Here is a 65,859-nt window from a genome sequence, read left to right on the forward strand (position 1 = left end):
AGCCTGTTCATTCGCACAATGTGAAGTCTCCCATTTAAAAAAAAAAAAAAAGTGGGGTGCCTGGGTGGCTCAGTCGGTTAGGCATCTGACTTCAGCTCAGGTCATGATCTCACGGTTTGTGGGTTCGAGCCCCGCGTCAAGTTGCATGCTCTAGGAGCCCGGAGCCTGCTTCAGATCCCTCTGTCTCCCTCTCTCTCTCTGCCCCTCCCCTGCTTGCTCACCTGCACGTGCTCTTTCTTGCAAAACTATTATATTATAAACATTAAAAAAAATTTTTTTAAGTCCAACTGTTTTCATAATAATTCTAAGTCTTATCTGCCCTTTTAATTTTCATTCTATCTTGAAAACGAGTTTTCCAGAGGCTGATGTGTGAGAAAGAGACTGACTGAGTGCAGAAGCAAGTGTGAGATACATCTGTCTTGTCCATGAAGCCAGACATTAGCAAAATTGGGACAAAGTGTGACACGGTCCCACTCTCCTTGTGATGTTTGTTCTGGGAATATAGTGCTTTTATTTTTTTTGGTTTTATAACGCATATGTGTCAGCGCAATGGGCTGATTGATCATTATTATCTTTTAATGAATTCATTTAAAAATTTTATCAGTTTTACTGCTTTAATATACTAAATATTGAAAGACGTAGTCCATATAAACAAAAACTCTTTCAGACCCTCAATTTCTTTGAGTATGAAGGGATCCCAAGACCAAAAGGTTTGTGAGCCATGGCCCTATATCAAAACTCCCAAGGGACACTTGGGTGGCTCAGTTGGTTAAGCGTCTGACTTCAACTCAGGTCATGGTCTTATGGTTCATGGGTTCGAGCCTGGCATCTGGGCTCTGCACTGATGGTGCAGAGCCTGCTTGGGATCCTCTCTTGCCCTGCCCCTCCCCTGCTCGCTTGCTATCTCTTTCTCCAAAATCAATACTAAAAAAGGAAAAAAAAAAAACCCAAGAATGATCTGTATCCCTCTCTGCACGTGTCTGGCTGCCCCTCAGTCGGCACCCTTTGCATTCAGTTCCGTCCCTCATCCCCACACAAAACCATTCTCGGCAAGTGCTCTGATGACCTAAATGCCGAGTGAGTCCCCGGCCCTCTTCTGGGTCTCCAGGGCCCTGCGTCCTCCCCACTCTCCTCCTGCACATTGGGTCCCTCCCTCGCCACTTTCTCCCTGCTCCCCAGCTCTTTCAGTGCTGGACTGCTGCAGGGCTCGGTCCTCAAACCTCTTCTCTTTCTTTCTACGCTCGGTCCGCTGGTAATCTTCTGGCTTTCTAGCCCATCTGTACGCTCTTGAAAAAGGCCCACACTTAGACCTCCAGTCCCACTCTTTTCCCCTTAGCTTTAGACTGGTACCACCAACTCTCAAATTCAACATCTCTGCTTAGATGCCTGAGGGTCGTCTGGCCAAAGCCCTTGATTTCTGTCCTCAAAACCTGCTCTTCTTGCAGTCTTTCCATCCCTGCTCAGGACAGCACCTATTTATTCGCTCAGGCCAAGAGCCTTGGAGTCATCGCTGGCATCCTGCCTCCAGCCTGTCAACAAATTCTGAATGATCGACCTTCAGAGCGTCTCCCCAACAGGATCCCTTGTCACTGACCGCCCTGGGGCCAGCCTTCACCAAGCCACTCCCACCTGCCCCCTGAACTTCCGCAGTAGCTTCTTCCCGGCCTCCCTGCTTCCTCGGACTTTACAAGGCTGATCTTTCCAAAATGTGAATCACGGCATGGCTCTCCTCCAATCCCAGCCCGACACTAACTCCACGAACTACGGAGTTTTTCCTTTGTCATCTGGCCCCTAGCCACCCCTCTGATCTCAGCTTCAGACATTCAGCCAGTCAAGCCTCTTCCTCATCTCTTGAAAAGGGGGAGCACATTCCCACCTCCGAGGCTCTGCACCTGATGCACCCTCGCCCCGGAAGTCCTTTTCCCTATGTAATTTACATGACTGACGCCCTCACATTATTTTTGCTCAAATGTCTCAGAGAGTCTTTTCCAGACTAACTTCCCTAAAACGGCTCTTGCCCCCATCCTCTATCCCTTTACATGACTTCATTTCTCCTTACTGCGCACCCCACATTGTATGTATTCGTTTATTTATTTACTTATTTAGTTGCCACACGCCCCACTAAAATGTAGGCTCCGCGAGGGACTTTCTCTGTTTGACTATTCCAGGCACACGTGAAGCACTTAGAATTATTTGCCGAGTGAATGTTTTGACCTTGTATTAGTGAAGTTGTATAATCCATGCTTTGGTTTCTTCACAGCTCAAATTGGTCCTCCAAACGTACATTTAGAAGCCGAAGATAAGGCAATAAAAATAAACATCTCCCCACCTGGAGCCAAAGATGGTGTCATGTGGGCTCTGGATAGTTCAAGTTTTACATACAGCTTAGATATCTGGAAAAACTCTTCAGGTGCAGAAGTGAGCATTATTTTTACCTTTGTTTACCAGAAAGGCAAAGGGACCTGAATCTGTTCTAAATTTTGACCGTATGCTTTTTTAACAGCAGAATTCTATTTGTTTTATTATAGGTAAGGACTAAAACTGTTTACCCCAGAGATAAAATTTATCAGCTCTCACCAGAGACTACCTATTGCGTAAAAGTTAGAGCAAGACTTTTGCCGAGAAAAATTGGTGCCTATAGTCCAGTGTATTGTATAAAGACCACAGGTAAGTTGTATAACTTGAATTTATAACTTTAGATTATATTTAAATCTATATAATTAAATTATATCAATTTAATGTATAAATTGAATCTATAACTTTAGATTCAGTAACTATATGTTCAGACCGGCAGTCTATTAATTTTGGCATTTTCCCCCCTTGGGTTGCTGAACGTTACATGATGGTTTAATCGATATTAAAACAAAAACATTGTCACAGCAGTTCCATAAGGGGGGAAAATGTCACAGCGTTTGGGTTTTTTTTTTTAATCTCAAGTAAAGAGGAACGAAAATTCTGCCTATAAGTCTAAATACTGTCTAGTGACAAAAACTATTTTTTATTGGCTCAGAATCCACAAAAGGGCAAAGTAGCTGCTAGAAAAACAGTTAGTCTTGCAAAAAGTAGACCTTTATAAGTGCAGTGTTAAAATGTGAAGGCATCCTGACATATTTCGTCCGTGACATCTTGCCAGTAATTAAGGTCCAGGGTTAGGAGCTTAGATTTGTTTATTATTTTGATCATAAATAATATGCTTTGTTTTTAAAATCAAACAGCACAAAAGGGTTTAAAGTAAAGTTTTCCTCTGCTGCCCCCTTACCCTGAGTTCCATTTATTAGTGATAAGCATTGCTGGCATTTTCTACGTACTCTCTCCTCCCTTGGTCAGGGCTTGTATAAGCAGATGCACAGACCTTCAGTTTCTTGGTTTTGGTTTTCAAAATAAAAAAAATAGGATCCTGCTGGATCTATCTTTCCTCTTTCTTGTATAACCTGATACACTAGGATCTCTTTGTGTGTGAGCACATACAGCTCTATCACATTCTCTTAAGTGGCTGCGCGGTATTGCATTGTGTGATCTATACCAGAGCTCAAGTCATTACCTCGTGATAAAACATAAGCCTTTTGCTTTCTTGCCCATGCCGCTCAGAATTCTTACCATACGTTATCTCCCTAAAGTAAAAATGTATGCTTTTCTGTGTATTCTTTGTCTTCTAGTGGAAAATAAACTGCCTCCACCAGAAAACATTCGAATTGATGCTAAAAATGACATCTATGTTCTTAAGTGGGATTACGCGTATGAAAACATGACTTTTCAAGCTCAGTGGCTCCAGTAAGTCCTAGTCCTTTTTGCACAGCTTCTGTTGTACAGTTCGTTATGGTTCCTTTAGCTCCACCTCAGCCCCCGTTCCCCCCCCCCCCCGCCCCCCGTTCCGGGCATGCATGCTGACTGACGGAGATGCGAGACACTATATTGGAAACGGGGTGTTTAATTCTGGTTCCTGCTCCGCCGATAACTGACTGGATGGCACTGAGCTAATCCCTTGCCCTCTCTTGGCTTCACTTTCTTCACTTGCTATAAGATGGGCACACTCTCAGAGTATCTAGAGTGCCTGCTGGCTCCTTCTCTTTTTCCTAAGTGTGTGTCTGGCTGCATGTACATTTCCCCATTCTGCAGTACTTGACACATGACCCTGACCTTTTCTTCGGAACTCATTTTTCCATGAGTTCTCGAAATGATCTCAGTCCGGTCACTCTGTGTTGCTCAAGTCAGCCTTCCCATCTCCTTGGCGGCTTCATTGGTTTTGACAGATTTTTTAGTGATGACCTCAGTGGGAAACGAAGAGAGAACACAGTTCTCGCCAGCGATGGATGACGTGTAGGCCCGCAGAAGCGGTGGGGAGGGGAGTGCACACAGTTCGTGTTGACCCGAAGGTGGTAGGGAATAAAGAAGCAAATCAAGTGGAAGGAGAAGCGGGTTGTGGGGGAGGAAAGGGGTGGGAAGGAAAGCTCTATTTAGAGCAGAGGGATAGAGGCAAAGCTATGCCACAGCGGATGCTCAGGCTGCAAAGAGGTTTAAAATCAGGTCAGTGCACCTACATGGCTCAGTCAGTTAAGCGTCCGACTCTTGATTTTAGCTCAGGTCACAATCTCATGGTTTGTGAGTTCAAGCCCTGCATCGGGCTCTGTGCTGAGAGTGCACAGCCTGCTTGGGATTCTCTCTCCCTCTCTCTCTTTGCCCCTCCTTCCTCTCTAAATTAATAAACTTTAAAAATAGATGATAGAGGGGCGCCTGGGTGGCTTAGTCAGTTAAGCGTCCGACTTTCGCTTAGGTCATGATCTCGTGGTTCGTGGGTTCGAGCCCCGCATCGGGCTCTGTGCTGACTGCCAGCTCAGAGCCTGGAGCCTCTTTCGGTCTGTGACTCCCTCTCTCTCTGACCCTCCCCTGCTCATGCTGTCTCTCTCTCTCCTAGAAATAAATAAAACATAAAAAAATTAAAAAATAAATAAAAAATAAAAATAGATGATAGGTAGATAGATAAAATTAGTCAAGGTAAGGGGGAGGTATGGTTTTCTATTGCTCTGTAACAATATTGCCACAAATTTAGCAGCGTAAAGAGTGCTGTTACCTCTCACTGACTTCAGGGGACCAGGCCTGGCTTACACGGTCCCTCTGCTCAGAGGCTCCCAAGGCAGCAGTCAAGGTGTCAGCGGGGGCTGCGGTCTCATAGAGGACCTCGGGGTCCTCTCCTACGCTCATGTGGCTCTTGACAGAATTCACTTCTTGAAGCTGTAGGACTGTGGTGGCCTACTTCTTGGAGGCCACCAGGACAGAAAATCTCAGATCTCTAGACCTCTCTTTTCAGGGGCTTATTTGATTAGCGCAGGCCCATCAAGCTTAGTCCCATTTCGATTAACAAAGAGCCCACTGATTTGAGACCTTAATTTCACTCTCAAATCCCTGTACCTTTGCCATATAATGTAACCTACGATGTATGTGCTCCCCCTGTGGTCACATTTTTTTTTCTTTTCACTGTGTTCACTTTCAAGCTTCCAGCGTGATGTCACTGAACATGGCATTGGTAAGAAATGCACAGCAGGGCTCCATTACACAGCCTTCCCACGTACAGCTACAATAGACATGAGGAGCTTTGAGCACAGATATTAAAATATCATATAATAATTAGGACAAGAGGAATTTCGAGCCAGGTTGTCAGCTGTGCTTCTGACCCACCAGCTACAAACTAAAAAAGAAAAAAAAAGAAGAAGAGTTTTGAGTATTTTTATTTTTAATGCAATCTCTTTGTAAGCCTGTGCAATTTAATTTTTTTTTAATATTTTATTTACTTTTTAGGAGAGCGCAAATGAGGAAGGGGCAGAGAGGGGGGTTTAGAGGATCCGAAGCAGGCTCTGTGCTAACAGGCTGACAGCAATGAGCCCGATGTAGGGTTCGAGCTCACCAACTGGAAGATCATGACCTGAGATGAAATTAGAGGCTCAACCCACAGAGCCCCCTGGGCTCCGCGCAGTTTGATTTTTTTCATAATGGCTTTTAATTACTGGTTTGTGGCATTGCTGAGAATGCAGCAGTTGTTTCTGCAAACAATCGGCCAGGCCCAGCACACAGTGCTTTGTCACACTCTGGAGCAGGGTCTCTGGTTCTCTCTGTGTCGCATGCACGTCTCTTGCAGTGTATCATGAGTCTCCTCGGGGCGGGGACTGTTCACCTCTGTAACCTTAGCCCCTAACAGCGTCCAGCATATTCGAGGTGCATCATAAATACTTATTGAATTATTATGTTTGTAATAAAAAAATTTTTTTTTCTTAAAAGTGCCTATTTTAGGAAGATTCCTGGGAGCCATGAAGGTAAATGGAAACTACTATCAGACTGTGCAAATGTCAAAACTACCCATTGTGTCATTCCTCAAAGTACTTTCCAAAAGGGAATTTACCTTATCCGTGTTCAAGCATCTGATGGAAATACCACATCTGTTTGGTCTAAAGAAAAAAGATTTGATCCTCAGTTACAAAGTAAGCTGGTAGTTTTTCCTCCAGAATGTGTTTCTCTCATTTGATGCAAATTCTTAACATTGTTTTCCTAAGTCCCAAGCTTGTCTGTATGTTCGTTTCCTAGGTATCCTGGTTCCTCCAACCATTAACATGAAATCCACTAACGACGTTTCCCTGCGGGTCTATATCAGCACTCCAGAAGAGTCTGAAAACAAGTCTTTGAACCAGCTTTACTCAATAATTTATGAAATTGTATTTTGGGAAAACACTTCAAATGCTGAGGTAAAACAAACAGACAAACAAACCTTTGTGGTGTAAGTTTGTAACGTAGGGCCGTTACTGTGATTTGGCTAAACAAAGTTGGAAGTTAAAATTTTAGCAAAATTTAGACACTCTAATCATGTTAGCACCTTTCCAGGTTCTGCGTTCTAGCTATGGGTCTCCTGTGTCTGGGCCCATTTGTTTTTAACATTCAGATCCCTGAGCCTTTTACTACTCAAATCAGAATTTCCAGGGGTAGAACTCGGGAATTTGCATTTTTAACACAATTCCTGGGTATTTATCTAACCCAGGGTTGCTCAATGCTGTTGACCTTCAGATTGGATCGTTCTTTGTGGTCAGATCTGTCTTGCACATGATGGATGCGTCTCTCCCGGTCAGGACAACCGAGAAAACCTTTAGATGTTGCCAGATATCCCCTGGGGGCAGGGTACCTCCGAGGGGACAAAGAATACTTGGTACAATGGTTTGTGGCCCCCCCAAGGGGTAACCGAGCCTCCAGAGTTCAACTCCACCCAACAAAATCAATTTCGCGGCGAGGGAAGCTTTGGAAATCAGTCCTCTGAAAATGCTCCTTTTTTTAAAAAATATAATTAATTTATTTTTGAGACAGAGAGAGACCGAGCACGAGTAGGGGAGGCACAGAGAGAGGAGACACAGAATCTGAAACAGGCTCCAGGCTCTGAGCTGTCAGCCCAGAACCCGACGCTCCTTAACTGGGGACTCATGAAGAAAAGGTTAAGAAACAAGAGTTCAAACACTAAAATTCAGAAACCCTGGACAAAGACAATACACGATATCAGATAATCCACATTATTCCTTGATCTCTTTTCCCTGTGGAATTACAATCAAAGACTCCGCCTTTAAAAATCTTAGGCAGTTGAGTAGGTAAATCCTATAACTTGACTTCATGTTCAGTTGGAAACCTGAGAAAATTCCAGTGACATGGCTACTTACCTTTTAACTATCTGAACACACTGCGACCAAAGCATAATTTAGTCCACTGAGAATTACAGTCGGTTCTCAGTTGTCCCTACCGCAAAAAAACCTAAATATGTGTCTCAAGCCACCAAATTGTGTAACCTTACACAAGGTGCTTTACCTCTCTGAGATTTTGCTTCCTCTTCTGTAAAGCAGTGGTAGTCATAGTAACATTGTTTTGAAAGGATGTTTATGTTTATAAGATTTAAAATGAAGCACCATCTGAGGGGCACCTGGCCGGCTCAGTCGGTGGGACATGTGACTCTTGATCTCGGGGTTGTGGGCTTGAGCCCCATGTGGGGTGTAGAGATTACTTAAAAATTTAAAAAAAAAAAAAAAAAAACTTACAACGAGATAATGTATGAAAACACCTAACACATGGCTTGACAGATAGTAGAGATTAAATCGTTTCAGTTGCCATCTTGTCCCGTCTAGTCAATGCGGCAGTAATTACAGTCACAATAGCAGCTCATATGAATCGAAAGCTTACTTTGCAACATGTACTGTGGTAAGTAATTTACATGAATTGTCTCAGTCATTCTTCCACAGAACGATCGTGCCAGACAGTCTGACTGATGAAATCGTTCAGCAGACACTTAGGATGGAGCGTCCCTGATGCTGGGCTTTTTTAACCAGTGGGACGGGGCTGGGTATGATGTGAGCTCGGTTTGGCTTGGCTCTCAGATTTCTCTCGCTTGCCAAGAGGAAAGCAAAGCGCCACATAGTTTCTGGCCCAAGGAGGATGAGGGGCTTGTGGGGGAGACTTAAACCTGACCCACAGCCTCCAATGAAGGCTCCCCAGCTGGTCAGACTCTGTGGGAGGAAAATAAATGTTTGGCCCCAGCCCCAGGATGTTTTGTTTAATTTGGTAACACTGCACATTACTTTGTTGTCCTTGTTTGGTATATTGTTACACAATATTATTGTGGCAATGCCTGACTGCTACAGGGAGGCACAGCAATCGTCTTCATTTTACAGATGGGGGAAATAGGGCCGGGAGAAAAGAAATAACTTGCCTAAGGCCACAGAGCTGTAAGTGGTACCTTAATACAGGCAGTTTAAGGCCAGAACCCCGCTCCTGAGCAGAGGAAATACAATGAATGGCAATTGCACCAAATCACCAGGTACTTAGGCGTTAAAGTTGGCTTAGGAAAACATCATACTCTTTTTTGGAAGCAACATTTTTAACTTTGATTTGGTTTGGATGTGTTGTCTAAAACAAATTTATATTTCTTAAACATCCACCAACAAAGTGGTTGGGAGAGGCCAGTCTTAGGACCGAGTATTTAGGGAATTCCGGAAAGTGACATTCCCTATCTGACTTCATGAGGTGACTAAATTTTATCAATGATCTACTTCTATTTTTTTTTGTAGAAAAAAACTCTAGAGAAAAGAACAGACTTTACTTTTCCTAACTTGAAACCACTGACTGTATATTGTATCAAAGCCAGAGCACTTGCTGCAGACGAAAGGTGGAATAAAAGCAGCGTTTTTAGTGATCCTGTGTGTGAGAAAACAAAATCAGGTCAGAATCTTTCATTTTATCTTTAAAAAATAATTTTTTTTGACATTATTTATTTCTGAGGGGACGGGGGAGGGAGGCAGAGCATGAGTCAGGGAGGGACAGAGAGACACAGAATCCGAAGCAGACTCCAGGCTCCGAGCTGTCAGCACAGAGCCTGACACGGGGCTCAAACTCACAAACCGTGAGATCATGACCTGAGCCGAAGTCGGATGCTTAACCCACTGAGCCACCTGGCGCCCCCAGACCACTGTCTTTAAATGGAAATGCATTGCCATGTATCATTTCACATACATGTTATGTTTCCCTTCATGTGGCTACGTTCCATCCGCACAGACTGTCCGCGCTATTAACGTCTTCGTGCATCAAAACTTACATTGACGCTGTAGGGATGAGCACTGGGTGTTATATGGAAACCAACTTGACAATAAACTATTTGTAAAACAAAACAAAACAAAACAAAAACTTACATTGACGCTAAACATCACTTCCTTATATTTCAGGAAATACTTCCAAAACGTGGCTCATAGCTGGGATTTGTGTTGCATTATTGTCCATCCCGGTTGTCAGTTACGTTCTGAAGCTTCTCCTGCGATGTATCCGTTACGTGTTCTTTCCATCAAGTAAACCTCCTTCCACAATACACGAGGTATGTTACTCTTCTGTGTCGACAGGTAGATTTTTCTTGAAATGAACGGGAGATCTATTTGATTTCAACAGAATCCATACATTTTTCTTGATATGCGGAGAATAATACAGACTGGGATATTTCCTGCAGCTTTCGGTAGATTGGCTTTAGAAACAGCCATTCGATATCACATAACGTGGACTAGTAAAATATGCCCATCATCTCATATTTTTATTCTGACAGTTTGGCCACCGTGGCCTTTGTTTGAGCCTCGAAAGGCTTGGCGTTCACCAAAAGCCTAGCACAGCATCGCGAGTTGCAGAAGGTGTGGTCCGTGGGTGACCTCACAGAAAGGGAAATAAGGCAAATGAGCCTCCTGTCATGACACCTCACGGGTTCTTGTTTGGCACACCCGGGAGGGGAGGGAGCAGATTTAATGAAAGCACTAGATGATAAAGGTCTAAGCGCAGGGCCCGGCTCGGGGATGGTGGGCTCGCCTGAGTGGGTGTGCGGCTGCCTGCCTTCAGAGTCTCGTTTTTGAGCTCCGGCTTTGCAGCTCGAGGGACGTGAAGGCAAATTGTTGATCAGCCTCATTCTGTTTGCATATGGTAACTCTGAATGCAAGCGGGTCACCGAAGAGAACCTGAGTGAGCTCCGCACGCTGTAGAATTTCCAGACAGACTCCCCACGACCCCAGAGCACCCCCACCCTTTCCAGCCTCTCATGCGCTCGCCGGCCCCCTGCCCCTAACAGTGCTTAGGTGTACATGACCTCGCAAGTGGCGATCTTCTAAACCTGAAACTGCGGTCAGTAGGCTCTTAGCTGACTTTTTAATACGCGTGCACCAAAAGGTAGCTTTTCTCGGTGCTGGATATAAGAGACTGAAGCTGTGTTAGAAGTAGAAAACTGCTGCTCTTTTAAACAGCCTGTTTCTCCCCCCCCCCCCCCCCTTTTTTAAATCAGTACTTCTCTGAGCCACCACTCCGGAACCTCCTCCTCTTCACTTCCGAAGAACAAACTGAAAGGTGTTTTATAATCGAAAATACGAACATTCTCACTGCAGTAAAGGAACCCGACCAAGCTGGTGAAGATCACAAAAAATACAATTCCCAAACCAGTCAGGATTCGGGAAATTATTCGAACGAAGACGAAAGCAATGGCAGCAAATGCAGCGAAGACTTCCCGCACCAGGAAGCCGAGTGACCAGGAGGAAGCTCTGAAATGTCCAGGATTGCGTGGGGGCCTGAGCCGCTCCGCTCGGTCCGTCCGCTCAGGCTGCCTGGGGCAGGAAGACCTCTCCAGGTCTCGGGTCCTAGAACACTGGCAAGCCCTTGACCGAGTGGTATTTGCACATGGAAGAACACAGCCTGGGACGCAAGTTTTCCGAATTTTCTCCCACGCGCGCAGCAAAAGGCCTGTTGCTGGGCCTGTCTTTGGTGCAGTGGGTGAAATCAGAAGATTCTCCTCATCTTTCTAAGGACGCCTCCAGCACCACCGTGCAAACTGCTTCGTGGCAAAGGGTGGTTCGCTGTGTTCCCGACAGGTGACACTGTCACTGTGCTGCCTGTGGCTGCGCATGTCACCCATTTGTCCTCCATTCCCAGCATGATAGTTCGGGATTTTTCAGGACATATTTAGACACTTTTTTAGGTGCTTAGGAAATTTCTTTAGAAAAGCTGGGTTCTGTTCCCACTGGCTTTCCGGAAAACAGCATACTCTAGAAGATATCTATAGGTGCCAGGAACAGGATCCATAAGATTTTCAAGGGACCCTGTCCATGTATCCCCCAAACCCTGGCTCTGCATCACCATTACCTCTCCCTTCTGTGGTTGAGGCTTTAAAACACGTAACCGTTTAGTAGACATTAACACTTCCTGATTCAGAACTTAATTCGCAGCTTAGCAGAGCAGTCGCTTCTGAATTTGCAGTCCCTGAAGTTACAGAGAAAGGGCAGACTGTCTGATCAGAGACGTTATGATTTTTTGAACAGAAGGAAGTATGCAGAGCTTAGCCAGCGTCCTCAGGAAGCCTTGGGACCAGAAAATGCTACTAACAGAGTAAGAAGTAGAAAACAACTCAGTAAGAGGAAAGCAGGTGGCATTAGTGAAAAATAGGAGTAAAAGTGTCTAATCAACTTTTCATTATTAATGTGCCGTGTGGTTGCTTGCTAAGGCTTATTGTCTTTTTTTTCTTTCTTTCTTTCTCAGTTTTATTGAGATATAATTGACCTGTCCCTTATCTGTGTCGTGTTTCAAACTGGGCCAGCTTCTCTGGGCCGTGTAGCTGTATTCAGGCACCCCTTCCATTTCGCTCGCATGTGCTTAAGAACAGGAAAATGTATTATCAAGGGGAGGAAGAAAATGTAACTGGAAGGGAAACCCAATTTTAAGAATTCTTTATCTTTCAAAGGCCACGTAGAGTTTATATTTAAGGTGTTCACGGAGATCCTTAGTTAGGAAGGAAGTCTGGGAATTTTGGTGGCCCCTGAAGGGAGAAGAAAGGGAGCGACACGGTGCCCTGGGATGTCCGTAACCTAAGGCCAGTGTCATTTACGCAGAGGTCCCCACGGGGGTGACAGGTTCCTCTGTAGGGAAGGCCCTACAGCTGCACACCACGCGCTCACCAGGACCTGCTGTCCAGGCTGCCGGCAGAGCGCCGTGGGGATCGGGGATGCCCAGGAGCCCCTCCGAGACACAGGCCTGTGCTGTTCGGGTCCCTGAGGTGACCCGAACACATTCGCCTCTTGATCTTTCTGTCCAGATTCTGTCTTGATCTTTCTGTTTCCTTGCAGGCAGATCTTCTGGGTCGGGCCGCCCCCCGCCCCCTCCACCCCTCCCCATGGCTTTCATGTCGAGCTGACGCCACCAACACCCAGGCCCTAAATTGACCTCAGGAACAAAGCTGCTTTACACTGGATGTAACCTAAGAATTTATGCAAAAGATTTGTATCATCGCAGCCAGAAATCGTTATTGTAAGTTAATGTACCTTGTGAACAGTGACATGGGCCTGTAAACGCATACCTGCATGTTTATACCTACCCTTGGGCTCACATATGACGTGGGCCGTATGCCATTATTAGGGCAGCCATAAAGTACTTACTAGTCTAGATTCTAATTCAAAAGTTAGAAACGCTACTCAGAACTAGGAGTTTTAGAAACTGACCAGAAATGTAGAACCGGCGAAGTTATGTTTTAAATAGAATTTGCCGTCTGTGTGCATTTCCCCAGCCTGTGACCTTTAAAGCGGCCCCAGATTGCTCTGAAGAATTCTGAGTGTACAAAAACTTTCCTTCCTCCCCGCTCCTTCCTGTGACTCCCTGACGTGTTACATATTTGTTTTTCGTGTGGTATCTGTCTGCACCCACGAGACCGGAAGCTCTGTGAGACGGAGGACTTTCTCTTATTCATTGCTGTATCCCCAGCAGAAAGCAGTGATCCAGTGTGTGAAATCGACAGTGTGAACCTAGTGGGTGTCTCCGAAAATGTTTGTATGTTCGTTGAGCTGTGGAAGGTCATAGCCATGTTTTCAGTGTTTCTTTGAACCAAACTTGCATCTTTTATTTGTGTTTTTTTCTGAAACCCTATTACTGTGAATAATTTTATATAATAAACACCGGGGCCAGAAATCTTCAATTTTTTTGTTGTTGTGTTTAGACTTACTGAACGATCATGTACAAGGGCGCCTGGGTGGCTCAGTCATTTAGGCGTCCCACTGTGGCCCAGGTCATGATCTCACAGTTTGTGGGTTCAAGCCCCACATCGGGCTCTGTGCTGACAGCTCAGAGTCTGGAGCCCGCTTCGAGTTCTGTGTCTCCCTCTCTCTCTGCCCTGATCCTGCTCACACTCTGTCTCTCTCACTCTCAAAAATAAATAAAACATTTTAAAAATAAGAAATAAATGAACTTTCATGGACCAAAGATGCTACAACTGATGCCTTTACATGATGCTCACGGCAGAGGGGGCCGATGCCTGTGCCCCACGTTCTGATGTCCAGCATTGAGGGTCCTGAAGGAGCCGCTGTGGCCTTCCTGCCTCCCACGGCTCCTGGACAAGGAGCTCATCACTTGCTCTTTTCTTTTTCACAACCTCAACCTCAGACGAGGATGGAGCACAGCCTTGGATAAATGAGTTTGCAACGGTGATGCATACTCTGCGTTCCTGAACTGCCTTCCATTTTCTTCTCCGGGTAAAGTCAGAAATTTTTAACGGCACTCCCCAATCCCACACGTAAATTGATCTCTCCTGCCATCTGAACACATTTAATCTGAACTTGAACACAATGGATATTCAGACCGGGGACACTTCAATGATCTGTTTTTCATAAGCTCTCTCAAATTTATTTTCAAAAGGAACAGTACTTTCTCAAAATACTAATGAATTCATCTCATATGCCCAAAACTGCCCTGGTAACCTAACACAGACACTGCATTTTTTCTTGGGTTTAGAGAACCACAGAATTCTAAGTCTTGCCGGCCACATAAATATATGTGGAATATATGTCGTAGGCTATTTATATTGATGGAAGAAAAATAGCTTTTCCCTCACCTGAGAGGGGAAAAAAAGACCAGAAGAGAGAACTTGATGTTTTCTATGCAAAGGATATAGATACTAGTGTCCTATATTCATGAGACCTGTCTCAACTTGAGACTCACCTTCTAACAGAGGATGTTTTGTGGATGAAATAGTAATTGATGAGGAAGAAAGCAAAAACTGACAGGCTTAGAAAAAACAGGTTTGGGGAAGAGGGAGAAAATGGGAAGATCGCTCCTCTCAGTAGCTGGTTTAAAGTAAACTGTCCTCACAGTGAATCTCACTGCCCTGATACCCGGTCTGCAAAATTTCCTAGCTCCATCAGAGAGGAGGGAGCTGAGGGGAAAGCGAATGAATGAATATGAATGAATGAATGAATGCATGAGTGAATGAAAAAAAAATGTTTTCCCATCTCTCATGTAGAAAGATGGTCCATTTTTTCCCAAAGAATGGAGTTAGTCCTTAAATATACAACAAATAACATAGTTGCCTAGTCCCAAATATTGTAATGCTTTACAACTTTGGAATTTTAGTTATAAAAGGAGATGATAATGACTTTTATAGAATAAAAAGGTATATCATCCACTCTGAAATCTTCCTAAAAGACCTCTACTTCATCCACATGTAGAAGTCATCTTTGTGACCCTCACTACCTGCACATTTGCCTAGCATGCTACCTCGGAGAGATTTCATGGCAGTTTGCCTCTACATAGCCTTCTGCTAAATGGCACGCTTCGTGAGAACAAGGACTATCTTTTTTTTCTTTTTTAACTCTGTAGCTGACACTCGGTAAGTGTTTCATGAGTAATTAAGTGGGGCATTGAAGGTACATAAATTGACCAAATCCACCACTAGGGGAAGACAAGTCACCCTGTTCAGGTTCACGACCAGCTGGTATCTTAGAAATAGATTCTTAAAGGGCCCAATCATGAGGAAACACTAAGAGAGAAAATGTGTAGCTAAAAACGATATATGGTTTGAGTTGCTAGATTTAGCAAATAAAAAGACAGAACACCGAGTTAAATCTGAATTAAATTTGAATTTCAGGTAAACAGTGAATACTTTTTTTAGTAGAAGTATGTCCCAAACATTGTATGGGATATACTTATGCTTTAAAAAATTTTTTGGTTTTCTTGCATAATGTTTTGAATATTTTGGCATGTTACCGCTACAGAGATTATGATGAGTTTTTTTAGTATAAAAGTGTATCATTCCCTCTTTGAAATCTTCTAAATGACTCCTACCACGTAGCCATGCAGAGGTCGTCTTTGGATTCCATCTGTAATCTCAGCTAAACAACAAATACCTTTCTACTAAAGTTTATATCCCGTGCAATATTTGGGACATATTTATACTAAAACATCCATTTGTCTATTCGAAATTCACATGTAACTGGATTGCCTTGTATTTTTAATTCTGGCAAGTATTAATGTTAAGTTTCAAAAGTACTCTTGGGCCCTCTCAAACCCTTAAACCAATGTAAGTAATGCTTCTTGCAGAAATGTATACTCAGGACCTGTTTTATTTACAATTTAAAACAGTGGTTAAGAGAGAGTAAATACTGCAAACGTTATATAGCCAAAAACATCCATTCCAATCTAATTCTGTCCCTAGGAGAAGGTGTTGGGGGGCAGTCTGGATCCTGCAGAGGTCCAGGCCTTTCTGAGGGATTTGACCTGTGGGCCACTTTTCTGCCCGCATTTCCCACCCGGCCCTGACCACATGCTTCATATCACAGTTTTGTTTTCTGTAATGGACTGTGAGCAACTTGAGGTCAAGGGCCGTGTGGTGCCTGGCCTGTTGTGAGTAGTTGCTCCACAAAAGGGATGTTGATTTTAACCTCAACTGTTTTCTTTTTTTTTTTTTTTTTAATTTATTTCTAAGAGAGAGAGAGAGACAGCATGAGCAGGGGAGGGTCAGAGAGAGAGGGAGTCACAGACTGAAACAGGCTCCAGGCTCTGAGCTGGCAGTCAGCACAGAGCCCGACGCGGGGCTCGAACCCACGAACCGCGAGATCATGACCTAAGCGAAAGTCGGACGCTTAACCGACTAAGCCACCCAGGTGCCCCTCAACTATTTTCTTTAGAGTTATTTCTTCCCATCACCGTTCAGTAGCAGGAGAAGTTGGTCAAAACGCAAGAATATTCTGGACTGCATTGACTTGTGGACATTTCTCTTCTGTGCGCTTGTTCGGGGCAAAGACGGCCCTTTACTCAACCGTTTACGCTCCTTAGCACCTTAGTAAGAGATCCATAAATGTAGATGAATAAATGAAGTTTCACACCTCCCCCTACTCTGCTCTGGGCCATTCAGGGAAGGGGCCCATGGTGCATCCTTTGGCTCAGACCAGAACTCGACGAGGTGTCTCAGACCCTTCCTTCTTCCTCCTTACCTGACCTTTCACCAAGCCTTCTTCATTCTGAATAGTTCTCGAATCCTCCCATTTCTGTCCCTGCTGCCCCACGCTGGTCTACACCCTCATCTGGGCTCCTACACGCCAGCCCCCATCCAGTTTTGCACCTCCTTGTCCATCTCCAAGTGATTGTCCCTCAGTCCTTCAAAGAAAACTTTCAAGATGCATCAGATGCTTCTCCACTATCCTTAGGTTAAGCTCCACCCCCCCACCCCCCCCACCCCCACCCCCCGTTCCATACTTCACGGGCTTCCTTTCTCCAGCCCCAACTTCCGGCCTTACTTTTATTCCTTGAATTGACTATTCTCTGACTAGGCGAGAGCCTCCTGTGGTGGCTCCCGCAGCGCCCTGTGCCTCTACATCACCCTAGAATCTTCCCACTTTTTAAAAGTATTGATTTATTTTGAGAGAGAGAAAGAGAGAGAGAGAGAGAAGGAGGAAGTGAGCAGGGGAGGAGCAGAGATAGAGGGAGAGAAAGAATTTCCACACTGTGAGTGCAGAGCCCGGCATGAGGCTTGAACTCACAAAACAGGAAACCATGACCTGAGCCCAAGTCAGGAGCTGGACACTTAGCCGACTGAGCCACGCAGGCACCCTGAGAAATTATTCACTTAATACCTTCCTCTGACTCGATGGTCAGCTCTCAGAAGGTAGGGACACTCACCACCAGGCCTGGCACGAGAGGTACTCAATACATGTCTTTAAATGAGTAAATGAATCGCATGCCTTTACTTGCACACACGAATCCGTCCTGGCACATGGCTTAGGGCCCGGAATGGGAGACATAGGGAAATCAAGGACAAAGAGGTCTCTGCGAGAGGCAGGTCTTTGTGTGCTCTGCCAGTGCTCACTGGAAAGCGCCCACCATGGGGGAGGCACTGGACCAGCCTGTGGACAGTTTCATTCACTCTTCTGATGGAGGCCAACCAGCCTCGGCCTTCACTGCCTCCGATGTTTGCACCGGCGGCCCATGACCGGAGCAGCCGTGAAAGAACCTAGGCATGGGCCCAGCGGATGGGCTCCCTGTAGGCCAGGCTGACCATCCAGCCCCATAGCAGCCCGCAGTGCTGCTGAGCCCCCGACAGGACCCTCTTCACCGCACCCCACCGCCCATGCTCTCACCACCTGGCCACTCCCGCCTGGAGGGGCGGCAATTCATCTTTACTGGGATTCCTACCTGGCAGTGCCTCAGTCCCACGATTATCCAAGGGTCAAAAGAGTAGGTATGAAGGGTGCTTGGCCGGCTCAGTCGTCAGTGCATGCAACTCTTGATCTGAGGGTTGTGAGTTCGAGCCCCATGGTGAGTGTAGAGCTTACTTTAAAAACAAAATAGTCTCTTTAAGTATTTTTGTAAAAAAGAATGTGTAGCTGGGGCACCCGGGTGGCTCAGTCAGTTAAGCGTCTGACTCGATTTGGGCTCAGGTTATGATCACGGTTCATAGGATGAAGACCCATATTGGGCTCTGCACTGACACCCTCTCCCTGACTCTCTCTCTCTAAATAAACACATAAACATTGGGGCGTCTGGGTGGCTCAGTCGGTTGAGTGTCTCACTTCAGCTTAGGCCATGATCTCACAGTCCATGAGTTTGAGCCCCATGTAGGGCTCTGTGCTGACAGCTCGGAGCCTGGAGCCTGCTTCAGATCCTGTGTCTCCCTCTCTCTCTCCCCCTCCACTGCTCGTGCTCTGTCTCTCAAAAAAATAAAACATTAAAATAAATACACATTTAAAAAAGAGACTGTAATAACCTTTTATTGTGTCAATGTAGCTCTGCTGAAGTTACCTTTTCCTAATTTCCTTCCTTGCCTGGTTCCAAGTTAGCATTTGGCTCAAGAGAAATTTCTGGAAGTGTAGAAGACAGAGGCAAGCACCAGTGGCTGGCTTGCCTTGCTGGTCTGGTGTAAGACAGCAGCAGCTCTCCTCCTGTCCTGCTCTTTCTGACAGCCAGGGCTGCTCTCCCCCCAAAGCACAGGCTACACGTAGCCTTCCATAACATTCTTCACCAACTTCCACAACTGCGGAGGGCCTAATCCCTGTAATAAAGACCAATATTAGTTTTCAAGTTCCTTTCACATAGCACCACGGTGACTTCCTCTTCTTCCTGCCTCTTCCACATTAAAGGACCCTGTGACTACACTGGGCTCTACCCAGATAATCGAGAACAATCTCTCTGTTTCAAGGTCAGCTGATAAGTAACCTTAATTCCATTTGCTACCCTAATTCTCCCTTTGCCATCTAAACTAACATATTCACAGGCTCCAGGGACTGTGACGTGGACCTCATCTGCCTACGACAATGTCGCATCACTCAAAGTAGTTCTGCTTCTCTGACTGAATCCTGATTGCCTTAGACCAAGGGACCTGTTTTATGTCAGTAGAGATGCAACAATGGGCACAGGATAATGGGATTCACTGTCCTGCTGTAGGCCGCATCACCTAGAAGCTACCAGCCAAGCTACCTACCAGCTACCTTGGATCGGCCTGAAACACCCCAGCTAAGGCACCAGGTGAACCCCCAGGGGCTGAAGTGCTGGGTCTCTGATAGGCAGCACCAAGGCATGGGGGTCTAATGCCTACTCCCAGTTTTCCCCTGGGGAATCTGCACTTGAGGTTGGGCTGGACTAGAGGTCCTGGTTTCCTGGTGGGGGGAGGGGAGAGGGATAAGAAGGCCTTTTCCAAAATGACCGGGCTACACCGAATCTGCGTGTGCCAACAGGCCAGCAAGAGGTGATATACAGAGACGGGTAATTCACCTTAGTTCTTATGGGAAATTAAGTTACAATTACTTTATGGGGAGGAAGGGGTGGGTCTGGAACGCTGGGAACTCCCTGAAGCACATTTTGGTGCTTCTGTGCCAGGTGATGACTGGGAACGAGCAATTACTGGAACAGAGTAATGTGGGCACAAACTTCTCAGGGATAAAGGTCTGGGTTATCCGACCAGGCAACCCAGATCAGAAGTGCTGGCTGAGGGGTGCCTGAGTGGCTCAGTCGGTTAAGCACCTGACTCTAGATTTTGGCTCAGGTCATGATCTCACCGTCTTGAGCCCCACCTCAGATTCTCTCTCTTCCTCTCTTCTGCCCCTCTCCTGCTCAAAATAAATAAACATTTAAGAAGAAGGGGGAGGTGGAGGAGGAGAAGGAAAAGGAGAAGTAAAAGAAGGGGGAGGAGGAGGAGAAGTGTTAGTTGAGGGTGAGGAGAATCTCAAATGGGTGAGAGAGGAAGAAGAAAATGAGGGTTTATTATGGCCTGAGACCATCTTCAGAAAAGGGAACTGTAGCTGTCCCACTAACCTCCCTATTATAAGATTTTCTTTTTTAAAGTTCTTTTTAAATTGTGACCAGCCATCACCTGGAAGAATCCATGACAGCATGAAATTAATTAATGCAGGACACAAGTGGTTCTGAGTGGTAGGTACAGGGGTTCACTGTCAGATGCGGTTGGTGCCTCCCCATATAATCATGGCATTTCATGCCTTTGAGCATGAGGGGACTTCCAAATCTCTGTCTTCCAAGACCCATTTTACCCAAGGACTGATAAGAGTTGACATCGAGCAAGTAGAGGCTAGAGATGCTGCTAAATACCCTACAATGCACAGGGCAACAAAGAATAAATTTTAGAATCAGCTTTCCAGTTTCTGCAAGAAACAAACAAACAAACAACAAAAAACAACCCAGCTGGGATTTGATAGGAATTGCACTGAATCTCTACACCAATGTGGGAAAATAGTGCCATATTAACAATACTGGGTGTTCCAGTCCATGAATATGAGATATTTTTCCATTTATTTAGGTCTCTTTTAATTTGTTTCAATAATGGGTTTTTTTCCCCCATTTTTAATGTCTAATCCTTATACTTCTTTGGTTAAATATATTTCTAAGTATTTTATTCTACTTGATGATATTGCAAATGGAATTGTTTTCTTAATTTAGTCATCAAATTGTTCATTGTTAGTGTGCAGAAGCAAAAAAAATGCTTTGGGGTCAGGGGAACCAAACCATTTTATTGAGGGGTTTTGGGGAAACGTTGAAGAGCTAGGAGGACAGTAAGATCCGACTTCTTCAACCTGGCCAGGATGTCCCCAGCCCCACAGCTGCCAAAAGCTAGAAGCAAAATTGTTTATGTATTTATCTTGCAACCTTACTGCGTTTATTTATTAGTTCTTACATTAGTTTTGGTGGTTGCTTAAGATTTTCTATACACAAGATCATGTCATCTGTATATAGAGATGGCTTTACTTCTGCTCCAATATGGATATTGTTATTTGTTTTTCTTGTCTAATTGTCCCAAGTAGAACATCTAATACAATGTTGAATAAAAGTAAATAGTGTCCTTTTCCTGATCTTAGGGAAAAAGTGTATGATCTTTCACCATTAACTGTGATGTTAGATGTGGGGCTTTTTGTACATGCCCTTTATCATACTGAAGAAGTTCCCTTCTTTTCTTTAGTTTGTTTAGTGTTTTTAATCATGAAAGGGAGTCACATGTCATATTATGTTTGTCAAATGTTTATTCTGTGTCTACTGAGATGACCTTTTTTTTTTTTTTGGTCCTTTATTCATTTTGTATGTTAAATGAACTTGTATTACTGGAATAAATCTCACTTGATTGTGGTGTATAATCCTTTTTACACATTACTGGATTCAGTCTGCTAGTATTTTGTTGAGGATTTTTACAATTTGACTTTATAAAGGATACTGGTCTGTTGTTTTTGGGAACCATTGTTTGCTTTTGGCATCAGGGTAATTTTGGCCTCATAGGATGAGTTGGGAAAGGTTTTCTTCTCCTCTGTTTTTGGAAACGTTTGTGAAGAATTGGTGTTAATTTTTCTTTAAATGTTTGATAAAATTCACCATGATACCATGCTGATTTGAGCTTTTCTTTGTGGGAAGTTGGATTGTTATGGGATTGGATTAACCCAGTCTTTTTACTTGCTATAGGTCTATTCAGATTTTCTGTTTCTTCTTGAATTAATGTTTATAAGTTGTATCTTTGTAGGATGTATCCATTTCATCTAGGTTATCTGATTATTTGGCATATGATTGTTTATAATATTCTTTGATAGTCCTTTCATGTCTAAATTTTTTTTAAATAGTTTATTGTCAAGTTGGTTTCCATACAACACCCAGTGCTTATCCCCATATCATGTCTGTAAATTTGATAGTAATGTCTCCTCTTTCATTCCCGACTGATCTCAGTAATTTCAGTCTCTTGTATTTTTAAATTTTTTTAAAAATATTTATTTATATTTGAGAGAAAAAGAGATAGAGTGTGAGTGGGGAGGAGCAGAGAGAGAGTAAAACACAGAATCCGAAGCAGGCTCCAGGCTCTGAGCTGACAGCACAGAGCCCGATGAGGGGCTCAAACCCACAAACCGTGAGATCATAACCTGAGCTGAAGTCGGATGCTTAACCGATGGAGCCACCCAGGCACCCTAAATATGTGTAATTTAAAACTAACTATAACCTTCAGTTTGTAGCTCTCATACAATAAAAACAAATTTAATTTATAAATTAGTTATAACCAAAACTGCAAAACAATACAGTTAAAGCAAAAAACACTAATTCAACATTTGAGTTCAGCGTGGCTATCTACCATACACCTGGCAATGAACCAATTCAGCCATTACTTTTTCTTAAATCAAACTATGATGAATGTCTAATTGAACAATATATGTTTAATGTCATTTGGCCCTCATTTGGCAGAAGTAGTCATAGTAAGTTCATCTTTGTTTATGGCCATTACCTGAAAATGCCAAAATAGTACCATTGTTTCCTAAGAAGATCCTAAACACAAATATACAACAGGTTCATTCTGATGCTTCCAGAATATGCCCATATTAGACTTGTAAGCTTACTATCAAAGTGAAAGCAAAGTTTTTAATTTCTGAAGAAAAGCTAGAGGACCCCACAAACAAACCTGCAATCTGGAAAAAAACTGGCTTGGAACTTTGCTTTAATGGCATGCCTCAATCCTTTCCAAAGTTGCTCCATGTGAATCCTTAGCCATTATTACCTTCAAAGGATACTTATTCCAACTATGGTTACACAGGGAGTTTCTTAAAGTTCTATTTGTGAATATTTCCTCCTGAGCAATAAGGAAGAGAAAGCAAAGATGAGAATCTTGTGCTGGTCACCATGATCTGATTCAGAAATGGCTTGGCTGTTGGGTTTACTAAGCAAGAGAAACCAAGATAAAGCAGTTGAGCAAATACTTAGCCACCACCTTCCCTACTACAAGCATCTTTGCCTTGTAATGAGCAGAACTTTGTAGTAGATGAATCCTTGAGGAGGAAGCCTCACATCCATAATTACACCTTTAGAGAAGATGGGAAGAAATAAGCCCTGCTTTGGAGCTGAGTTGGACCAGGAAAGGGAAGAGCCCTAACCTGGGGTATGATCACCACAGTGCACATCTGCTAGTTGAGATGACTCAGTAAGTCTGACTCAACCCCTAACACTCACCTGTTAACAAGCAATTGAAGATGAGGGAGAGAGATGAGAACAATGAGAGTCATGACTCAGGGAAAGTGACTAGCAGGGAGAAGCCAGACCACACCAGGTCACACCTTGAAGTTATAGAAGGCAGTGTGGGGAGAGTGTTTGGTATCACTTCTTCCTTCTTTGTCCACTGAACCCAGTAAATGGCCCCAGAGAGATCACCTGAAAATTGCTCTGTCTTGTCTGAACACAGTTGAGAGTGCGGCAAAGCATTGGAGAGGACTCACTCATCTAGCCATCCACTTAGCTGCATATAGAAAGCAACTGATGGACTTTGAAATCCCCTATGAATGTTCCAGGAGCACCTGGGTGGCTCAGTCAGTTAAGCATCTGACTTTTGATTCTGGCTCAGGTCATGACCTCAGAGTCATGAGATTGAGTCCCAAGTCAGGCTCTGTGCTGGGTGTGGGACCTGCTTGAGAGTCTCTCTCTCTCTCTTTCTCTCTCTCTCTCTCCCCTTCTGCTCATTCTTTCTCTCTGATAAAAAGAAAGAAAGAAAGAAAGAAAGAAAGAAAGAAAGAAAGAAAGAAAGAAAGAAAGAAAGAAAGAAAGAAGGAAGGAAAGGAAAAGTCCTTATCAAAATTTGTCATTGTTTTTATTTGTTTGGTTACTAGAATCTAGGTTCAAAGAGGCCGAGGCCAAGTATGCTTTTTTTTAGTCATCATTATGTATCCAGATCCAAGCACAGTGCCTGGAATATGTAGGGAGTTTGGGGAGCATAAACATTTACAATCATCAGCTCTTCTTGGTGGATAGATCCCTTAATTATGTTACAATGGCCTTCCTCATTTCATCTCTTGTTACAGTCTTTGTTTTAAAATCTAGTTTGTCTGATATGAGCATGGCTACTTTAGCTTTCTTTGGACGTCCATTAGCATGATAGATGGTTCTCCATTCCCTTACTTTCACTTGGCCCGTGTCCTCAGATCTAAAATGAGTCTCTTGTAGGCAGCATATAGATGGATCTTGGTTTTTATTTCCATTCTGATACCCTATATCTTTTGATTGGGACATTTAGTCCATCTATATTCAAAATGATTATTGAAAGATACGGATTTAGTGTCATTGTGTTATCTGTATGTTTCATATGTCTCTGCTGCTTTCCACTCACAGAGTCCCCTTAGGATCTCCTGTAGGCCTTGTTTAATGGTCATGAACTCCTTTAATTTTTGTTTGTCTGGGAAAGGCTTCATCTCTCCTTCTATTCTGAATGATAGCCTTGCTAGATAAAGAGTTCTTGGCTGCATATTTTTCCCATTCAGCACATTGAATATTCCTTGATACTCCCCTCTGGCGTGCCACGTTTCAGTGGACAGGTCTGCTATTACCCTTATGTGTCTACCCTTTTAGGTTAAGAACCGTTTGTCCCTTGCTGCTTTCAGAATCCTCAATCTTTGTATTTTGCCAGCTTCACTATGATATGTTGTGCTGTTGACCTGGTTTTTTGTTGATTTTGAAGGGAGTTCTCTATGCCTCTTAGACTTGGATGCCTGTTTCCTTTGCCAGATTAGTGAAGTTCTCAGTTGTAATTTGTTTAAATAAACCTTCTGCCTCTTTCTCTTACTGTTCTTCTTCCGGAACACCTATGATACGGATATTGTTTCATTACATGGAATCACTTAGCTCTCTAATTCTCCCCTTGTGATCTAGCTATTTTCATTCCCTCTTTTTTTCATCTTCATCATTTTCCATAATTTTTATCTTGTATTTCACCTATTCTCTCCTCTGCTTCTTCCATCCTCGCTGTTACTACATCTTGTTTATTTTGCATCTCATGTACAGCATTCCTAATTCATCATGACTATTTCTTTGGTCTCTGATATCTGCAGCAATGGATTCTCTGCTGTCTTCTATGCTTTTTTCAAGCCCAGCCATTAGCTATTAGTCTTATGACTGTTTTTCTTAATTCTTCTTCAGATTTATTGTTTACATCTGTTTCAAGCAATGCTCTGGCTGTCATTTCTTCCTGAATGTTCTTTAGAGGAGAATTCTTCCATTTCATCGTTTTGTAGGTTTCTGTCTTTAACGTGTTTTAATAGCTTGTTATGTGCCCTGCACCTGTGATCACTACTATATTAAAAAGGGGTCACATACTGGCCAGGGCCCGGCCCTTCAGGAAGTGTTTTGGAGTGTGTTACATGCACTCTGTTGTTGCATTTTGGCTGCTCTATTCCATTGGACAGACTTCTACAAAGCTCCCCCTTGCTCATAGTGGTGGAGTGTTTGGACCTTTACCAGGTGTGCTTTGATTTGTTCATTGAAGTCACCCTGGAAACAAAGGAAAGGGGTGAGGAGCCTGATCCCATGTAAAGAGAAAAATGAAAGGGGAGAAAAGAAAACCAATCAGAGAATCAAAAAACAAAAAAGAAACATAAAACTATAAGGCTGAATCCAGAGAGAGATGAAGAAAAATAAAGAAGAAGATACAGAAAAGGTGTAAAAAGAATAGAGTAAAAGAGTAAAAATGCCTGATGAAACAAACAAAACAGAAAAAAAAAAAAAGAATTATATATATAAAATAAGAATTGACCCAAAACAAGTCAGAAACTATAAGCCTGACTCCAAAAGAAAGAAGAAAGGGGTAGAAAGAACAGAGAAGAACAGGCAAACCGACAGACAGACAGACAGACTGACAGACAGCCTGACAACAAGAAGTCGTTGTCTGTTGGTGCTGAGACTGGTGGCCGTGCTGGGCTGGAGGGGGGGCCGCCCTGCTCTCTCCTGGTGCCCCCCTGAGATTGGCCCCCAGGCCGGCTTCTTCCCCCGCAGGTGCACACACATAGTGGCTTCCTCTGGAGAGAGTCACACGCTTTTAAAAACTCCGACCTTCAGCTCCTAAGGCTGGTAGAGACTGGCATTCTCTGTAGTTCTTGCTTCTTGTTCCCCAGCCGCGGTCCCAAGAGGTCTGTCTCTTGTCCTAACACAAAACTATAGTCCACAGTTTCTCTTTCTCTCCCATTTGTCTCACCACAGAGGAGGCTTCTTCCCCTCCACACCCTCGTTGTTTTATGTTCTCCAATTCGCATACACGCACCTCCATCCCGCCAAGCTGTCTCCTTCCACCTGTGGAGATTTTTCTCTCACTCCGCAGGTTGATTTCCTGGCTGTTCTAAGTGATCTGACCTCAATACAGCTGTATTTGAAAGTCTAGGGAAATCCCGGTCCCCCTGCTTCTCCTCCATCTTAACTCCTCCTGACATTTCTCAAAAGATATACAAATGACAAACAGGCATAAAGGAAGATGCACATCACTAACCATTCGCTAAACAGAAATTGGAACCACAATGACACCTCACCTCACATGCACTGAGAGAGCCACTATCCAAATGACAGAAAATAGCAAGGGCTGACGGGGATGTGGAGAAATTAGAACCCTGTGCACTGTTGGTGGGATCGTTAAATATCGAGTGAACATGAAAGATCTCATTGGCTTTCTTGGTCAGTTCATGGACTGGGCAACATCCCATCTAGTAAGTAGAGGGGAGCGCCAAAGGGCTACAGGAAAGAAGTGGAAAAAAGGAAATTATTAGCAAAGAATATTGTTTTAGGCAAGGTTATCCTCCATAAGGGAATGGAATGGGTCTATCGAGATACTTCCTAGTGAGAACCAGGAAATCCCCTTGTTGATGAGTTAAAGGCAACATGTCTAAGGGGCTGAAACTGCAGTCAGGTTAGGTATTAAGTCTTGGTTTACTGACTTGGGGGCTTAACCTGAGTGACGCCATTTTAAGCCTATGGTTTTCTTTTTAGCAGGATTTAAAATGGTGCAGCTGCTATGGAAAATCTAATAGAAAGGCCTCAAAAGTGCAAAATAGAACTACCACATGATCCAGTAGTCCCACCTCAATGTCTGTATCCAAAAGAATTGAAAATAAGATCTTGGACAGAGAAAGCACACCCGCGTTCACAGCCGCATTATTCACAATAGCCAAAAGGTGAGAGTACCCCAGATGTCCACTGATGGATGAATAGATGAAGAAAATTATTCATGCAGTGGAATATTATTCGGCCTTTAAAAAGGAAATCCTTCACATGCTACAACATGGATGTACCTTGAAGACATTACACTAAGTGAAATAGGTCAGTGACGAAAAGACAAATACTCTCTGATTCCATTCATATGAGGTCCCTAAAGAAGTCAAACTAATGGAAACAGAGAACAGTAGGGGCTCCTGGCTGGCTCAGTGGGTAGAGCATCCGACTCTTGATCTTGGGGTTGTGATTCCCAGCCCCACGGGAGGTGCAGAAATAACTGAAAAAGAAAGAAAAACACAAAGAATGGTGGTTGCCAGAGGCTATGGGGTAGGGGAGTTGCTGTTCAATAGCCATAGAGTTTCAGTTTTGAAAGATGAAAAATTTCTACAAGTCTGTTGCACAATAATGTGAATACAGTTAACACAACTGAGCTGTACATTTAAAAAAAGTTAAGATGGTAAATTTTATGCTATGTGTTTTTACCACAGTTTTTTTTTAAGAATTATCTGTTTTTTTAAGTTTGTAATTAAGCGCTTTGGAAAAGAAAATAAGAATTTAGAATTTTTGTGTGCTTATATTTTATTTAAAAGGCTTCAAACACAGCTTAGCAATTTTACAAGTCTGGATGTCCATATTTTGCTTTGATTGATGAAGGGCAAACCTTCACATTATTTCATCTCATGGGAGACCCTTTGTATTTTATTTCCTTCTGAGAATAGAATTAAAGAGTCAGGTTTGGGGGCCGCCTGGGTGACTCAGTCAATTAAGTGTCCAACTCTTGACTTGGGTCAGGTCAAGCTCGTGGGATTGAGACCTGCACCAGGGTCCAAGTTGACAGTGTGGAGCTTGCTTAGGATTCTCTCTCTACTTCCTTGTCTGCCCCTCCCTACTCACACTCTCTCTCTTAAAACAATAAATAAATAAACTTTAAAATAAATAAATAAAACAGTCGGATTTGGGGAAATCGTCTGAGTCATATACAAAGTGAGTCTAAATAGATTCAGAAGAAACAAACCTAGATATTCCAAGCATAAAGGCTAATCAATGAAAAAAAAGTGTCATGATTTTAATAAAAAAGAGATTGAGGGCAGACTTACAGGCACCACTTCATCTTTTATTCCTGATACATTCTTTCCTCCTTCTCTAAAGGGAGTCTGTTCTATACTCTGCTGTTATTTGAGCTGCCCAGAATACAAGTATAGATGTGTTGTATTATAAGATTTATTATATGCAAATCTCTTTTGAAAGCAAGAATTCAGTTAGTCATGCAGGCTCTTGTTCATGTTAATGCAAGCCAAGTACTTCCCCATTCCTCTTAAACAGTGAAATAACAAATATGCCAGTGCTTAGGTTGAGAAGAAGGGTGGGTAATTTGGATGTAGGAAGACAGCGGTTTTTAAACATTTTGCCTGTGTATCCCCTAAAAGAAATATGTAAGTCCATATACTGCCTCTCACATTTTAAGTGACATCTAAAATATTAAGTTGAAATAGTTGCAAAGGATGCACTTTCCAGTAAGATGTAAAAATTAACATTTAGAAACAAACTTGCTTTATCACTCTCAAAAATATATCCAGTGAAATCTAATGCAGAAGCAATTGACGCCCACCATCACCTACTCTGAAATTATAAAAACTCTTCTTTTTAAAAATTTTTTTAAGTTTATTTATTTTTGTGAGAGACAGAGAGAGAGCAGGGGAGGGGCAGGGAGAGAGAGACAGAGAATCCCAAGCAGACTCTGCACTGTAAGCACAGAGCCCATCGCTGGCCTCGAGCTCATGAACCGTGAGATCATGACCTGAGCTGAAATGAAGAGTCAGACGCTTAACCAGCTGGGCTACCCAGGCGCTCCCCAAAACACTTCTTTATCCGTTCTGAAATCTTGCTCATTCCTTTTTCTCCCTGAATTCATAGCTCTCTTCCCCAGAGACATCTATCTTTTTTTTTTTTTTGGTAAGTTTTTTATTTTTCATTTTTCAGAGAGAGCGTGAGCAAGGGAGAGAGGCAGAGGGAGAGAGAGAAAATCCCAAGCAGGCTCCGTGCTGAGCGTGGATGAGGGGCTTGATCTCACAATGGTGGGATCATGACCTGAGTGGAAATCAAGAGTCAGATGCTCAACTGAGCCACCAGGGGGCCCAGAGACATTTATCTTAACATAGCATATTTCTTAATCCCCTATCACATATCCTTGCAACAAAAAAGTATACAAATTAATACATTTCTTTCCAAATTTTCTATGACCATAGTCTCTAACTGTTAAAAAAAGAAAGACCTCACACTGAGAAACCAGCTGATAATATACCTCTCCCCTATCTGGCTACAAAATGCTACAACACATTGACCTGTATTCTTCTCATCATCAAATACTCATATTGCTCTGGAAATGTAATTGGATTCGTAGCCTTTTGCCAAAGAAGGTGCTTTCCTGGCACAGGCACTACTTTCTAGCACGAACGCTACAAGGACAGGAAAAAGGGTCAGACAAGTGAGTGGGTAGGAGAAGTTTAAAATTTTTTAAATTGAAAACAACAGCACAACTTTCTTCTGGATTGAATTCCCATCATAACTATTAGTAACATACACTTGGTCAAAACATCACTAGCTCACAACTTTTGATAAATCATTTTGATAAATCATTTTTAAGCATAAGAAGTAAAATTTTGGGGGCATCTGGGTAGTTCAGTCAGTTGAGCGTCCAGCTTGATTTTGGCTTAGGTTATGATCTCTAGGTTTGTAAGTTCGAGGCCCACGTTGGGTTTTTTTGCTCACAATGGGATTCTCTCTTTCTTCCTCTCTCTCTGCTCCTCCCCCACTTGTGCTCTCTCTCACTCTGTCAAAATAAATAAATAAACTAAAAAAAAGTAAAATTTCAGGGGTGTCTGGCTTGGTAAAGTATGCTACACTTGATCTCAGAGTCATGGGTTTGAGCTCCATGTTGGATGGAGCGATTACTTAAAAAATAAATAAATAGGGACACCTGGGTGGCTCAGTTGGTTAAGCGTTCAATTCTTGATTTTGGCTCAGGGCATGATCTCATGGTTCATGAGTTCAAGCCCCATGTTGGGCTCTGGGCTGACAGCAAGGAGCCTGCTTAGGATTCTCTCTCTTTCCCTCTCTCTCTCTCTCTTTCTCTCGAAAGAAAGAAAGAAAGAAAGAAAGAAAGGAAGGAAGGAAGGAAGGAAGGAAGGAAGGAAGGAAGAAAGAAGGAATAAATTGTGCATTAACTGATGAATAGGATTCACTTATAACATTATTAAGTCCTATTAAAGACAGGAAAACATTTTTTTTTAAAAAAGAAAGAAATAGGGGAAACTGAGTGGCTCAGTTAAGTGTCCAACTCTTGGTTTCAGCTCAGGTCATGATCTCACAGTTTTCCTCAAATGAATCCCTGGAGCCTGCTTGGGATTCTTTCTCCCTCTTTCTCTGCCCCTTCCCCTGTCTCAAAATATATAAATAAATTTTTAAAAAAAGAAAGAAAATTACATTAGAAATGCATCTCTTGTGGGGCACCTGGATGGCTCAGTTGGTTAAGACTCTGACTCTTGGGGTGCCTAGATGGCTCAGTCAGTTGGGTGTCTGACTTCGGCTTAGGTCATGATCTCCTGGTCTGTGGGTTTGAGCCTCGAGTCAGGCTCTGTGCTGACAGCTCGGAGCCCGGAGTCTGCTTCAGATTCTGTGTCTCCCTCTCTCTCTGTTCCTCCCCTCCCCATGCTCTCTGTCTGTCATTCTCTCTCTCTCTCTCAAAAATGAATAAACTTAAAACAATAATAAATTAAATATATATTTTTAAAGACTGGCTCTCGATTTCACTTACGGTCCATGGGAGCGAGCCCCACGCTGGGCTCTGTGCTGACAGTGTGGAGTCTTCTTGGAATTCTCCCTCTCTCTGTCTCTCTCTGCCCCCACCCCTCAAAATACAATAAATATTATTAAAAAAAAAAAAAAGAAAAGAAAGAAATGCATCTCTTGAGGCAATGGATGGAGCCTCTTGCTTCCAGTAGTGCAGGTGTGTGTGACTATATGTTACTTCTTTCCTGATGGAGACATCACTGGTCTTGTTTTCAGTATCAGGGGGTGAAATTTTGCGATAGGAGCAAACTCCTCATAGGAGTCTGCTTGAGTCTCCTATGCCCCTTGAGTCTTTGAATTCCTTCTGAGTTACAGGTCAGAAGCCACTTAGTGAACTTTCATCAAAAATCATTCAATTCAGGGGCTGGCTCAGGTGGAAGAGTGTGGAACCCTTGATCTCCAGGTGGTGAGTTCAAGCCTCAAGCTGGGTGTAGAGATTACTTAAATAAAAAAATTATTTCCAATCAGATGTTAAGCATCAACAGCTGCTAATACCACAAAAGAAAAGTCACTACCCAACATTATGCACGGCACAACAGAGGGGCACGTCACCATCTTTGGAGTAGATGTGCCAAAACATCAATCCTAATCCGATCGAACCTTAGATCTGATCACCAACTTACAGGAAATACAAGGAAAAAGGAGCGTGCTGCATGACGCATGCGGATGCAAAACGCAGATGGTGAGCAAGCGATCTGGTTTCATTAACAACTCAAGTGCAAGGTAAAAGAGAGTTCATCTATTTTCCATTTTGATTTAAACAAGCAAACTTCAGAGAAGGAGAAACAGGGAGATTGTGACATATATGAGACGCAAAAAGCTTTAGCGCTCACTAAAGACTTTAGCTAATTAGTGTCTAATATGAGACACTAACTTATTTTGGGTGAGATAATGACATCGTGGTTCCTTGTATTTTGAAGGCGTAACCCAACAAACTGGAGTTCGCTCCTGGTGAGTTCCAGGTAAAGGCTTCACCAGGCGGAGTTGTCATACAAAGCACACTTTGTCTGCAGGAAATAAGATCACTGAGGATAATTTCCAAAGCCGTGACTCCCCGACCAGGGTGAGTGGGTTCCTTTTCTTTAGGGTTAGGATGAGTAGTCCACCAAGTATTGTCTCTGATTGTAGGGGTGGGCATAAGCTCATTCATACGTCTTAGGAAATAAATGTTCTGTTCTGTTAATGAGGTTTGTGCTCCTTCTTGGGTAGAGATTTCAACATTATAATGAAGCCCAGGTAACTGTCAGACAAGAGGAAGGGGCTCTGGGCCCCCTCAGAGAGAGAGGGAGAAACTAGACTCGGTCTCCGGCTCATGGTCTTGGGTGAGGAACGCAGGGCCTTGGTACTTTTGAAACAGCAAGTGGTCTCTTACCTGATTAGGCTATTTTCCAGGCTTGGTAGAGACTCTTAGGTTTTACATTCCCTTTGCTCCCTTAAAATCCTTAACTACTGAAGTGTTTGCATGTCTTGGTCCCTCTGACACCTCCCAGGAAGCTCTGTAGGCAGTAGAACTTGGTTGGGCAAGTAGGGCACAGATCACGTAGAGAGGAGGGGGAAACAGGTGGGGTCCTAAAACGACTTCTCTGCTGTCACTAAAACTATGTCTTGTCTTCCTTTTTTTCCTGGGGGCTCCTAACCTTTTGCTTACAAAGACACATGCAGAAATGTTTACAGATGAAGCAATACCGAAATGTTTATAGATGACAGAATATGATCTCTGGAATCGACTCCACAGTAATTCTGGGTCAGGGAGCGGGGCCGCAGAAATGTGGCATGATGCAGTTGGGGCAATGCAGCCGTCGGAAACGGCAAGTGCCCTCATCTGCTGGAGTGTTGCCAAGAGGGGCACCTGGGGGGCTCAGTCGGTGAAGCGTCCGACTTCAGCTCAGGTCATGATCTCGCGGTTCGTGGGTTCGAGCCCCGTGTCGGGTTCTGTGCTGACAGCTCAGGGCCTGGAGCCTGGTTCAGATTCTGTATCTCTTTCTCTCTCTGCCCACCCCCCCTGCTCATGCTCTGTCTCAAAAATAAATAAACTATTAAAAAAAACTTTGAAGTGTTGCCAAGAGACACCCTGCCCACTGTGTGTCTTCAGGAAGAGTCCTCAGTGAACCCCTGCTGAGGGCAGCCCACATCCACGGTCTTGGCCATGTAGGGGTTGCCTCACCTTGGAACGCCTCTGGAGGGCAACTTCAGCCTCAAGGCCCCTCTACCTTCCCCTCCCTTGCACAGCTAACTCTGCCAGCGCTCCGGCTAAGCTTCCTGCAAGCTAACCTTCATCTCAGAGCCTGCTTCCCAGGGAGCTCATTCTGCAACAAGATGAAACAAGATGGGCCGTGAGGTGATAATTCTTTTTTTTTTTTTTTAATTTCTAGGAGAGAGAGAGAGAGAGAGACAGCGTGAGCAGGGGAGGGTCAGAGAGAGAGGTAGACACAGAATCTGAAACAGGCTCCAGGCTCTAAGCTGGCAGTCAGCACAGAGCCCGACGCGGGGCTCGAACCCACGAACTGTGAGATCATGACCTAAGCAAAAGTCGGATGCTTAACCGACTAAGCCACCCAGGCGCCCCGAGGTGATAATTCTTGAAGTTGGGTGTGGTGGGCAGAATTCAGAGATGGTGTCCAACACCCCCACGCCTGATGTAAGCAGTTTGTACAATCCATAGGATTGTGAAGATAATCGATTTTACTCTCATTTTTAGGTTATATTATATAGTATTATTATAGTATATAGTATATTATATAGTCTCTCTTGACTTGAGAGAAGGCGATTACCCTGGTGGGCCTGACCTAGTCACGTGAGCCCTTTATAAGTAAAGAGTTTTGGGGGCATCTGGGTGGCTCAGTCGGTTAAGTGCCTGACTTCAGCTCAAGTCATGATCTTGGGGTCCATGAATTTGAGCCCTGCGTCGAGCTCTGTGCTGACAGTTCAGAGTCTGGAGCCTGCTTCAGATTCTGTGTCTCCCTCTCTCTCTGCCCCTCCCCTGATTGCACTCAGTCTTTCTCTGTCAAAAATAAATAAACGTTAAAAAAATTTTTTTTAGTAAATAAAAGCAAAGAGTTTTCTCTGGATCGTCTCAGAAGAGGAAGTCAGAAAATTTAAGCATGAGGATCCCACACACTGTTTGCTGGGATGGCTTGAAAATGGAGGGAGCCATAGGCAAGGGATTTGGGTGGCAGTAGCCACTGGCTGATAGCAGATAGTCAGCACATAAATTCATTCATACAGGTCCTTGGTCCAATAACGGGAACTGAATTCTGCTGACAAGAACACGTGTCAGAGAGGATTTGTCCCCCAGAGCCTACAGATGAGAAGCTGGCCATGTCTACATGGTGCGGTCATCAAATCTGTAGGCTTAGAAGTTGGGAGTATCTATCTTAAATGATCAATTACTTATGTGGTTCTAGTACATGTTTACCCTGACCAGGAAGGATTCATTTGATTGCATTCAAATCATAACTGGTTGGAAAGTCATAAATGAAGCTGTTGTTGTTTATTTTTTTAATAGAAGAATTGAGGGGCTGCCTGGGTGGCTCAGTCGGTTGAGCACCCAACTTCAGCTCAGGTCAGGATCTTGCGGTCCGTGAGTTCTAGGTCATGATCTTGCGGTTCGTGATTTCTAGCCCCAAATCAGCACAGAGCCCGCTTCGGATCCTCTGTCCCCCTATCGCTGCCCTTCCCCCACTCACACTGTCCCTCTCTCTCAAAAATAAATAAACAGTTTTTAAAAATTAAAAAGAAGGATTGGAAATGAAGCATTTATCTTCTGTGTTCATTTTCCTCTATACCGGGATCATCCCTTAAACTGTCCTCCTATAACGGGCCCTGCATCAGCTGTAACTGGTATGCACTTCCTGTAACGAACAGCTTTAGGATGATAATCATCAAGAATAAATACGTGAACTGAAGCCTGGGCCTTCCCAGTTCTGTTGCTGTTTGTCATTTCAGGGAAAGGAAGTTGAAAAAAAAGAAAGAAGAAGAAGAAGGCTGAGTGCATTCATTCATCCTAGGTACCCTTGTCTTGTGCACTGGTTTCCCACACTGTACAGATCTTTTCCTGACCAAGTTCAAGCATCATGGACTTAGACTGATTACAAATGTAGGATGTGTCACACTGTTGTGCTGTTCCTTTGGTTTTAAACAATTATTATGGAGAAGTGCAAATTTCTCTGATTCTTCATTGGTCTATTGTTGGCCCTTAAAGCCCGTTACCCACTTCCTCAAATGTATAATGTCTGTGTTTTCGAAAATTCCCCCTTGACTAAGCATGCAGTATCTAGTTATACTTCCTCTAATGCAAGGACATGTAGTTTTTCAAGGGTGGAACTTAAAAAGCAAAAACCTAACTGCCATAAGAAAAATTCAATAGTATATTGAGGTCGCCATCCTGTAGCAAAGGGGAATGAGAAATTGAGAATTATCATCAAGCACATCTTTCTGATGTGGTGCAATGATCAGTTTTTTGATTAGGCGGGAAACCATGTTTCAAAGGGATAGAGACCTCAGATTCCAGCCCCACCCCCTGCTGGCTGTGTGCACTTGGGCAAACAACTTAACCCTCTGCACCTAAAACCCAAGAAGTGCTCAGTTAGTATTAGCTCTCATTAATTTCACCATCGTTACCATACATCATATCTTTTCTTTTTACGTTTTCTTAAATATTTATTTTTGAAAGAGAGAGAGAGAAAGACAGAGTGCGAGCAGGGGGTGAGGAGTGGGGGGAAGAGGGATACATAGAATCGAAGCAGGCTCCAGGCTCCAAGCTGTCAGCACAGAGCCTGACGCGGGGCTCGAACTCACGGACTATAAGATCATGACCTGAGCCGAAGTTGGAGGCTCAACTTACTGAGCCATCCAGGCGCCCCCATACATCGTATCTTAATAAACATAAAATTGGCATGCTCATACCAGTGTCACAGAGATGTTACTAAAATAAGCACTGATGGGTGTATAGTTTCTAGAACGATTCATAGGATACGATGAATAGGATAGCAGAGCTATCGAGAAGATTCTAGAATTATCTAGAATGTAAAGATACATTATCTTTAAAACTCAAGAGGTCTTCTGCTATGAAACGAGAGATGCTGATGCTGATGCTGATTGGACACATCACCCCTTACCCCCTTAGCCTTCCCCACCACAACTAATGGTGACTCTTTCCTTCCAGCTGCTGAAGCCAAAACCCATGTGCCACTCTTGACTCCTCCCTCCCTCTCTCTCTCATCTCACATTCTACCCGTCAGGCGATCCTGTCCATACTATCTTCAGAATATCTTGAATCAGACCACTTTTACCACCCCCACAGTGACCACCCTGGCCCAAACCACCATCATCTCCTCCTGGATGGTTACAATCACTTCCCAGTAGGCCCTCCTTCTTCCTTTAGCCTTTGTGTTTCCTCAGTCACTTTAGGTAACCCTTCAGCAGTGTAAGGCTCCCATCTCAAAGTAAAATCTGAAATCGTTCCAGTGATCTACGAGGCCCCTCGTCACCTCTCTGACTTCATTTCTCCCTTGCTCCCTCCTCTCCAGCCACACTCGTTTCCTTGCTCTTCCTCAAGAATGCTAGGCTTGCCTCAGGGCCTTTGTACTTGCTAATTGCCCCAACCGGGAATGCTTCTCCCATGCTTATCCCTGAGACTCACGTATTCACTTCCTTCAGGTTTTTACTCAAATGTTATTTTCTCAGGGACACCTGTCTTGCTCATTCTGGCTTACCCATCCCCCACCCCACACACTTGACTTAACCCTGTCCCTGATCTATTTTTCTCTTTAGAAAAAAATATATTTTAGGGACGCCTGGGTGGCTCAGTCAGTTAAGCATCCAACTTCGGCTCAGGTCATGATCTCACGGTTCATGAGTTCAAGCTCCGCGTCAGGCTCTGTGCTGACAGCTCAGAGCCTGGAGCCTGCTTCGGATTCTGTGTCTCCCTCTCTCTCTGCCTCTCCCCCTGTACATTCTCTCTCTGTCTCTCTCTCTCTCTCTCTTTCTTTTCTTGTATATTTTCTGCCTTCCCCACTAGAATGTAAGTTTCAGAATGGGCAGGAATTTTTGTTTTATTTTCTCTTAATCTCTTCTGGTCACTGTGGTTTCCTCAGTGCTTAGAAAGTACCTGGCACATAGTAGGTGCTCAATAACAATTTATAGTTAAACGAATGAAGAGCCAAGTGAATGATGCATTCACTAAGTTACAAAGTGTTAAGAAAAGCTAAAAGTAGTAAGTTTGTTTGTTGCCTTGACATGACTTTACTCGGAACAAGTGGTAGAGAGGATGCATCAGGTTAGGAAAGCTAACCCTTCTTTACAGAGATTTCGGTTTACTACACCTCTGAAAACTTGAGCACACGTAGGCAGCCCTGGCCACTGTCACGCTCCAGACATCGTCACGTTGATAAGAATGTTAACTTAAGCCCTTCATGATCTCACATTATTAAAAATTGAAATTTGGCTTTCCAATCTAGGTGCTGTGGACTGAAAGATTGTGTCCCCACCTCCAAATGTATATGTTGAGATCCGACTGCCCATGTGATATTACTAGGACGTGGGGCTTTGGGGAGGTAATAAAAGGGTTAGATGAGGTTGCAAGGGTGGAGGTGTCATAAATGGGGTTGGTGACCTTATAAGAGTCATCAGAGAGCTTGCTTCTCTTTGCTTTCCTCCATGTGGGGACCCAAGAGGGAGAAGTGGGCTCTCATCAGAGTTCAACCACCCTGACACCCTGATCTTGGACTTCCAGCCTCCAGAACTATGAGAAATATATTTCTTCTTCCTTTTTTTAATGTTTATTTTATTTTTGAGAGAGAGAGAGACAGAGTGCGAGCAGGGAGGGGCAGAGAGAGAGGGAGACACAGAACTCGAAGCAGGCTCCAGGCTCTGAGTTGTCAGCACAGAGCCTGACGTGAGGCTCGAACGCACAAACTGTGTGATCATGGCCTGAGCTGAAGGCGGATGCTCAACTGACTGAGCCACACATGCACCCCAGGAGAAATATATTTCTGTTGTTTATAAGCCACACAGTCTGTGATATTTTTGCTATATCAGCCCAAACTGACTTAAGACATTGGGTAAAACTTTTTATTTTCCAAATGAATGTCTCCAGAGGAAAAAGAAATTAAAGAAGTGTAAAGGAGGCCAACCAATTAGATTTGCTTTTCATCTGTTATGGGTCGAATTGTGTTTCTCCTCTCCCCTCTAAAAATTTAGATGTTGAAATCCTAACCTCTACTATCTCAAAATGTGACTGTATTTGGAGACAGATCCTTTATAGGGGTAATGAAGGTAAAATGAGGTAAAATGAGGTGAGTGCTATTCCAATGATTGGTGTCTTTATGAGAAGAGTAGATTAGGATACATCTAAAAAGTATCTTTACTATGATGCCTGGGTGGCTCCAGTCAGTTAAGCATCCAACTTCAGCTCAGGTCATGATCTCGTGGTTTGTGGGTTCGATCCCCGCATCAGGCTCTGTGCTGACAGCTCAGAGGCTGGAGCCTGCTTCAGATTCTGTGTCTCCCTCTCTTTCTGCCCCTCCCCAGCTCATGCTCTGTCTCTCTCTCCCAAAAATAAATAAACATTAAAAAAATAAAAATAAATAAATATCTTTATTGAAACATCTAGAATAATGTTTGGCCCAATATCTGGGTACCATGCCTAGCAAGCTGGCACATAAAATTAACCATCACGTGATGCTTGATAAAGTATTGAATAGTTGCTCGATGTATTCAAATAAGAGTTCAATTGTCTAGGTTAACCTATTACCACTGAAAGAAAACACACTATTTTAAAAATACTTTCAAGTTCCAGGTTTGTTTGTTTCTTTAAAAATAGACATCCAGTTTGTTCTCAGCACTCAAGAGTCTCTCATAGTTTGCCTGAGAACAAACTGGGGGCTGATGGGGGTGGGGGGGGAGGTGAAGGGGGGGATGGGCATGGAGGGGGGCACTTGTGGGGATGAGCACTGGGTGTTCTATGGAAACCAACTTGACAATAAACTATTTATTAAAAAAAAGAAAGAAAAAATAAAATAGACATTCATATTTTCTCTAATGCTAATTGTTCTTAAGGTGTTTTTAAGAGTTACATGAAAACTGACAAATGCTCTGGATTGTTATAATGGTTGTGCAACTCTGTAAAATTACTAAGAATTATTGTATTGTATGCTTAAGATAGGTTTTTGGTGGCATATAAATTATACTTAATGAACCTATGGTTTTTAAAAATAAATTGGGCAATAAATGAGGTATCATATGCAAAAAGATTTCTATTTCATGAAAAATGTCCAAACGAGAGAGAATTCCAGAACTGAAACAAAACCAGGCTCCACAGTATTTCAACATAAGTAGGATAAAGTTTGGAGGCACTTGGAAAATAGTAGTGGAAAATATTTGGATACTGCAGACAATACTTAGTACTGTGGACAAAATCCTGACAGGCACAGAAAATAATCTTAAAAAAAAACAAACAGCTTTTGACTACCTGGCTGGCTCAGTCAGTAGGGTGTGCAGCTTTTGATCTTGGGGTTGTGAGTTCAAGCCCCACATTAGATGTTGAGATAACTTAAACATAAAATTGTTTAAAATTCTTTTAAGAAACTTTGTTTTGGGGCATCTGAGTGGCTCAGTTGGTTAAGTGTCTGACTTCGACTCAGGTCATGATCTCACGGCTCATGGGTTCGAGCCCTGCGTCGGGCTCTGCGCTGACAGCTAGCTCAGAGCCTGGAGCCTGCTTCAGATGCTGTGTCTGCCTCTCTCCGACCCTCCCCTGTTCACGCTCTCACTCTCTCTCTCTCTCTCAAAAATAAATAAAACATTTAGAAAAAAAAATTTTTTTTTAGAAAAAAATTTTTTAATTAAAAAAAAAACTTTGTTTCTGTTTACAAAGGTAACAGGTTTTTTCTCATAAATTTGGATGACCCTGAAAATGCTGACAGCTTTGAGAAGGAAAGAGCTAAAAAAGCACCCTTTAGATTAAGTCATGAAGTCACTCAGCCCCCAGAAGGGAATGTGTCTCCCTTCATACTCAGAAGGACATCCACACATCAACCTGCCCGTTCCTGATTCTCTTCCTGCCTTCCTGGCACTGCTGACTCGTCTACTTCTCCAACCTCCCCAGTGTTCTGTATTGTTTTTGACGTAACCGGGATCTTCTTGTTCCCTTCCTACTGAGTTTCCCAGCTTCCAGCCATGACCACACACCACAGTCTTTTGACAGGTGGGAAATGAGGCTCAATAGGCTAAGGCCATGGCTTGCTCAGCTGCCCTTCAGCAAGGCTCTGGACCTTGTGAGGACCTGGTCACACCCGCCGATTCCCACGAAGCCCCGGGACCCCACTATACAGGCCCTACTCTCAGATGGCAGCCTCTGGAAGGGCACCAAACTGGAGGAAGAGAAAGCACCCCCCTTTCAGAAATGCTTCATGAACACAGTGGCCTGGCTAGAGGACCAGGGTGACAGAGAAGGTGACAGATTCTGAACACTAAGAACGTGCCCCTCCTGACATTCACTTGGGCTAACCTCTATCAATAGCCTGCTTCCACCAGTACCTTGGAGTCATGGGAAGATCTAGCAGCACAGAGAGACTGTGGGATCCTCTCGGTAAGGCCTGGCCAAGAGGTGTGGGATGTCAGCCGTAGTGTGAGCAGCTCAGTTAAGGAAGATGATTTGAAGGGAGGGGCCATGTCACATAGTAGGGCTACATGTAGCAAGCAGGTGCAGCTCTGATGATATACATGCAACCTCCTTTTGTACCTTCCATCCTGTCTGCCCTTCATTTCCCCACTGAAGGAATGGCTAGGGAAAAGAAACCCTTGGAAAGCCCTGGCCTCTCAGCAACAGAAATCAAAAGAACATCTGGATTGTCGAGATTTCAGATTTGCTATAAAAGTAACACACAGATACACACACACAGACGAGAGGAGGTGGGCCATTCCAGAGATGCTGGTATATGGGGGAAATGACTCATTTTCATATATTTATCATTTATCCAGCCACGTTACCAAGGTAGCTGATACTAGTAAAACTTGCAACTGAGCCTCTCAAGAACAGCCGCTCTCAAAGTGGGGTCCTAGAAGACTTCAGGGAGTCTTCAAGGTCAAAACTATTTTCATAATAACACCAAAAAGTTACTTCCCTCCTTCACTCTTATTCACTCACAAGCATGTAGCGGGATTTTCAATCAACTGCATTGTGTCATATTGTACCTGCTGAATGCAGACCCTACTGGTGTAGACCAGGGGTTAAAGGGATTTATATAGTTGCAAAATAAAAACACTTTTCTCACCAAATGCTTTTTTTGCTTGAAAAAATGTAATATTTTTTCAATTTTTAAAAATTTTTATTTATTTTTGAGAGAGAGAGAGAGAGAGAGAGAGAGAGCTAGCATTAGAGGGGCAGAGAGAAAAGGAGACACAGAATCAGAAGCAGACTTCAAGCTCTGAGTCATCAGTACAGAGCCCAATGCAGGGCTCAAAGTCATGAGCCTTCAAGCTGTGAGATCATGACCTAAACTGAAGTCAGCCACTTAACTGACTGAGCCACCCAGGCACCCAAATGTAATATTTTTCATTTAAAATGTTGCATGGACATGTAATTGGTTTGTTACTTTTGAACTAATTGGCAAATGTTTTAAATATTTTTCTCAGTCTTAATTTCTAGTATAATAAATATCTCTATAACTGTACATAATTCACATAGACTAAAGTTATTTGGGGTCCTCAATACATTTTAAAAGTTTGGTAAAGGGGTTCTGACACCAAAAGGCTTGAGAACGGCTATTCTAGAAAAATGATTATACTATATACAAATAATGATGGTCTCATATTCTTATTTCTGATAACTCTTTTTTATTTCTTATCTTATTAGCCAGAACTTTTAGAGCCACGAGAGAACAGGGAACCAATTTAGTTCCTGGCTGAAATGGAAAGGCTTCTAATGTTTCCCAAAGCCTGTTTCCATTTCTCAAGCTGTGTTGTATTTTAGGAAATGCTGACAGGTGTTCTAAAGCAGTGACAGCTTGTGATGCCCTGCTCTGGTGTTTCTGAGTTGTTTCAAGAATAAGGTTTTTCTATTGGTACTTTAAAAAAAAAAAAAAAGAGCCTCTTATTGCTAGTGACTGTGTGATTTTAAGCAAATCTTTTTACCTCCCTGAACCTCAGTATTTCTCACCTGTAAATGAGCCTGTCGGACTGGGTCAATGCTTCTAAACTTGTTGATGCCAAAATCACCTGTGAAATTTATGGGGGAAGGCTTTCTTCATAGAAGAATTCTTCCAATAAAGGCAAAATTAATGAAAGAATCATAAAATCAGCATTTTGCCACTCCCAGGGGAATAACGGATTCAGGAAATGTTCACCCAAGGATGTTAAAATCATTCATGAAAAGTCGGGGGGCAGAATATTTGCACAGTGACAACATACTACTTCACTGATTGCTTAATAAGTGCAGTGGGGAATGTGGACCTTTACCATGGTCAGGTCCAGCTGTCACCACCTTAAATGATTGGCCACTAAATGTGAGACACCCAACATTGTAGAAACAGTGATGTAAAACTATGAAGTATTCTTATCAAGGAGCGCCTGGGTGACTCAGTCGGATGAGCATCTGATTCTTGATCTCATTCCAGATCTTGATCTCAGGGTCATGAGTTCAAGCCCCACATTGGGCTTCATACTTGGGCATGAAGCTTACTTTAAAAAAAGGGGGGGAGGGTTTGAAGTATTCTTTACCAGAATGTTTACCGGAACCTAAATGAGCCTTTAACCAAGGGGTAGATCCATGTCTTCTGTGGCATAAACCTTAAATAATGCAGGGGGAGGGCCCTCTTTAAGAAAAAGAACACAAAATTAGGTATAAAAGTACATACATGTGGAATGAGAAAATTAAATCACAAGCTACAAATCTCAAAAAGGGGCAAATATCCTGGGTATCACAAAATCCAGGAAATTCACAAAAGATCTGTATTAATCAACTGCCTGCCACATCTTTCTAACACTCCTCCTTCCCGTTTTGTCTGGATGCTCTAAGATCTACTGTGTAAATAATTTTCCATAGAAGAGGGGCCCTCACCCTGGCTGTGTGGTCGAGGAGTTCTGCGAGGGGAAAGTCCCATCACACACACCGCCCTCCTCCCCAATTGACCCAGAGGCTCTAGGGACAAGCCCGTCTGTTGCTAGTCTTGAAGCACATGCAGGTGTTTCTAAAGTGCAGCCAGGACCGTGAATCCTGGGCTGGGGCGGGGGGTGGGGGTGGTGGGGGTGGTGGGTGGCGTGTAGGCCTCCTCCGCCCCCAGCTGCGAACCGCACCCCCTCCCACAACAGGATGACAAACAGAACCTCAGCAAGAGACAGGAAACCAGAACCCTGGGGCAGCAACCAGCGCTGCGACCCAGAATACCCACACTTGGGCAGAAGCGACTAAGGGCTCTAAGAACACCTACGCCATGTGGTCTTCCTCAGGCTGCATCTGCCTTGTTTGTCCCTCCTCATCCTCCCCTGCCTCAGAGACTTCGTCACAGAGTTGCTGGTCTGGAAGCATAAAGAAAGCTGATGGATAACGGATGCACAGGGATTGATGCAACAGCACGGCCCTCATGGACACCCAGGTAGACTGGACAACCCCGAAAGTGATACTCTGTACCTGGTAGTAGCCGCTCCCCATTTCCTGCCTTCTGACCCCTGGCATCTGTTGCTGTTTTCTGGCTGTGGGTTTCCCTATTCTGGACATTTCACAGACAGAGAATCGTTCGATGTGTTGATCTTCTATGATTTCTTTCATTTAGCGCAGGGTTTTCAAGGCTCATCCATGTTGTAGCATGTATTTGCACCTTTTTTTAAACTGCTAAATAATTTCTATTAGGTCACTATATCATGGTTTGTTTATCCATTCATAAGTTGTTGGACATTTGGGTTGTTTCTGATTTGGGGCTGTTAGGACGAGAGCTTTAGCTACCCACTTCTGATGCCCATGCAGCTACTTCCTGAAGGCATATGTCTCTGATGGCCAAGTCCCTCACAGGCCAATGCTCCTCCCAAATGACTTAGGCTCTGGGCCCACAGTTCAGATCCCCTTGGTCCTAAGCCCTTCAGACACCTGGCCCTTCCACTGAATCGGAAGGAGGGAGGGAGTGCGGGGCGGGGGGGGGGGGGGGGGGGGGGGGGGGGGGCCCGGGGGGGGAGGGGTCCCTATCGTTCTTTCTTCCACTAGCTTCAGTCAAGCTCCCCCTCCCCCATTCCGTCCAGATGCACTCCAATAACCCTGAACTTCAAAGCAGAGGAGTAGAGCATCCCAGTCATCTTTCTAGAAGTCTCTGTTGCTTCTCTGTAAATTAATCAGCCTATTTGCATTGCTGGGTTGAGGCCTCTAACCCCCAGGGCCCTGTCCAGACAAAAGGGTACTGCCCAGCAACCACCACTGCCATCGACTTAATCCTAGGAAAAATACCTTGCATCTGCGCAAGTTTTTAAGGTTTATTCATTTATTTTGAAAGAGAGAGAGAGAGAGAGAGAGAGAGAGAGAGAGAGAATTCTAAGCAGGCTCCACCCTGTCAGCATAGAGCCCAACATGGGGTGTGATCTAAGGAACAGTGAAATCACGACCTTAGCCTAGATCAAGAGTCAGACACTTAACCAACCCAGCCACCCAGGTGCCCCACATCTATGCAATTCAAGGAGCCCCTTGTGATGTTAACCTCAACCTCCAAATAGACCCTCAAAGGAAATTCCAATTTCTACTGCAAAGGAAGAATCGCTTACAGCTCCTGATCAAGGGCCATTGTTCCACCTTTACCAGTCTTAATATCCAGCCTCTTCCCCTGGCACACAGGAGCCATGTGACACATCTCTGTAACCTGCGGCGTGGCTGAGAGGGAAGGCTGTTTCTGACTGAGAGAGTCTGAGATTGTCCCCCAAGACTGGGCAGGCCTTTGCTTCTGCATGACTTTTTTCTTTTTAGGTTTATTTTTTAGGAATCTCTACCCGCAATGTGGGGCTCGAACTCATGACCTTGAGATGAAGAGTCAGATGCTCCGGGATGCCTGGGTGGCTCAGTCAGTTACGTGCCTGACTCTTGATTTCGGCTCAGGTCATGATCTCACGGTTTGTGAGTTCGAGTCCCAAGTTGGGCTCTATGCTGACAGTGTGGAGCCTGCTTGGGATTCTCTCTTTCTCTTTATGTCTCACCCTCTCTCAAAATAAATAAATAAACTTAAAAAAAAAAACAGAGAGAGTCATCTGCTCCACTGAGTGAGCCACTCAGGCACCCCCTACGTGCCTCCTTTAATCAGAGCACCAAATAGGGAAACCAACCCATCCCAGTTTATCTGGGACTTCCCCACTTTCAGCACTGAAAATCCCCTCTCTGAGTGTGGGCGTAGGCTTAGGAATCCCGGAATCCCCCGGGCTTCTATCAATGGGTTAACAAGGCAGTGAATGAGAAATAAAAAGCCATAGGATGCTCACACCTGAGTTTGGGTAAACATGATTGGCACCCCAAGCATAGGATGGTGCAAAGGCACCCCGAGAAGACGGGGGTGCTGAACCCCAAAGATAGAGAGAGATGGGCAAAGGTCCAAGATAGGAATGGGCGCAAAGGCTCCCAATACAAAGGTATATGAGGTAAGCAAGATCAGGCATGTAGGGCAAAAGTGCCCCCCAGTTTAGTCCTATAGCAGAGATGCTGCTTTCCCAGGAGAATGGGGCCAGGTTAGGCAAAACAAGCCAACTGGACTATAGACCGTTGCAGGTGAAGCAGCCCAGAGCTGAGATGGTTAACAAAAGAAAAGGTGTCTTGTTAACCATGAGGTTATTTCCCATGTCTGTCTTCTCCCCTAGGCCAGCTAAGACAGACAGACACGGTGCCTCCTGTGTGCCGTTAACAACCACCTGCTCATCTGCCCCGCGCCCAGATTTTGTTTTATATTGACCCAAACCCCAAACACTGTAGATCTTCCAAACAAACAAACAAACAAACAAACAAACCAAAAAACCCTTTTCCCTCATGCCCAGAAGTTGATGCTCACAGTTTCTTAGTCTCTTTGTGCACGTCCAACATGTTTGTAAGCCTTCTGATCTTAATAAACATGGGGCGAGGATCCTCATCCGGGTCTCTTGTCTTTTCCCAGACATTAGCCATCTCTCTCTCCTATTTCTTAATCCTGCGTCCCGCTCTCTTGCTAAGACAAGAGAGAACTTCAGACCTAGAGTCTGTGACATCTGAGGAAATGACTTGGTCTCTGGCAAACCCGGACTGTGGGTCGCCCTGCAGAGCATGGTACATTTTAGCCACAACATTGGCTAATGACGGAGGCAGACGACAGGAAATCAACCGTGGGAGTTGTGCCTGGCCAGGTAACCCGCGTAAGTATCAAAGACTTGTCCTCAGTGGCAAGGAAACTGAGCAACAAATCCCTGCAAAGAGGGTTGCAGAATCCAGCAATGGGCAGGTCCTGGCATCATTTTTGGCTTTTTCATTATTATTGAGATAAATACAGTTCGGTGGCATTGAGTACATTTACAGTGTTGTGCAGCCATCACCTGTGTCTAGTTCCAAAATATTTTTATCGCCCCAAAAGGAAGCCCCGATGCTCATTAACTAGACTGCCCACCGCCCTCCTCCAGCAACCACCAATCTGATTTCTGTCTCCGTGGATGAGCCTATTCTGAATATAAATGGAATCAGGCAATATGTGACCTTTTGTGCCTGGCTTCTTCCACTTAGCATGTTTTCAAGGTTCATCCATATTGTAACGTGTGTCGGTGCATCTTTGGTGGTGCATTGTCATGGCGTGTCTTGGAGGTGTGAGCTGAGCTCTGACTGTCCCCGAACTCCTCCAGGGAACAAGACAGACTTCAGCAAATGCTTGTTCCGGCTATTTTTTGAAAATGTTTATTTATTTATTTTGAGACACAGAGTACCTGAGCATGGGAGGGGCAGAGAGAGAGGGAGAGAGAGAATCCGAAGCTGTTTCCATGATGTCAGCCTAGAGCCCCACACGAGGCTCAATCTCACTGTGAGACCTGAGCTGAAATCAAGAGTTGGACACTCAGGGGGCGCCTGGGTCGCTCAGTTGATTAAGTGTCTGACTGGCTCAGGTCATGATCTCACGGTTCTTGAGTTTGAGCCCCGCATCGGGCTCTGTGCTGACAGCTCAGAGCTTGGGGCTTGCTTGAGATTCTGTGTCTCCCTCTCTCTCTGCCCTTTCCTGCTCCCTCAAAAATAAACAAACATTAAAAAAAATAAAAGATGTTCTCGTTATAAAACGAACAGAAGTAAACAGCAGTCATCAAGCAATGACACATGGGTACTCTGATGTGCTCGGGCGGTCGAGCAGTGTGGTCTACGCGGGCACAGAGAGCGCATGGCAATCGCTTGTCACGCCGTCTGCCTCTGCACCTTCCCCTCACCTGTAAACAGCTCGGGTCTCCCTAACTTGAAAAAACAGACACAAATTTCCTTTGTCCCTACCACTTCCTCGGCTCGCCACCACGCTTCATCACCACGCTTTTCTCGGCTTCCTCACACCCACTCACTGGTTAATCCCTCTTGCTTTGGCTTTCCTGCCCTTGCTTCTCCACCAGCACTGCTCGCTAAGGGCCACCGCTGTCCCCAGCCAGCACCCCCGGGCCTTTGGCCCAGCCTCTCCCACCTTTCCTACATCGCAGCTGACCCTGCTCACAAGCCCCCTCCGTCTACGAACTGTTCTTGGCTTCCTCCTCCTCTGCCTTCACGCTGTTCCCACCTCTGCCTTCATGCCGTTCCCATCCCAGTCTCCTCTCGGCTGCAAGATCCTGAAGGCCGAGCCTGTGTTATCATTTTATACCCTTCGGAATGTCACGTACCTTCTCGGTTCTCAATAAATATTGGTCGACGTGGAGTTCTTTGCGCTGTTTGTGTACTTTGGTTTCCAGGATGAAACAGGGACTGATTTCTCAGCACCCTGAGAGGGTGGAAGAGCACATGACCTTGACCTATCTGATTTTTACGCTGTACTGGATGTAATCAGAAGGCTTCGAGGAATAGCTTCCTGAGTTTCTTGATGTTAACAGTTCGTACTGTTACTTTCACACTTAGCTAAGTAACCTTTGATACTGTGTGGTTATAACATAATAACCACATATGTCTTTGTCTTTTCTGTCGAGGGTGAAAAATTGGAAGGGCTTTAACCGCGGGTAAAAGTGTCTTCTCACATCAACCACATAGCATCACAAATCATGTGAAGCAGATGGCTATTTTACCAAGTGGGTTGTATACAAATTACGTGCAGATCACAAAACCACCTGAGCTCTGCTGAGCATGTTAGCCAAAAACATCATTCTGGGGGACGCCTGGGGGGTTTAGCTGGTTAAGCGGCCAATTTCGGCTCAGGTCGTGATCTCACCATTTGTGGGTTCGAGCCCCGCATCGGGCTCTGTGCTGACAGCTCAGAGCCTGGAGCCTGCTTCGGATTCTGTGTCTCCCTCTCTCTCTCTCTGCCCCACCCCTACTCGTACTCTGTCTCTCTCTCTCTCTCTCTCTCAAAAATAAAGAAACATTAAAATAAATAAATAAAAGACAATATTCTGGGAAGCTAATTCCCCTCTATTGATCCCTTTTCTGTTGCTTCTAAGCCAGCCTGGTGGCTGACCCCAGCTTCGAAGTACTGCCTAATCATGGCGTCAGGAAGTCCAAGCTGTGTGACCTAAGCATCCGTGGGGTCGTCAAAGGCTTCAGTCATGCCTTCTGTTGTCATCTGGCCTTTCCTCAGCTTTACTAGAACTGCTTCCAGAAGGGCAGGCCCTGTTCAGTGGGATGCCCGAGGCAAGGGCAGGTCACCCATATTTAGTGTCCCTGGGCTCGTCAAGGCCACAGCTCCAAAGAGGAGCCCAGACTTTTCCCTACCTTCCCCAGGTGACCCATCAGCCCAGGCCGCTTCACCACCCCACTGAACCGACTCGGGGTCCAAGGATGTCCTCGGCAGCTGGGAACTTCCTTCCTTCCTCTTCCTCGCCCCATCTGAATAAACCACCATGTCCTCGGCCACCAGCTCAGAGACACAAATCCCTTCTTTAGGAGTATCTCTCTCGTTTGACTTCTCTCATGGGGGAATTGTCAAAATCCTCAACGTGATCTCCAGGTCTTCCTCGGATATTGTGGATGGTGAGGCTAACCTCAGAGTTATGTGGCCTCATGGTGTCCCCCATGCCATCCACATGTCTCCTGGGCACCTTCTCAGGGGCCCCTCCCTTTCCGGAGAACAGTGGCCCTCTTCAGGGGTGTACAGGAGGTGTGCTGAGCACCCAGGGTTACCTGCTCCGTAGATGGGAGTGGTCAGCGCCTTACCTGGAAACCTCAGGCCAGAAATGCTCTACAATGTGGGGTTTCAGAAAGGTGATCGTGGTGTAGGCAATCAGCCCCTCCGGCGGGGTGTGTGCCAGCACCTGTAATCAAACCATTTCTAGTTCTCAAAGGAAACCTGGAACTATTTCACATTTAATGGGATAATCAAAGACTATATAATCTTTAATAGCCTTGTGTTCATTCAGATTTCGAGTTCCAAAACTGTGATTTCCAGAGCTCTTGTGGATTTTGGAGTTGTTAATTGGAATCGTGGACCTGTATGATACTTACTGCATTTCCCGCGATCTAGTTATTTTATTCTGTGACCCTTTGTTTTTTAAAACCCTTCCATAGCAGCCTGGAGTATGACATACTCATTTCTCAGCAGAGACCATTCTGGTCCCTTGGCATATTTTCTCTTCTTATCGGCTCCAGTGACCTTTGGCCCGCAGATAGGAGGAGCCCCAGTTAGTATATGACATCACTGGGTCGTTGGCATGCCCTGGCCCAAAGTGACCCTGGAGTTTCCCCAGGCCTTGGGACTCCCTGAGGGGGTCAGAGCCTCCAGCGCTGATTTGGAATCATTTTACTTATGCGTCCTGATCTGACTTGCAATTCACAATAAGGGTAAAATAGCCTTAGAGTTAGACGTCCCTCTCACTGAGGTTCTCTAAAAGGTGGACTTTGACTCACGGAATATATAGATTGATCTGCTGTCCCGACAATCATTGACAAATGATTTTGCAACCCTCTATTAAGGTCTTAGATTTGACGTACAATATTTTTTTTCTTTTTCGCTGCTTGGTTGAGTTGTAATCGGTATACATTATGCTGTGCATACTTGAAGTGTACATTTTCATGAGTTGTTTTTTTTTAATTTTTTTTTATGTTTTATTTATTTCTAGGAGAGAGAGAGAGAGACAGCATGAGCAGGGGAGGGTCAGAGAGAGAGGGAGTCACAGACTGAAACAGGCTCCAGGCTCTGAGCTGGCAGTCAGCACAGAGCCCGACGCGGGGCTCGAACCCACGAACCGCGAGATCATGACCTAAGCGAAAGTCGGACGCGTAACTGACTAAGCCACCCAGGCACCCCTCATGAGTTTTTTACATCTAGGAAACCACCACCACGATCAAAATAAAAGTTTCGCTCACCCCCAAAGTTTCCTCATTGTGAACAGTTTTAAAATAAAAGGTGTTAAGGAGCAACTATGTGGCTCAGTCAGTTAAGAATCTGACTGTTGATTTTGGCTCAGGTCAGGATCTCACGGTTGTGGGACTGAGCCCCACATCGGGCTCTGCGCTGACAGCGTGCAGCCTGCATGGCATTCTCTCTCTTCCTCTCTCTCTACCCCTCCCCTGCTCGTTCTCTCTCTCCCTCAAAAAGAAATAAACATTTGAAAAATAAAATAAAGGATGTCAAGATTATAAGGAAAGTAAAAGTCTCCTCCCTTTGCAAGCTCTTGTTTGTAAGGGACAAACCCAGTTGCTTATCATTTTGATTTGGTTTATTTTTAAAATCCAAGCAGCACTAAAATCTAGATTTCAATGCTACTGATGGATAATACATGATGAATTCTACACTTTTTGGAATCCTGAATCTGCTGCTTCAAAAAAGAATCTGGCGCAACATAACGTGGTGCCTGGATCAGATCCTGGAACAGAGAAAAGACATGAATGTGAAAACTGGTGAAATCCAAACAAAGCTTGGGGTTTAGTTGATATGAAGATACCAGTGTTGATTTCCAGGTTTTGACAAGTCTTCCTTTGACAATGGAAGGACCTCAGGGAAACCGAAATGGGGTGGGGAGCACGCAGAACTCTGTACTATCTTTGTGCCTCTTCTGTAAATCTAAAATTGTCTGGGGACGCCTGGGTGGCTCAGTCGGTTAAGCATCTGACTTTGGCTCAGGTAATGATCTCACAGTTCATGGGTTCGAGCCCCGCGTTGGCCTCTGCGCTGACAGCTAACTCAGAGCCTAGAGCCTGCTTCAGTTTCCGTATCTCCCTCTCTCTCTGACCCTCCCCTGCTCACGCTGTCTCTCTCTCTCTTTCATAAAAACAAAATAAAACAAAACACGTAAAAAAAATTGTCCAAAATACAAACTTTATAGGAAAAAAAAAAGACTCCAATGGCAATTAGACACTAGAGGAGAACGTTTTATCGTAGGTGCTTTTTTTTTTTTAAGTTTGTTTGTTTGTTTATTCATTTTGAGAGAGAGAGAGGAAGCACAAGCAGGCTCTGTACTGGCCTGAAGCAGGGCTCGAACCCATAAACTGTGAGGTCCTGACCTGAGCTGAGAGCAAGAGTTGGATGCTTAACCAACGGAGCCACCCAGGCACCACTTAAGGTGCTGTTTTAAGCAAAAGATGTTATTAAACCTCCAAATACTGAGCAAGCAACAGCTCTCATATTGCAATTGTTTTTAAGTAACAACAAAGTGGGGGCTCCTGGGTGGCTCAGTCCATTGTCCTACTGACTCTTGATTTCAGCCCAGGTCATGGTCTCATGGTTTGTGAGATCCAGCCCCTCACTGGGCTCTGTGCCGACATTGTGAGGCCTGCTTACTCTCTCTATCTCTCTCTCTCTTTCTCGCCCTCTCCCTTTCCCTCTGCCCCTCCCCCTCGAATAAATAAATAAACATTTTTTAAAAAGTAACAACAAAGCACGTTTCACTTTCTGTTGCTACTTTTCCCTCCTAATCGGGATTACCATCTTTTCTTATTCTTTTCCATTGTCGCCTGTGCGGCCCTTCGCCTACCAATGACAAACCATTTCTAAAAGCAAGGTTGCGCAGAAGGTTTGTGTTTTGATTCTTAGAAATGAGACCAAGCTGCTTTCAAGTGAAGGACTAAAGAGGAATTTAATTCGCGGAATAGAAACAGTCTCTTCTGTTTTGTGTTTGCCGAGATGTCAATATTGTTTCTTCTGGGGGTGGGAGGCGGGGGTGGGGAACATTTGCAGAAGAAGAGGCCAGGTCAAAAGCAAAGGCCCTCCTTTCTCCTGGCCCAAGGCCGCATTGGGTGCAGTCAGGCCCCTAAGTGCCGGATGCACTCAGGAGGCTGATGCAGGACCCGTGTGGACACCTGGGTGCACTAAGGATGTGAGCCCAGGCTCATCCTCCCCCTCGACTGGATCTGGATCGATGAGCTTCTCAGCTGTGCTCACAGCAGGTTCAATGCCTGAGGGCCCTTCCCCTATTTCCCGGCCTTTGTCCAAACTCCAGAAAGCCCTGGAAAGTTGGACAGGGAGCTAGGTTTGATTTCATTGACATAGCAAAAAATGATTCCATACCACAAATATTCTCGCTCTTCTGATTCTGTAATAATAAGGGCAGGCTGAACATTCGCTATATAAGACCGTGCACATGTCCTCAGATCTACTTCTTTCCCTAGGACTGGTTTTATCAAGTCTGATTTATATAAAGCATCTTATATAGGAAATGTCTGTAACTCTAGGTATCTGATTCTCCTTGAGAAACGACAGCAAAGCTAGTGTGATAACTTTTGAAGATTAACCATTGCTAATTTAATGAATGGTAAAACTAAAGAAAAATCAAAAGCCAAAAACAAAAAACAAAACAAAAAAAACCCTGATTCCATAGTTCTTGTTTCTGAGTGTTGTGAAGTCAAGCACAGGAATGCCCAACTTTTTAAAAGATACGCTTTCTTGAGGCACCTGGGTGGCTCAGCCAGATAAGTGTCCAACTTCCACTCAGGTCATGATCTCAGGGTTTGGTTTGTGGGGGCGAGCCCCGTGTCGGGCTCCCTCCTGACAGTGTGGAAGGAAGCCTGCTTGGGATTTGCTCTCTTTCCCTCTCTTTTCTTCTCTCTCTGCCCCTGCCCCACTGTCACTTTCTCTGTCTCTCTCAAAAATAAATAAATAAACTTAAAAGAAAAGATAACACTTTCTGCTGATGAAAATATGTATTCTAGGTCAGGAAGTGCAGAGTATTTTCAATAATCAGCTTTGCCCATTTGGCTTCCTTTTGAAAGGACTTTTTTTTTTTTTTTGGCTTGTAATTATTAAACTTTAAAGTCTGTGGGCATGTTGAAGTTTAAACTTAGCTACAATGCTTTGTTCCAGGCTGTCTCTAAAGTGTCTCGAATAATACCTGGCATGTAAGTGAGTGCTCAATAGCTATCTGTTGAAAAAAAATATTTGTTTAGGGATAAAAAGTAAATGGATCCATCTCTTTCAAACCTTGGACAAGTCAAAACTTAGCTGTTGAATTCATTTCCTAGAATTGCCTTCATCTGAGTCAAAGTGCTTTAGGACTGATTCAGTTTAAAAAATTGTTTTTAATGTTCATTTTTGAGAGAGAGACAGAGCATGAGCAGGGGCGGGGCAGAGAGAGGGGGAGACACGGAATCTGAAGCAGGCTCCAGGCTCCAAGCTGCCAGCGCAAAGCCCAACACGGGGCTCAAACTCACGAGTCTTGAGATCATGACCTGAGCTGAGGTCGGACACTTAATCGACTGAGTCACCCAGGCGCTCCAGATTGATGCACTTTCTAAAGCAACAGGAGTGATGTCTCTTTGAGAAACAAGAGTGTCTTTGGGCCTGAGATGGTCCAGGCAGGTTCTGGGGCTTCATCTGCATAGATGCCCTGTACCACGTGGGGGAGGCGGTGTGAGGAGATATTTGCAGCTCTCCCCAGGGGCCTGGGTATTTATTTGACTGGGACAGTACCAGCAGGTGACAGCGCCCTCCCCACTGCATGTCTGGGGAAGGTCAAGGCAGGGCAGGAGGCTTCCTCAAGTCGGTGGGGGTGGAGGTGGGGGAGACTTTGAGCTGGAGGTGAGACCCTCAGGCCGGTCAGAAGAAACTGCCCCTTGGCGAACACTTCCCAAGTTCCTCCCTCGAGCGTTTCCCTCAAGCTACAGCTGGGGACTTTGAAAAGCTGTGGGGTGCCTGGGTGGCTCAGTTGGTTAAGCATCTGACTTCAGCTCAGGTCAAGATCTTACAGTTTGCAGGTTCAAGCCCCGCATCGGGCTCTGTGCTGATGGCTCAGAGCCTGTTTTGGATTCTGTGTTTCCGTCTCTCTCTGCCCCTTCCCCACTCACTCTTTGTGTCTCAAAACTGAATAAATGCTAAAAAATTTTTTAAAAAATTTAAAAAAGCTGTGGGAGTCAGTACTTCCTGGGCACAGCCAAAGGGCCACCTCAGCTCTGGCCAGAGCTTCCCTTCTCTCCACGTGGAGGGCCCAGCCACCTTGGGGCCTGGCACTGGCCCCGGGGCAGAAGAGAGAGAGGAGGGCTCCCGCAGAATCCACGATGGCAGACCCAAGGAGAGCCTCCTGGGACAGAGCCCAGTCCGGCTCATCAGCCTCTCAGCAGCACGTCCAGCATGGAGTCGGAGACGCGAGATGCCGGGTTTGTTGGGCGGCCTTGGTGTCCTGTCCCCGCCATTGAAATGCAAGCTCCCCAAGCTCAGAGTTCTTGTTTCTTGTGTTCCAAGGCCCAGTGTGGAGTAGATGCTCAATAAACACGTGTTAAAATGAACCAGGGAGGGACGGAAGGAAGGAAGGGAGGAAGGGAGGGAGGGCAGAAGGAGGAAATGAAGGAAGTGAAGAAGGAAAGGAGGAGGGAAAGAAAAAAGGAAGAATGAAGGGAGTAAACTGAAAACAACCTGTATCTTTCTACCCCTGGACTCTTTCTGTTCTGCCCTCACCAACAAACTGTACCTAAATGAATTTGTGTTCATTTTGTTTTGACTTGTTTCCTATGTAAGTCACATGACTGATGTTTGAGGTTTCAAAGACAAGACGAAAGTTCACCTTCACCATAATAAGACTATATGAAAAGGGAAGTTCACAAAGCATTTAACACCCATGACATGTAAGAGAAGCTCCGGGTGACAGGCGGCTGCCGGATGTCTGTGACTCCGCAGGGCCATTCACGGAAGGAGTTAGCCAACCCAGGGCTGAAGCTAGAGGGTTGCTACAGAATGAATCTGCTGCGCCTGGCTGGCATCTTTATTCCCCGGGCCCACGTCATACTCTGGGCTTTGCAAAGTCAAGACAGTGTCTGTAGCGTGTCCTGCAACTATGGGCGGCCTGATGTTTACACGGTCATGAAACACAAGTACGTGAGAAGCAAGATCCCCTTCCAGCCCACCCTGAATGTGGTTTGTATAATCTTCTCAAAAACGGATGTAATGCTGCCTCCTCGCCATTTACTGCCCCTCAAGAATCTAGGAGTTTCTACATGTGCGCTGCGGTTGTTTCTGGGTCGTAAGATTCTGTGGGAATTGTTTTCCTCTATATTATTTTTCTGTATTTTAGATTCACCACAGTGAGTAAATACTGTTATTACAGTAAGGACAAAAACAGTAACGAAGGCTGGCCCCTTTTTCCATTCCATTGTAAGTTAGCCCGCGTGCTAAAGGCAACCAGTACAAAAGTGGCCATTGTTGAGCAGAAGTCAGACCTGAAGCAAAATGAGTGTGTTTTTAACTGCCTTTTTTTTTAATGTTTATTTATTTTTGAGAGAGAGAGAGAGAGAGAGAGAGACGGTGCAAGTGGGGGAGGGGCAGAGAAAGAAGGAGACACAGAATCCAAAGCAGGCTCCAGGCTCTGAGCCGCCAGCACAGAGCCCAATGCGGGACTCGAACCCACAAATCATGAGATCGTGACCTGAGCTGAAGGCAGATGCTTAACTGACTGAGCTACCCAGGCGCCCTTAACTGGCTTTCTTAATGCACCTTTGGACGTTAAGTAGCCTGGTTTGTATTTTGCTAAGAAACTGATTTTAGTAAATGTGGACTTTAGGACCGTATGTGGACATACCGCCTACTCACCACCACACATTCTTTGTCTTCATTTCCTAGACTCAAACTTGCTCTAGACTATAATTTCTTATCTAATATTTTGTACCATGTATTCTTTTTTATTTACGAATCTTTACATTACGAAAAACATGCGTGAAGGGGCGCCTGAGTGTCTGAGTTGGTTAAGCATCGACTTCAGCTCAGGTCACGATCCCACGGTTTGTGGGTTCGAGCCCTGCATTGGGCTGTATGCTGACAGCTAGGAGCCTGGAGCCTGCTTCAGATTCTGTGTCTCCCTCTCTCTGCCCCTCCTCCACTCACGTTCTCTCTCCTCTCTCAAAAATAAATAAACATTAGAAAAGAAAAGAAAAATATGTGTTAAGAAAAAAACAGCCAGTGTTGCCTGGGTGGCTCAGCCGATTAAGCATCTGACTTTGGCTCAGGTCATGATCTCTCGGTTCATGGGTTCGAGCCCTGCATCGGACTCGCTGTTGTCAGCGAGCTCACTTCAGATCCTTTGTTTCCCTCTGTCTGCTCCTACCCTACCTCCCCCTCTCAAAAATAAATAAACATTTTTAAAAAGTGGGAAACAACCATACAGTATATTTATTATTTTAAGCTGCCTTAGAATTCCAAAGAATGAGGTATAGTGTTCTTTCTTTCTTTCTTTCTTTTCTTTCTTTTCTTTCTTTCTTTCTTTCTTTCTTTCTTTCTTTCTTTCTTTCTTTCTTTCTTTCTTTCTTTCTTTCTTTCTTTCTTTCTTTTTCTTTCTCTCTCTCTCTCTCCCTTCCTTCCTTCNTTCTTTCTTTCTTTCTTTCTTTCTTTCTTTCTTTCTTTCTTTTTCTTTCTCTCTCTCTCTCTCCCTTCCTTCCTTCCTTCCTTCTTTCCTTCCTTCCTTCCTTCCTTCCTTCCTTCCTTCCTTCCTTCCTTCCTTCCTTAACTGAGAAGCGGGATTCAGCTGATACTTCACTGGTATTGCCCAAGCTAAGCCAGTGCATTGACTCAGGTGATCAGCATTATTACATCACACATCAGCTTCTTCTGGAAGTCTCTGCTTTGGCATGAGTTTCTTCAAGGGGAATGTATGCCCAGAAAGCTTTGTCTGTGGAGGAGAAGGAAGTAAATGAAGAAACTCTGCTGTTGCTCATCATCCCTCCTCTTCACTGCTGTAAGATATTAGAAAATATATGTTCATCTCTGCCCCTGGTCTCTGGCATAGAGTTCCCGAAGCTGTTGTAATTTCCTGGGTGATGGGAGTGTCTTTTTTGTAATTTCTTGGGTGATGGGAGTGTCTTTTGTTCTCGTGAGGTGACTCTTAGTGGGCTTAGGGATGGCCCCTGGATGACAGCTGGTCACCAGAAAGAACACGCCATGATTAGAAGCTTGGAATTTTCTCTTAAGAAGGGAGCAGACTCCAGAGTTAATGATTGACCATGCCTACGTGAGGAAGCCTCCATATAAAATCCCAATAGTATAGCGTCGGGAGAGCTTCTGGGTTGGTGAACGAATCCATGTGTTGGGAGGGTGACCCACCCCAACTCCACGGAGGCTGAAGCTCCTACACTCAGGGCCCCCCCAAACCTCTCCACATGTATCTCTACATCTGGCTGTTCATCTGTACCCTTTACCATATCCTTTAATAAGCTGTTCAATGTAAGGAAGTGTTTCCCTGAGTTTTCTGAGCCGCTCAGCAAATTAATCAAATCTGAGGAGAGGGTTGTGGGAACTTGGATTTGTAGCCCAGTCAGACAAAAGTGGTGGGTCACCTGGGGACCCACTATTTACAAGGGGCATCTGAAATATGGTGGGAGCAGTCTTGTGGGGCGGAGCCCTGACCCCGTGGGATCCGACACTGTCTCCTGGTCGATAATGTCAGAATAGAGTCAAACTGTAGGACACCCAGCTGGTGTCATGGAGAATTGCTTGGTATGGGGAAAACCACACACACATTTGGAGACCAGCGTCCGAAGTGTTGTGAATGTGGCAGTCATGTGAGAACAAGGAAGACACACGGGAGAAAATCAGAGAGGAAAGATAAGGGGTTTTCCTACACGCCTACCCAGTGGACCCACGAACTGGCCAGCACTGCCCGGGTCATGGCCCAGCCAGTGCCTCTTTGTAAACAGAAAGTTGTAGCCTTGGGGCGCCTGGGTGACTCAGTTGGTTAAGCATTTGACTTCAGCTCAGGTCATGATCTCACAGTTCGTGAGAGCCCCACATTGGGCTCTCCGCTGTCAGCACAGAGCCCACTTTGGATTGTTTGTCCCCCTCTCTCTGCTCTGGCCCCACTCACTCTCCTTTTCTCTCTCTCTCTCTCTCTTTCATAAATAAGCAAACGTTAAAAGAAAAAAAATAAAGCTGTAGCCTTGTTACAAATGAATGTATACAGATCACTCTGAGTGACGCAGAAATCCTGCCCACCCCCACCCGTCCTAACCCCAGGCTTCAGAAACAATGACAAATCCTTCTGTCCCTTCTTTTTAAATGTAGGCTTTTATAGCAACCAAGTCAACAGCACACTGAACCGAACAACCAAAGGATGAACACCGGCCCCAAAGAGCATAACCCTGCTAGGGCCATGGCCTATGGATCTGGGGGGAAAGGGAGTGTTGGTCTGGTGGCCAGCCTCGGGAGATGGAACTTTTGGGGTGTGCGTGTGCCCAGTGAGGAGACAGGGCACGGCTGGAGCAGTACAAGAGCCCAAGGCGGAGGTGCTAGAAGTCTGGTGTCAGTCTGTACAGCCCCTGCGCAGAGCTGAATAATGGCCCCGAAGACAGCCATGCCCTAATCCCTAATCCCTGTGGATCCGCTACTGTACTCTCTGCAGAAGGGACGTGGCAGATGTGATTAAGTTAAGGACCTGGGGGTGGGGAGATTATCCTAGATTACCCAGGTGGGCCCAAAGGGGGCATGAGACTCCTTAAAAGGGAAGGTGAGGGGGGTGGCAGGAATGTCCAAAAAGGAGATGTGCCCATTGATGGATGGATGGATGGAAGGATGGATGGATGGATGGAAGGATGGATGGATGGAAGGATGGATGGATGGATGGATGGATGGATGGATGGATGGATGGAAGGATGGATGGATGGATGGATGGATGGATGGATGGATGGATGGATGGAAGGATGGATGGATGGATGAATGGAAGGATGGATGGATGGATGGATGGAAGGAAGGATGGATGGATGGATGGATAAAGGAGATGTGGTGTATATATTCAATGAAATATTGTTCAACCATTAAAAAAAAAAAAGGAAATCCTGTCATTTGTGACAACATGAATGGACCTTGATGGCATTATGTTAAGTGCAATATATCAGAGCAAGACAAACACCATATGATCTCACTTATATGTGGGATCTAAAAAAAGACAAAAAGAAAGCCAAACTCACAGGTACAGAGAATAGACTGGTGGTTGCTAGAGGTGAAGGCGAGGAGCAAAATGGGTGGAGATGGTCACAAACAAGGCGCCTGGGTGGCTCATGGGTTTGAGCCCCACATTGGGCTCTGTGCTGACAGCTCAGAGCCTGGAGCCTGCTTCAGATTCTGTGTCTCCCTCTCTCTCTGCCCTTCCCCCTCTCTCACTCTGTCTCTCTCTGTCTCTCAAAAGCAAATGTTAAAAACTTTTTAAAAATAAATGCTTTTAACTTTTAGAATATGTAACATAAAATCATCTTGATTATATGATTTCCGTCATAAAAAATTACTGAACTGGGGTCTGAGGGGAACTCTTGTTGGTGCTTATAAGGTGAATAGTCATGATTTCTGATCCAGAAAAGGTGTATAGTGGAAGCCTGGCTCAGAGCAAGTAACGTGGCTGTAAGGGAGGCTGGGAATTTGCATTTTCTGAAAGTATTCATAAGGCTGAAAATTACCCAGATGTGCCAAGGGTATTCAAAAGGTCCAGTCAGAAAACAAGATAAACATTACTTGAGGGGCGACTGCATGGCTCGGTCGGTTGAGTGTTTGATTCTTGATCTTATCTCAGGTCTTGATCATGCGTTCAAGCCCCATGTTGGGCCCCATGCCTAGCATGGGGCCTACTTAAAAAAAAAAAAAAAAAAGATAAACATATGTTGGTTATGAGGAGGGAGAAATACGGCACAGGCTAAGGTCTCAACAAGTGGCGCTTATTCTTATTGGAGAGTGTGAGCAAAACTCCCAGTTTGCTGGGATTTACACAAACCCCCTGGCCTTGATCCCATGAAAAAATCTCCACTGCACCCCTTCCAGGTCCCACTGGCGTCTTCCCAAAGCCCTGGGCCCCAACCCTGGGGTTGCTGGTCTTTTCCTGGGGACTCACCAGGGTCAGGAATATTAAAGTGTTGGCACATACCTAAAAATAAGTGAATCCTCTCTTTTTGAAAAGAAGGAGGGGCACCTGGGTGGCTCAGTTGGTTAAGCATCTGACTCTTGATTTCTGCTCAGGTCATGACCTCACAGTTTCCTGAGTTCGAGCCCCACACCAGGCTCTACGTTGACCCTGCAGAGCCTCCTTGGGATTCTTTCTCTCCCTCCCTCTCTCTGCCCCTCCCTGCTCACATTCTCTCTGTCTCTCTCAAAATAAATAAACTTTTAAAAAATCATTAAAAAAAGAAGTGAAAAAGGACCCATAAAATTTCCTCCTCTCTCTGCCTACTCTCTCTTCTCTCTGCCAAATTTCTAGATACTACCCATCCGATTTTACAGAGGAATGGAATGCATAATGTACTTTGTGACAGTCACTCTTGAAAGGGTCCCTCATAAAAGGCGGTAAAGGAGAAAAGAGTGTGCATTTTTGGAATAAGGTTCTCTGGGGCCCCATGGGAAGGGAGAGCCAGGAAAGCAAATTTGCAGGAAGAGGAAAGGGGACCCCATGACGGACACAGTGAGAAGATGGGCTCCAGCCACTAGAGCCCTAAGGTGATTTGTCCTCTCATTTCTATACCAATCCCTCTGACCTTGCTGTTGGCGTTTCTCAGAACAGAGAACTCCTGGTGACAAATCAAGGCCCCACTTAGCCGTGCTCTGGGCTCTTGCTGCTCTGTCTGAATCTACAGGGGACACTCACCGCCCCCCCCCCCCCATTTTGGCGGCAGCCATCTCTGTGAAGGTCAAGGCTCACGTGAGCCTATGGAACAGAAGAAGGCGGTGGTCACGGAGGGCAAAAAAACTCTCAGTAGGTGGGAGCTCCAGCAAGAGTTGGAGTTTTAGAATTTGGGGTATGGACGGGGGAGGGGTGAGAGGTGAAGGAAGGGGGGCAGATGGTGTCAGATGAGAAGGAGCACGTGGGGACCCTCGGGACTTACATCAGCAAAGACGCCCGGATGGACCCCAGGTCTTGTCAGGAAGCCGCATGATCTGGCGGCCACAGCCAGGCCCGGTGACAGCTAGACTGAACCGCGGGGCGTGCAGTTTGGAGGGAGACGCAAGGGGCTTTGCAGCCAAACAGGACTGGCCAAGAGCCCTCCCCCCACGTGACGGCTGTGTGACTTGGGGGAATGATCAGTCAGGTTCGAGTCAGAGAAGTAGAGGGACCACGTGGGGTGTGGCGTGTGTGGGGGACTGTTTTTCCAGTGTCTGGGGCCGGAGGCCGCGGCTCTGAGTGCAAGTGGTCAGGAAGAGAAGGCGGGACGCACCAAGGACACGCCGGAGGCTCAGGCTGGGCTGGGACCCCCGCAGTCCGTCTCTCACCGGCTCCAGGCCTCCAGCGTGGAGGACAGCACAGGTGTCCCGCAGGAAAAGCTGGCGCCCTTTGTCATGCAGGAGGCGGGGAGGCTGTAGCAGACGGTCCAGCTGCTGCTGGACCAGCCTTGAGCTTGGCCGTGGCCCCAGCCACCCAGGATGCCCGCAGATAAGCCACAATGCTATGAATTGCAGCGACGCCTCCCACGAGTGAAGGAATATGGCTGAACCTTCCAAACCTTGTACAAAAACACCCTTCTCTTCCCCGTGCTAACTGGAAACTGTGCAGGAAGGGGAATTTGAGGAAAGGCAGTTATACCTTAGCTAAACTGACACCATGCAAATGCACCACAGGGCAAGTTACTTAATTCCCTGGGCCTCAGTCTCCTCATCTGTGAAATGGGAGTCATCGCCCCTTTAACTGGGAGGACTGAGTGAGACAAGACATGGATAGCCCCCTGGCCATCAACCACGTTGACTTCTTTCTGTCACCCCTCAGCTACCCTCCTGAGGGAGACAAGGGGAGCACCTCCAGATTATTAGCATAAGGAAAACGTTTCGGGAAGATTAGCTGGTTAGAAGGTAGCAAACTAATGGAAAGGGAAGGAGGAATTTGGGTTTTGTAAGGCTGAAGTTTATATAAGATGATCAATTATTACCTTATTTGTATTTGCACCTTTATATTTATTTATATAATGATTTGTATATTAATATTTATATAGCAATCACTATATTAATTGTATATTGTGTATTAAAGAATACACAGCTGAGAATATAAAATTAGATACAAAAGTACTTACTTACAATGAAAAAATAAATCACAGGTTATGGATTTCTTAAAGCTGCCAGATACCACGAACATTGCAAAATGCAGAGAAATAAAATGCTTTGTATTAATTAACTACCTGACTCTCTCTTACCCTTTTACATACATTTTTGACTGTGTAATCTTTGCCTATACACATGCCAACCTTTTGTAACATGCTCTATATAAAGACCAGAAAGTCTTTCTTCTAGAATGATTTCTCAAAGTGTTTATTACTGACAGTTCAGAAGTTTCTTTTTTTCTAAGTTTATTTATTTTGAGAGAGAGAGGGAGAGTGTGCTTGCTTGAGGGGCAGAGAGAGAGGGAGAGAAAGAATCCCAAACAGGCTCTCCACCGTCAGCACAGAGCCTGACTCGGGGCTCAATCCCATGAACCATCAGCTCACTCGCTGAGCGGAAATTGTAACCGACTGAGCCACCCAGGCGCCCTAGAAGCGATTCTTTGGATTTGACTATTTGTTGTTGATACATATGATCAATATACTTTTCAAAAAAAAAAAAAGGCCACAGCCTCGCCACCACCTCCCTACTTGAGAAGTACGTTAAAGCAGAAGTCAAAGAGGGAGGAGACAGAGGTCATAACCATTGTGGTTAAAATGTCTTACTTTGCAGACTTCAGAGAAGCGTATGACCACGTGAACACAGTGCTGGCAGCCCTTTCCATGACCATGGAGGATAGTTGTGCAAGGGAAGGAGGGCCCCTGCGGGTTAGGCTTTTGTTCATTTCACTGTAAAAATCTCTCCAAAAGGGAGAAGCTGCCAAAAGGAACCCACGTACGTGTTATGTGCAATAACCAAGGAACTGCATGACACCGTGGGGGCCATCCCTGGAGCTGGACAAAGGGCGGCGGATGTGGAAAGGTTCTTCTTTCACAAGAACGCCAGCATGATTGGCTTCATGTTCTCTCAGGTGGGAGATCTCTGTGGAAGCCAGTCATCTGGCAATGACCCCAAAAGTAAAAGTCTTCCAGCCAGGAGGAACAGGAAACGGGAAACGCCACCCACTGAGAACCGGCCTTTGCAAGATGATCTGCTTGACAGTTACTGGCTTGGGGATGCGGTGTGGACTGCCTGCTCAGCAGCAAACTGGGCATGCTCCCTTCAGGACACTGTCAAGGACTTCTGGAAGGAAAATGTAAACCCTCTAGGTTTTTGCAGGAAAGAGCTCTGGCAGGAGATTCTCCAGCTGGGAAGAAACAAGTATTCTCTTGGATGGGGGGCGGGCTTACCATCTCTTCCCCCTTCACCCCCAGTTCCCTGCCCCCAAGACCTTTGTCACTGCCTCTGAAAACGTCTAAAGCCAAGTAGATCCCAAGTGCTCTCTGGCCTGGGCTGAGACCAGTACACATTTGTCCCTTCCTTTAATATGATTTTTCCCCCCTTGGGGCGCCTGGGTGGCTTAGTCGGTTAAGCGTCCGACTTTCGCTTGGGTCATGATCTCACGGTTCATGGGTTCGAGCCCCGCGTCGGGCTCTGTGCTGACTGCCAGCTCAGAGCCTGGAGGCTGTTTCAGTCTGTGACTTCCTCTCTCTCTGACCCTCCCCTGCTCACACACTCTCTCTCTCTCTCTCTCCCCCCCCTAGAAATAAATAAAACATTTAAAAAAATATGATTTCCCCCCCTTGATTATAAAAGTAAAATATCCCCTTTGGGGGGGAAATTATAGAAAAAGAAAGCTGTTACCATTCATAATCCTTGTATCTACTTTATGTTAGTAGTTTTGCATAGTTCCTCCAACCATTTTCTTTTAAGTTTATTTGTTTTGAGAGAGAGCGAGCACACATGCACACGCATGCAGTAGAAGGGCAGAGAGAGAGAATCCCAAGCAGACTCCTCGCTGAGGCAGAGAGCCGGACCGGGGGCTCTATCAAGAGAACTGTGAGATCACGACCTGAGCTGAAATTAAGAGTTGGAGTCAGTTAACAGACTGAGCCTCCCAGGGCCCCTTGGATCATTTTCAACACATCAGTCGGGCAAGGATTCTGATTTACAGTCTGCTTTTTTCAGTTAACATAGAAACAAGTCTCTGTGCCTTGAGAAACTCACTCAAAGCATCATTCAGATAACTGCTAGATATTTTCTCACGGATTTTCACAAGAGTGACCAATTTCAAGAGTTCTACAAAAAAGGAAATAAAATGCAAGAAATCGAGGGCTCCCTGCTGGCTGTGTCACTGGGGCGTAGGACCCTTAATTTCGGGGTTGTTAAATTCTAGCCCCATGTTGGGTGCAGAGATTACTTTAAAAAAATTTTTTTTTAATTTTTTTTTAATGTTTGTTTTTTGAGAGAGACAGACAGAGCACGAGCAAGGGAGGGACAGAGAGAGAGGGAGATACAGAATCTGAAGCAGGTTCCAGGCTCCGAGCTGTCAGCACAGAGCCCGATGCAGAGCCAGAACCCACAAGCAGTGAGATCATGACCTGAGCAGAAGTTGGACGCTTAACCAACTGAGCCACCCAGGCGCCGAAGAAATGATTTTTTTCGTAAAGTAAATGAAATCAAATGTAGGAAGTCCAAAAGTAAAGCCCTATGTTGCCAGGCACTATGCTGCCAAGGAGGCCAGCAAACTCCCAACGGGCCTTGATGATGCAGTTCTTCAATTCTTGACGTCCCCCACTCATTCCACTCTTTGCCCCTTTCCTTCCATGCTCAGCTGGGTTTGTGACTCACCTTGGGAGCACCGAGAAGACCCAGACCCCTCCAGCTGCAGGACCAAGCCCGGCTGAGGCTGGGGAGCAGGCCCCCCCCCCCACGCCCCGCCTTTGCACTCCCAGCTGGTTACTTCCTCATACACTCGCCAGCCCAGACCGGGGCCAGACCCAGGCGCCTTCCGCGTGCTCTGGGCCCAGTGTCCCCCAGAACCCCACACTCTCCTTCACCCAGGCCCTTTCTAACCACCACAGCCTTCAACCCGTTTTCAAAAAAGGGCTGAAAACCTAGTGTGTGTTGAGAGGCTCAGAAAGCAGCGTTGACACTAAAGGGGGGAATCGCGTGCCCCCACGTATGTGGGAGCAGCACGAGAGGAGAGAGTGGGCAGGGGGGCCGGGGGCACTGGTGGGGGGCGGGGTGGGGGAGGGTGGAGGAGGAGAGAATGGGCAGGGGGTGGGGGGCACTGGTGGGGGCGGGGGTGAGGGAGGGTAGAGGAGGAGAGAATGGGCAGGCGGACGGGGGG

The 65,859-nt window shown here is 45.1% G+C and overlaps 1 protein-coding gene, 1 long non-coding RNA gene and 1 other non-coding gene across 3 annotated transcripts in view; all 3 read left to right on the plus strand.

The window, feature by feature from the left end:
• The window catches only part of IFNAR1 (interferon alpha and beta receptor subunit 1), a 22,640-nt gene extending 9,418 nt beyond the window's left edge, over positions 1-13,222 (plus strand). The window contains exons 4-11 of the mRNA XM_039228244.1: positions 2,261-2,418; positions 2,529-2,667; positions 3,657-3,771; positions 6,271-6,470; positions 6,574-6,731; positions 9,084-9,234; positions 9,735-9,880; positions 10,823-13,222. Coding sequence (XP_039084175.1) covers positions 2,261-2,418; positions 2,529-2,667; positions 3,657-3,771; positions 6,271-6,470; positions 6,574-6,731; positions 9,084-9,234; positions 9,735-9,880; positions 10,823-11,062 — 1,307 coding nt within the window. The 3' untranslated portion in view covers positions 11,063-13,222. The remainder of the gene's footprint in view (positions 1-2,260; positions 2,419-2,528; positions 2,668-3,656; positions 3,772-6,270; positions 6,471-6,573; positions 6,732-9,083; positions 9,235-9,734; positions 9,881-10,822) is intronic.
• Positions 13,223-19,246: 6,024 nt separating this feature from the next.
• On the plus strand, positions 19,247-27,196 carry LOC120229261. Its single transcript, XR_005527702.1, has 2 exons — positions 19,247-19,308; positions 27,055-27,196. It is a non-coding gene; the product is annotated as an uncharacterized LOC120229261 (long non-coding RNA).
• Positions 27,197-52,720: 25,524 nt separating this feature from the next.
• Positions 52,721-52,852, plus strand: LOC120230419. Its single transcript, XR_005528011.1, has one exon. It is a non-coding gene; the product is annotated as a small nucleolar RNA SNORA72 (small nucleolar RNA).
• Positions 52,853-65,859: the final 13,007 nt, after the last annotated feature.

This window comes from Hyaena hyaena, unplaced genomic scaffold (assembly GCF_003009895.1).
Source record: "Hyaena hyaena isolate Hyena2069 unplaced genomic scaffold, ASM300989v1 scaffold_2, whole genome shotgun sequence".
NCBI classification, from domain to species: domain Eukaryota; kingdom Metazoa; phylum Chordata; class Mammalia; order Carnivora; family Hyaenidae; genus Hyaena; species Hyaena hyaena.